Source organism: Alligator mississippiensis, chromosome 4 (assembly GCF_030867095.1).
Source record: "Alligator mississippiensis isolate rAllMis1 chromosome 4, rAllMis1, whole genome shotgun sequence".
NCBI lineage: Eukaryota > Metazoa > Chordata > Crocodylia > Alligatoridae > Alligator > Alligator mississippiensis.
Window position 1 is genome coordinate 1788752 of NC_081827.1, and position 68256 is coordinate 1857007.

The 68256-nt window shown below is 56.7% G+C and overlaps 3 protein-coding genes and 1 non-coding gene across 12 annotated transcripts; 1 reads left to right on the top strand and 3 right to left on the bottom strand.

The window, feature by feature from the left end:
* Positions 1-5795: 5795 nt before the first annotated feature.
* On the bottom strand, positions 5796-19008 carry LOC102567251 (major histocompatibility complex class I-related gene protein). Of its 9 annotated transcripts, none has more exons than XM_059725589.1 (12): positions 18919-19008; positions 18687-18740; positions 15735-15845; positions 13736-13835; positions 13495-13578; positions 12784-12906; positions 11909-12172; positions 8472-8744; positions 7734-8024; positions 7453-7542; positions 6736-6785; positions 5796-6398 (listed from the first exon to the last, which is right to left on the bottom strand). In XM_059725589.1, exons 4-11 carry the CDS (start codon positions 13812-13814, stop codon positions 6736-6738), a joined length of 1254 nt encoding a protein of 417 aa, XP_059581572.1. In that variant the 5' UTR covers positions 13815-13835; positions 15735-15845; positions 18687-18740; positions 18919-19008; the 3' UTR covers positions 5796-6398. The 9 variants fall into 9 exon arrangements, with proteins under 9 accessions (XP_059581572.1, XP_059581573.1, XP_059581578.1 ...); XM_059725590.1 differs by having other exon boundaries at positions 18687-18754; positions 18919-19004; XM_059725595.1 differs by lacking the exon at positions 15735-15845.
* Positions 19009-20044: 1036 nt separating this feature from the next.
* On the top strand, positions 20045-26500 carry LOC102567483 (major histocompatibility complex class I-related gene protein). The gene is made up of 7 exons (XM_059725517.1): positions 20045-20100; positions 20753-20990; positions 23517-23790; positions 24244-24534; positions 24731-24820; positions 25477-25541; positions 25862-26500. The coding sequence occupies exons 1-6, from the start codon at positions 20045-20047 to the stop codon at positions 25512-25514; spliced, it is 987 nt and encodes a 328-aa protein (XP_059581500.1). The 3' UTR covers positions 25515-25541; positions 25862-26500.
* A 14271-nt stretch (positions 26501-40771) lies between these two features.
* On the bottom strand, positions 40772-46156 carry LOC132249802 (struthiocalcin-2-like). Its single transcript, XM_059725475.1, has 6 exons — positions 46010-46156; positions 45820-45898; positions 45073-45167; positions 44314-44454; positions 41377-41491; positions 40772-41082 (listed from the first exon to the last, which is right to left on the bottom strand). The coding sequence occupies exons 2-6, from the start codon at positions 45884-45886 to the stop codon at positions 41015-41017; spliced, it is 486 nt and encodes a 161-aa protein (XP_059581458.1). The 5' UTR covers positions 45887-45898; positions 46010-46156; the 3' UTR covers positions 40772-41014.
* Positions 46157-65634: 19478 nt separating this feature from the next.
* Positions 65635-65727, bottom strand: TRNAI-UAU (transfer RNA isoleucine (anticodon UAU)). Its single transcript is given in 2 exon segments — positions 65635-65670; positions 65690-65727. It is a non-coding gene; the product is annotated as a tRNA-Ile (tRNA).
* Between the last annotated feature and the right edge of the window lie 2529 nt (positions 65728-68256).

A 68256-nucleotide genomic window follows, 5' to 3' on the forward strand; every position in this document is an offset into this window, starting at 1 on the left:
GACCGCCCCTGCGGGACCCTCAGCACCCCTTCCAGGAGCTGGGCTGGGCCCTGCACTGGGCCACACAAAACAGCTCCAGCGCCGATATCTGGCAGGGGCACGTGGCATCAGGGCGGGTGCACAAGGGATGGGAGACACAGCTGTGCTGGGCTCGGGGCTGCAGGAGCAGGGTCCCATATGGCTGAGTTCTGGTCCTCAGACACATGCCTGGGGCATGGATACCCCATGAGATCTGCCCAGCTGAGCAGGGCTGTGGGACAGGGGCACCATGTCCCACAGCAGCGCTGGGGTCTCATCCAGCGGCAGGACTGAGCCACAATGCTTACCACCCCAGACACAGGGGGAGGGGGTGGGCATTCCCCGGGCGGTGCGGGGGTGCCCCGGTCAGTGCTGCCCAGGGGCGTGACACCAGGACTCACTGGTCTGCAGCGCTGCCTGCCCATGCTGCAGGCACTGCCGCAGCCACGCGATGCAGGTCTCCTCCAGGTAGGATCTTGTATCCTGAAGAGCGGCCGTATCCTCATTCCAGCTGTAATGGCTGCGCTGGGCCTGTGTGGGGGCTGCTACCCAGGTGTGTGTTCCCCGTTCAGAGCTGATGAAGTCTCCCCCATCGTAGCCCAACTGCATGTGGCCTCCAGTGCTGCCATTTTCATGGAGGTCACAGCCACACTTGAACTGGAGCATGTGAGACCCTGAAACACAGATCCAGCCCTGGTCAGGACACGACGCCACAGAGCAGGTACCACAGAGGGCTGCCAGGCTGGGCAGGGGCAGAGCTGACCCCAGGTGGGGGGAGGGGGGGAGCACGGGGACAGCTCGGGGGCTCCAGTCATGGAGAACAAGGCTGAGGGGACACAAGCGCGGCCCCCGCGCACCCTGGGAATGCAGGAGCCCCGGGCTGGGAGGACGGTGGGAACGGCCCCTGGAAGGGAAGGACAAGGTGGAAGGAGGAAGGGGCAGGTGAGACTGCCCAGGACGAGGCCAGGCTGGAAAGCAGAGCGGTGCTTCTCCATGCAGGAGCAGCATGGTGCTGGGCAGCCTCCCCATGGGGCAGCGAGACCCGGGAGTGGAGCCTGAGCAGTGGATGCTGTGGCTGCCCGGAGCAGGGACCGGACTCTGCGGCCCTGGAGGTGACCCCAGGGCCATGCCCCATTCAGCCCAACCCCTGCCTGCACCCGGGGGTGACGGGGCTGGGCCCTGCACCCCACAGCTCAGAGTCCCCATGGTCACTGCTCACTACAGCCCTCGCACACCCTGTTTCTTCCTCTGTGAGATTCCCAACTCCTGCCTGGGGCTCTGCCTCCCTCCCTGCCCCACTGTCTCCTCTTGTCCCCTTCTCCACACCTGCGAACCCCCCCTCCCGTCCCCATGTCCTGCTCTCAACCCAATTCAATAACCACTGCCATTGTTTTACTACCCTCCTCGTGAGAAAATTCTTCCTAATATCCAACCTCAACTTTCCTTGCTGCAACTTGAGCCCATTGCTCCTTGTCCTGTCATTGGCCCCCACTGAGAAGAGCCAAGCTCCATCCTCTTTGCAACCCCCTGCAGGGAGTTCGAGGCTGCTATCAAATCCCCCTCGGTCTTCTCTTCTGCAGAATAAATAATCCTTTCTGGGGGCCAGAACTGGACACAGGACTCCAGATGTGACCTTCCCAGTGCTGAATAGAGGGGAAGAATCACTGCCCTTGATCTGCCGGCAGCGCTCCTACCAATGCAGCCCAGGATGCTGGTAGCCTTCTTGGCACAAGGGCACGTTGCTGGCTCCTGTTCAGCTTCTTGTCCCCTGTCCCCCAAGGTCCTTTTCTGCAGAGCTGCTGCCCAGCCCATCACCCCCAGCCTGCACCGGTGCAGGGGATTGCTCCCTCCTAAACGCAGGACTTTGCACTTGTCCTTGTTGAACCTCATGAGATTCCTTTTGGCCCAATCCTCCAATCTGTCAAGGTCACTGAATCCTAGCCCTACCTTCCAGCGTATCTACTACTTCCCCCAACTATGTGTCACCAGACACTGAGCTTTGGTCACAGTGCTCTTTCATCCCAGTGCCCACTTGTGATGCAATGCGGACAGACTGGTGTGCACAGAGATCTCGGGGCCCGGCTTGCATGGGGGCTGGAGCAGGCTCACATAGCTTTCCCCTCTGCTGCATGTCAGGGCTTACAGCACAGTCCTGGCAGCACTCTGCAGGGCAGCAACTGTGGCAGAAATGCCACCGTCTGTGCCGCTCTCCAGAGATCTGTCTCTGCCAGCGTGAGAGGCTGGTGTTGAATCCCTCAGGGTGGGGATCTCCCTCCCTGTCTACATGACAAAACCCTGGTGCCGGGGAGGCGGATGCTCTGGTCACCTGGGGCGGGGGGGGGGGGGGGGGGGGGGGAAGGGGGGTGGTGAAAGCCCCGCTCACCGGCCCAGGTAGCCAGTGAGGCTTTTTTAGATTGGTCAGCTTGTGGCCAGCACTGGCAGCTTCGATTGGACCGGGCTGCTGAGGTCAGAGAGGTGATATAAAGGCCTGGGCCAGGAAGAAGTCAGCCATTAACCATGCGGTCATCCAGGTGAATCTGAACCTGGCTCTCTCCTCATCACCGCATGCTCCAAGAGTGCCCTGCCTCCAGAGGAAACTCCAACCACCTCTGGACGATGCGAGTGAGTAAGCTACTAGAGATCCGACTAGATATTTAGCTTCAGTAACTCAGATGCGTGTTTAAACGGCTACCTCAGCCACCCTGGTTTGCTCTGTGGGATTCCTCTGATATTCCTGTAATATTTCTATGATACTGCTCTACCTTTTACCCTGTTTCCGCCCTACCCCTGTAATCAATAAAGTTCTCCTTGTGACCGGTGTGGGAGACTTATTGAGGGGTGGGTCTAAATTATGCCGAGGAGGCCCCTTAGGTCTATGGACTAAGGGAGGCTTCCTAATCAGCCCCTGACTTGGGGAAGTGCCCCAAGGGCTGGTATCGGGTCTAGCACCCATTGGACGATCAGGCCTGTGTTCTCCAAGGTGCGCAGAGCCAGAAGTGAGTCCAGAGCCGTGGATGGTGGCAGCGGGACCCCAGGCTAGCGGGGGTGCTCCAGGGAAGGGGTCGGCCGGACGGGAGGCACCCCAGGGAGGCACTCGGAGCCTGGACGGTGGGCGGGCGCAGGGAGGTGGGCGGCTCAACGCAGGAGCGCCCCCTACTGGCCCGCCACAAGAAGCAGAAAAGATTTCATGATGACGCAGCTGAGGAATCATGTTCGACCATCGCTGAAAATAATCCAGGATCCTTATTCAGAAGGACTGTTTTGGATGCAACCAGGTCTGTGCTGGGCCCGTAGCAATGGTGCGTGGGCCCTGCCCGCAGGCACTCGCCGCGCACGGGTCCGGTCCTGGGGAACACGCGGGTCTGCTCTGACTTCTGTGCAGCTGGGAGCACGGCACAACACAGGTCATGGGCTGGGTCTTCACAGCCACTTGCAATGCAGCATTCAGATTGAGACTGAGACTGAGGAGACCGTCCTGGACTGAGAGGGAAGAAGGATGAGGAAGGAGCCCCGTGTCATATTGAATGTAATAGTTTGAATGTTTGTAATAGTTGCCCATTAGCCAGTATAGGAAAAGACAAGATTCATCTTCTTATCTAGGCCATTGTTTTGGCCTACGTGTGGAAGGTCCGGGCTTTGCTCAAAGTTTTAACTGTTGAATTTTATCTTTAGAGGCCTTTAACAAAGTTAACCTAAAAATGACCCTTAAGCAAACATCCCACATTCCGAGAGATCAAACCCTAGGAGCCTTTGAAAAGATTGGAAAGAGAGGAAATTCCCCAAAGTAATTAAAATGGTCAAGAAAAGAAACTGAACCCAGCAGAAATCTGTTAAGTAAGTTCTGAGCCCAAATTTGGGAGTAGTGACAGGTTTGGGTAGGAGGGGCCCAAGACGGCAACTCACTCAATAAAAACTGTAACCTACAGTCCCAATTTGGAGGTAACCTCACTTGCAGAACAACAAAGGAAGAATCGCAAGTGTAGGCTGGATCAGACTGATCACCTGAACCACCCTCTCCGTGAACACGAATCTCTTAGTTCACACTGAACTAAGAGACGGAGGCCACGGAGGCCACGGAGTGCCCGAAAGGGACTGAAGGAAGGGGACTTAGTTCTATCAGTATTGAGGCCAGCCCATTGAACCATACTACTGAGGCCAACCCATTAAATTGTACTACTGAGGAATGAAAGCATATCTAGGTGTTTGGCTTCTCGGAATTCTAGGATTGTAAGTATATTATGAAAAATAATAGTATTGATTCAAATTTAACTTTTAGTTGTAAATGTAATTGTTTCAGAAGGAAGTGCATGTAGAGAATTATTTCTGATATATGTAGTTATTGTGTTCTTAATGTTTGTGGTATTTCTTAAAGCTAAGCAGTGTTATATGCGTAGCAAAGAATTTTAAAATAAAATTGTGTTGTATGAATGAAGTGTGCAATCATTGTGAAATCATACAAGTAGCTAAAAATGTCCTCAGCCAGTGCATCAAATGAATCAGTAAGTTGTGTGGGATCTTCTCTATTCCATAACCCACTAGAGACAGTCCCGTGTCAGATCCTAGGACCGTTGTGTCTCCTGAGTGACAATGGGATTGAGCTCTGCCTCTAACCTCCCTTTGCTGCCACCTCCCAGCGCTGCTGGTGCCCCTCGCTCCCAGCCCGCAGCCCCCTGACCCCAGGTGTCCATGAGCCTGGGACCCCTCCAGCCGCACCTGGAGCCAGGAGGCACCCAGGTGATTTCAGCCAAGAGCTCCTCGAAGCCACCGCCCAAGGGGGGCAAATCCTGGAGCCTGCAAAAAAGGGACTGGCCTCCGGCACTGGAGACCCCGTGGTGCCAGCAGGCCCAGGCTAGGGGAGCTGGGGGCTCTCAGGTCCGCCCTGTTGGCTGTAGGACCCCCTGCTCCCACCCCAGTCCCCCAGTGCCCATGGAGCCCAGGGTCCAGGCCCCAGCCCTCTCCCCCTTCCCCTCCCCTCCCAGCCCAGAGACCCCAGTGTCTGGGCTCCCTGTCCCGTATGGGGAGTGCCCGTGTCTCCAGTGCAGCTCCCTGGGAACCGTCTCGGGGTCTCCACTCCCGCACCCGGGTGTTTTCTGCACCTTCGTCTGACAAGGGCCCAGTCACCCCCCGCAGACCCCGCGCAGGGACAGCATCCGCCATGTGTATGTGCGAGTGTCTGTGTCCATCCTTGACACCTGTGTCGTGTTTGGGTATCTCTGTGTGTCTGTATGTGTGCCCCAGATGCCTGGGTTGTCTCTGTGTGTCTGTGTTTGTGTGTACCAACACACACGCAAAACACAGGCATCTGGGAAACACACACACGTAACTCAGGTGTCTGGAGCACGTACGCATGTGCATATATACACACACGCACATGACCCAGGTGTCTGGGATGCACATACAACTCAGGCTTCCAGGGCACACACACACACACTCACACACACACACTGTTGTTGTGTTCTAGGAGCTCTGCAGCACACGCACACACACACACACACACGCACACACTTCCAGGACACAAACACCTAAACACACACATATGCACTCACACCCCAGGCTTCCAGGACACGCACACACACTCATGCTCTGGCCCCGCAGTGCCTCAATGGTGGAGGATGCTCTGGCATTTGACTGGTGCTGCCGGTTGCTCTCACCCTGCCCAAGCCGCCCACCTCTGTGTGCTCATTGGGCGCTTTCACTGAGTTAAGCAGAGAAGTGCTGTCAAGTGAAAGTCTTACTTTCTCGGATTAATGTTTTTTATGAAGTGTCTGAACTTGCGCTGGAAGCTCAGGATCAATTTATTTTTAACATTCTAAAACTATTTATATTTCAGTTTTTGTAATTGAAATTTTATGCAGGACCACGATCGAGGGACGGGACTGTGACATGGAGACCAAGGAGAGTCTGAAATGGCACCAGGTCCCATCGCGGGCGCAGGGTGCAGCCGGGGCCCGCATGCCTGGCTCCCCTGGGAGGGGAGGGGGCTGTGGGGTGCGAGCAGGGGCCGAGTTTTCTGGCCAGGGCTGTGGGGCAGCCGTGCTCCCGTGTCTTTCCTGCACAGAGAGCACAGGCGATGGTGACAACAAGGTTGCAGTTGCCGTCAGAAGTGACGCTGCCATCGGTGCCGTGCTGGCCAGGAACGCAAGGGTTTCGGGTGTTGCCGGTGCTGCCTCTGCCCCGGGATCCCACTGAGCCGGTCCCGTGGCAGAAGGGGGCTGCGCAGAGCTGAGCGGTGCTGGGGGGTCCTCATGCATCGTATCCTCCTTGCGCTTGCTGAGCTGGACGTGGGCGGAGGAGAAGCTGCCCAGCAGCACGTGGAGCCCGGGCGTGATGAAGCGGTTGTAGCTGACCTGCTCCCATGGGCGGTAGATCCGCACTGGGTCCTGCATGCCGTGGGGGGAAAGGAGGGGTGGGGGTCAGTCCTGGTACACACACGGGACCCAGGTGTCCGGGAGACACGGCCACACGTGCACATGGCTCCCCCTTCCCCTCCTGCCTTACCCAGGGACCCCCAGGACTGGGACCTGGAGCGGGAGCCAGAGCGAAAGCAGGAGCAGGGCTGAGGAGAAGCCTGCCCCCTCATCAGCTGGGGATCCTCCCAGGGTCAGGGCCCAGATTGGGGCCCTGGAGGTGAAAAGACCCCACCCCACCAAGACCACCCAGCCCAGCACCAGTCCCCACACCAGGCCTGGATCGGGTCCCCTCTCCCCCAGCTCTTACTCAAAGTCCTCCTTGGTCACGGGTACTTCGTTGTTGTTTCCGTCTTCGTTCTGGAAGAACAAGACATAGGAGATAGGGGGATGAATTTGGGAAGGTGAGTGTTGCGGGGAGGGAAGACCCCCAGCTCCCCTGTGGAGGAAGCATCAACCACCAAAACCCTTCCACCCCCGTTAAACCCAGGGGAATCCAGTTCAGCCCAGAGCCCGATTACACACAGCGAGAACCAGGCTGGACTCAGCTCTGCCCCCCAGGGCTGCAATGGGCTGGAGTGCAATAGCTGGAGGGGGGTGACCTGGCACAGGCACCGAAGGACAGGGGCTGTGCCCCCCCGCCCCCCGCCATGACCAGCCCCGCACCAGCGGTGTCACCCTCCGGCTGCAAGGAGGGAGCTGGGGGCATTTCCCTATTTCACCCCCTGGCTGTGACCAGACCCCAGGGTTGGGGGGGGGGGAACCTCCGAGCCTCCTGCATCAGCCCCGGGTACCCCCCCCCAGTCCAACAGCCCCAGAGCAGCCCTGGGGCCCACCAAGGCAGCCTTGCAGCGCTGGTGCTGGGATCTGGCTGCTGCAGCCCTGGGGGCACGTGGGGGGGGAGCCAGGAGCAGCCGGAGAATCCCCATCCCCACAGGTCCCAGGCACGGCGGGGATGAGCCCTCCCTGCTCCCCGACCCCAAGGCCTGGGCATGGCCTGGACCCACGGGCTTCACCCGGCACTTACTGAAGAAGTAACAAGCTGCACCCATCACAGCAATGACCAGAATGAGCACAACACCGATAATAATGCCCACAATCAGCTTCCAGTGGTACTCTGGAAGAGGGAAGGGGCCTGTGAGCGAGGGGCATCCCCTGCCCCCAACGCTGCACGGGCCCAGTGCCCCCTCCCCTTTGGTGCCCCTGCATCCTCCAACCCCCAATCCCTTCCCCGCTTAGTGGGGTCTGTCAGCCCCTCCCTCCCCGAGTGCCTGGTTTCTTCTCCCCAGCCGTGCGGGGGTCACTCACCCGTCCTGCCCTTGTCCCAGGACACTTTCAGGGCTGCCCCCAGGCTCACGTGCTCCACACTGCAGGTGTAGTCATGCTTGCTGCTCTGGTCAATCTTGATGGTGGCCCAGGTCTGGTAGGTCCCATCTCCACTGGGAAGGACCTCTGAGCGGCTTGTCTCCTGGGTCTGTGCCTCCCCGTTATCCAGCCACACGACGGAGATGTCCTTGGGGTAGAAGCTGTGGACATGGCAGGACAGGGTGGTGCGTCCATCCTGAGATGGCCTTTTGCTCGCCTGTGCCACAGGACGCTCTGGGAGGGAGGAGACACCCATTAGAGTGACTGCCCCTGCGGGACCCTCAGCACCCCTGCCAGGAGCTGGACTGGGCCCTGCACTGGGCCACACAAACCAGCTCCAGCGCCCACTTCCGGCATGAGCAGACGGTGTCGGGGCGGCAGCATGGGGGATGAGAGACACGGCTGCGCTGGGCTCAGGGCTGCAGGAATGATCCCATATGGCTGATTTCTGCTTCTCAGACACGTGCCGGGGCACGGACACCCCATGGGCTCTGCACAGCTGTGAGGCCTGAGCAAGGCAGGGACAGGGCACTGTGTCCCACAGCAGCGCTGGGATCTCATCCAGCAGCAGGACAGACACAGCGCTCACCACCCAAGACACAGGGGGATGGAGTGGGTGTTCCTGGGGGGTGCAGGGGTGCCCCGGTCAGAGCTGCCCCGGGCGGTGACACCAGGACTCACTGCTCCGCAGCGCTGCCTCCCCGCGCTGCAGGTACTGCTGCAGTCTCGCGATGCAGGTCCCCTCTAGGTAGGCTCTTGTACGCTGAAGAACGGCCTGATCCTCATTCCAGCTGTGCTGGGTGCGCTGGGCCTGTGTTGTTCCTGCTACCCAGGTGCGCGTTCCCGGGTCATAGCTGATGAAGTCTCCTCCGTTGTAGCACCACTGCATGTGGCCTCCTGTGCTGCTGTCTTCGTGGAGCTCACAGCCATACGTGAACTGGAGAGTGTGAGACCCTGAAACACAGATCCAGCCCTGGTCAGGTCACAGCCCCAGGGAGCAGGGGCCGCCGAGGGCAGCCAGGCTGGGCAGGGGCAGAGCCAACCTCATGGGGGGGAGGAGGAGGCAGCACTGGGACAGTTTGGGGGCTCTGTTCATGGAGAATAAGGCTGAGGGGACACAACTGCTGCCCCCGCGCACCCTGGAAATGCAGGAGCCCAGAGCTGGGAGGAGAGTGGGAACGGCCCCTGGAAGGGGAAGGGCAAGGTCAGGGAAGAAAGGGGCAGGTGAGACTGCCCAGGACGAGGCCAGGCTGGAAAGCAGCGCGGTGCTTCTCCATGCAGGAGCAGCATGGTGCTGGGCAGCCTCCCCATGGGGCAGCGAGACCTGGGAGCAGAGCCTGAGCAGTGGATGCTGCGGCTGCCCGGAGCAGGGACCGGACTCTGCGGCCCCTGAGGTGACCCCAGGGCCGTGCCCCGCACAGCCCAACACCTGCCTGCACCCGGGGGTGACGGGGCTGGGCCCTGCACCCCACAGCTCCCCCTACACAGACATCTGAGTCCCACCGGTCACTGCTCACCACGGCGCTCACACACCCAGGATCCAGTCCTTGCCCCGTGGGATTCCCAACTCCTGCCTGGGGCTCTGCCTGCCTCCCTGCCCCTCTGTCTTGTCTTGTCCCTTCTCCGCACCTGCCAACATCCCTTCCCGTCCCCTGACCCCTCCGTGCCCTGCTCTCAACCCTCCACCCAAACCAGCTCCTCCAGGACCAGCAGCCCCTTCACTGCCCTCCTGCCCCACCCCACGGCCCCTCTGACCCTACACCCAGCTCCTCCGGTGTCCCTGCCTGGGGGTCGGGGCCCTCCTGCTTCTCGCGGGGGCTCTTCTGCATCCCCCAGCACAGGCACGAGGCTGCTCTGGACGTGACGGCTGCTCTGGCCCAGCCCTGCCCGGGGACTCTGCCAAGGCACAGACCCTACCCCTGGGGCAGGCTGGGCAGTGGCCTGTGCCCTCCTCCCTGCCAGGCACCAGCGTGTTGCAGCACCAGGACGAGCGGAGCCGGCCCTGCGGAGGCCCAGGGCAGGGAGCAGCAGCACCGTGGGAAGGGGGTCGGGCTGGGCAGAGGCACAGGCGGGAGCCCCGGGAACAGGACCTGCTGCCCTTGCCCTTGGTGACGGCACCAGTCACACGAGCTCCTTGTGCCCTACCCAGGACATCCAGCTGTGCAGGCTGGTGACAGACCCTAAAGCCAGCTGTCCTGGGCACTGCAGGCCTGCACGGCCCCTGCCCTCTCACATGTCTGTCCTCCCTCCGCAGCCCCGGCTCCCATCCTTCCCTGCCCAGCCCAGCAGTCCCTGCACGCAGGACCCGGCCCCCTCGGCCTGGGTCAGAGGGGAGTTCTGGGCTGGGGTCACAGAGGGGCATGGAGCCACCCCGCAGCTCGGGGGTCATAGCTTCATCGAACAGGAGGGCTGGGAGGGAGCTCAGGAGGACACATCTAGTCTGACCTCTGCTCCAAGCAGGACCAGCTCCAGCTACATCAGCCCAGCCTAGGCTTGGTCCCGTTGGGTCTTCAAAACCTCCAAGGATGGAGGCTCCAGCACTTGACTCGATAACCCCTTCCATTGTTTTACTACCCTGACCTCCATCCGTTGGCAGCGCTCCTACCAATGCAGCCCAGGATGCCATTAGCCTTCTTGGCACCAAGGGCACACTGCTGGCTCCTGCTCAGCTTCTTGTCCCCTGTCCCCCCAGGTCCTTTTCTGCAGAGCTGCTGCCCAGCCCGTCACCCCCAGCCTGCCCCGGTGCAGGGGATCGCTCCCTCCTCAGTGCAGGACTTTCCACTTGTCCTTGTTGAACCTCATGAGATTTCTTTTGGCCCAACCCAATCCTCCAGTTTGTCAAGGTCACTGAATCCTAGCCCTGCCCTCTAGCATATCTACTACTTCCCATGGAAAAACAGAGAAAACCACAGATTCCATTTTTATCAGAGAAAATAAGGATTTCCCTTTTTAGCAGAGAAATCTGTGGATTCTCCGCTTTTACAAAGAGCTCTTGCAGGCTGGCACAGGCATGCAAGACCTGATTGCAGAAAGGTCAGGAAATACCCAGCCCTGCCTGTGGGGGAAGGGAGGGGGGCCTGAGCCTCTGAGTCAGACCAGACACGAGACCATGCGACACCCTCCCGGCTCCCCACCCCATGCGCTTATCCTTGTTGAACCTCATGAGATTCCTTTTGGCCCAATCCTCCACTTTCTGAAGGTCACTGAATCCTAGCCCTACCCTCCATCGTATCTAGTACTTCCCCCAGCTATGTGTCATCAGACACAGGGCTTCAGTCACGGCACTCCTTAGACCCCAGTGCCCACTTGTGAAGCAATGGGGACAGGCTGGTGTGCACAGAGGTCTGGGGCCCGGCTGGCACAGAGCCTGGAGTGGGCTCACACGGCTTTCCCCTCTGCTGTGTCAGGGCTTGCAGCAGCACCCGGGCAGCAACCGCCCCTGGCTGACCCTTCTTGGAAAGGCCGAGCAGGTTTGGAGGCCACAAGGGCCGACCTCAAGCACACCCGCCCTGTCATTGACACCAATGCTGGGACAGGGCTCAGGGAGCTCCGTGCGACAGGAGGGGGCATGAGCTGGGGAGCTGTGCATTGACCCACGGCAGAACCAAGAACAGCTGTTCCCACCACTATTGGGCACACAGGTTTCCCCCCCATGCATCATCCTGGGGGCTCCAGCCTGGGGACAAGGGCTGGGATCCTGCTGCAGGAGACAGACAGCCGGGGTGGCTGCAGGAGAGGGTCTGTGAAACAGGAGCTGAGGCCCCGACCAGCTGGGCAGGGAAGCACGAGAGCCTCGGTCTCCTGGGCACAGGCCAGGGGATGGATGCACGGGATGGGGAGAGGGCTTCCTCCACAGCCCCCTGACCCTGCAGCCCCCTCATCCCCTTGCTAGAGACTGAGCAGGAGCCTGAACCCCTGCCCCTGCCCCTGCCCCTGCCCCTGCCTCTGCCCCTGCCCCTGCCCCTGCCTGAGGCAGCTGCAGGGAGGAGCTGGCTGCAGGGACCACACACCTGACACCCCAGGATGCAGATGGGCAGGTGCCTCCCGCAAGCCTTCAGTCACCCTCAGTGCCAGGGTCCCACACAGCCTCCTGCTCACACCTGCCTGCTCACACTCACCACCCGTCTGGTTGTAGCGATACCGCAGGGTGGCCAGGTTTGTGTCAAACCCCTCCTGCCAGCCATGCAAGGCCCTGGTTTCCTTGTCCCAGAAGCCTGGGTCGACGGCCCCCTGCACCCAGTCCCCGCGTGGCTCCTGTCTCTGCGTCTTGCTGTTGTAGTGCAGAATTTGCTGGTCATCCACATAGCCCACGGCAGTGAAGGCGGGCACATCCGGGCTGGGATCCGACACCCCCGTGTAGAAATACCGGTAGGAGTGGGAGCCTGCGGGAGTGACAGGTCAGCACTAGCGGGTAGACACCAGTGCCCCCAGTGCCCAGTGCCACCTCCCGTGGGGGCCGCACAGGGAGGACACCAGCAGCTCCCTGAATTGCTGCAGCCGCAGTCCAGCACAGGAATGGCCGCGCGGGGAGAGGGGAGGTGCTGGGTGCCCGTCCATGGGGTGCTGCGCCCGGGGCAGCCCCAGGCAATGGGCAGCGCTGTGCTGAGGCCTGCTCTGTGCAGGCTTGGACCAGGCGCTGCCAGTCAGCAATGGGGGAGCGAGACTGGAACAGCCGCAGGCATTGCTGCCAGCCTGTCCCCGAGCCCCGCTCTATCTCTGGGGAGTCGCTTTTCCCCGCAGTGCCCCGGGCGCACGGGGACAGGGCGGATCCGTGAGAGAAGAGCGAGCAAAGCCCAGAGCAGCCTCTGGCTGCTTCCAGCTGCTCCCACCCCCAGCCCTGTCCCCCGCTGCCTCCGATCTCGTCACAGTGGTGCTCAGCCCCAGGCCCGAGGCCCCTCAGGAAACAGCACTTCCTCCTTTCCACTCCTTTTCACCCAGAAAAGCACTAGAGCGGCTCCTGTGGGGCAGAGACCCCAGACCCCCCATTGCTTACGGGGACGGGAGGAAGGCACCAGGGTGTTGGTTAGATGCAGTGTCACGTGTGGCCATAGTGTCTTATACAGCACCACAGACAGAACCAGGATCAGCAGCAGCAGCAGCAGCATGGCGATGCAGCCTGGGGGGGGAAGCAGGTGTCAGAGGATCCCGAGGCAGGGAGTGCAGCACAAGCAGCTCCCTCCCTGCTCCTGGACACCAGGTTCCTCACCCCAGATCCCAGAGCTGGCAGGACCCAACCCCCCTGAGGCAGCAGGATCGGAGCCATGCTGCCCAAAGGCCCTCATCCCCTAACCCCTTCCCACAGCTGCCCTCACCCTCACCCCTGCCCTGGGGACAGCCGGGGGGTTGCGGCCGCCAAGTCCTGCTGCTACTGGGGGTTGGAGACACTGCAGACAGCCCAGGGCCAGGCCGTGCTCCGCTGCAGAGAGAGGGGAACCCCCCAGGCCTCCTGGGCTGAGCAGGGACAAATCCCTGGGGGCAAGGGGGCAAGACCCTCTAGCCAGGATCCTGTGGGGCTGGTGCCAGCAGGAGCATTGGCACAGCCCAGTCCATCCCCAGCCTGGGCTGCACCAAGCGCCTCTGGGGGAGGGGAAACGCTCCTGACCCTTTGCAGCAGCAATGCGAGGGTGGGGAGGGGGGCAGCCAGCAGAGGCCTGGGAGAGCAGCAGGGAGAGCCCGGGACCACAACACCCTGGTCACCCCGTACCAATGCATATCCAAAATGCTTTTGAACATGCCCGGGAACGGATCTTCTGTGGTGTGATCCTGCTGGTACTGCGGGCTGGATCCTCTGTGGGAGAAAGACACAGGAAAGACACCATGCGAGCGCTCCCCACACAGCCCAGGCCAGACAGCCCACGTGCCCGGGCTCCCAGCCCCCTGCTCTCACCCCCCAGAGCATCCAGGCCCCCTGTCCATCCCCCTTCTCCCCAAAGCCCCAAACTCACCACAGGATGAGGTGCCTCTTGGGGACTGGGTGCTCTGAGGCAGCATATCCATGGCCGCTTCCTGCTCGGGCAATGCCATCCTGTCCTGCCCCGGTCCGTCCTGCAGCACAGGGGAGATCCAGGGTGCTGCAGCCCTGTCCCCCCACCCCAGAGCAGGGAGAACCCAGCCCCTCACCCGCGCACCAGGCCCCACTCCCTTCCTTTCCTCTCCTCCATGTCACCACCTCCCAGAGCACAGGGCCCCTCACCCGGGGCTGGGCTCCCGCCGGCTCTGGGAGTAATGGGCTCTAGATGTGGCCAGCTCTGGGGTGGGCTCCAGGGGAGGTTACTGGTGCCCCCTGCCCTGCCCCCAGCCCCCTCAACAGAGGGAAAATATTCTCATCCCCCCTGCTGTCACCCCCAGCCCCTCCCCTCCCAGAGCACCCAGGGGTCCAGGCTCCCTGCCCCCCGCACCCTATAGAGAACCCAGGCATCCGGGGTCCCCTCCCCACAGATGAGCTGCTGAGGTCGTGTGAGGCTGGGGCTGAACAGCTGGATCAGAACAGCTGGGTCTGGACGAGCCCCTGTTTTATGAGGGGCTTGTTCAACAAGGACAAGTGCAAAGTCCTGCACTGAGGAGGGAGCGATCCCCTGCACCGGGGCAGGCTGGGGGTGACGGGCTGGGCAGCAGCTCTGCAGAAAAGGGCCTGGGGGGACAGGGGGCAAGAAGCTGAACAGGAGCCAGCAGTGTGACCTTGTTGTCAAGAAAGCTAACAGCATCCTGGGCTGCATGGGCAGGAGCGGGGCCAGCAGATGGAGGGCAGTGATTCTTCCCCTCTATGCAGCACTGGGGAGGCCACATCTGGAGTGCTGTGTCCAGCTGTGGGCCCCCACAACAGAAAGGGTGTGGACACATTGGAGAGAGTCCAGCGCAGGGCAATGAAAATGGCTGGGGACTGGGGGACAGGACTGGTGAGGAGAGGCTGAGGGACCTGGGCTGATTTAATCTATGTGTGTGTGTGTGTGTGTGTGTGTGTGCCTCTGTGTGCATGCATCTGTCTGTGCATGTCTGTGCATCTTTATGTCACACATCTGTGTGTGCTTGTGTGCATGTGTGTGTGCATGCGTGTGTCTGTCGTTCATGGCAGGTAGAGTGTATTTGTCTGTGTATTTCAATGTGGAGAGTATCAGTAGAGTGCACACCCATCTGTGTGTGTGCATGCATGGATACGTATGTCTGTGTTCATGGCAGGGAAAGTGTGTTTGTGTCTGTGTGTCCACATACATAGAGTGAGTGATTACAGTGCCTGTCCATCTGTGCCTGCGCGTGTGAGTGTCTGTGTGCGTGTGCATGTATGTATGTGTCTGTGTTCGTGACAGGAGGGAGAGTTTGTTTGTCTCCGTGTGCCCATGTGCAGAGAGTGAGTAGAGCGCACACCCATTTGCATGTGTGCGTGCATAGGGGTCTGTGTGTACATGTGTGTGTCTGCATGTGTGTTCATGCGTCCACGTGCTGAAAGTGAGAGTGCGCCTGCCTGTGTGTGTGTATGTTTGCCATAGCGGGGCAGGGCGGTTGGTAGCACAGAGAAGAGGCGGCATGTGCCCCCCACCCCCAGCCTCCCCACAGCACTGGGGGGAAGGGCCCGCTCCCCCCACAGCCCAGCTCCCCTGGGGGCAGGGGTCTCCGATGTGTGTTTGCCCAGGGCCCCAGCGCACATGAATCCGCCTGTGGGCGCGGGGGCAGGAGCGGGGCAGGACCTGGAGCTGCGGGGCTGGGGTGCGGGGGTGAGGCTGGACCTGGAGAAAGGAGGGCGGGGGTGGGTGTGTCTGGACGCTGGGCTCCGTCCCCGCCCGCCCAGCTCCCTCATTCTTGATGGGCAATTTGCTACTGGTAGATATTTCTCTTGCAATTAATTCACGTTAAGAGCCATTCCCACATGTGAGGATGTCTCGTCCTGAGTGACTTTTGTCTTGTGCAGCACTTTGCTTGATTTTCCAAGGACTCTCCCCAAAACCTTGCCTTGAATCAGTTTCTGGAAGCGGTCCTCACTTAGTCCGTGTTCTTGGTCTGCTCTTGGTGTGTCCAAACCTCTTGGCACTGCAGAGGGTCTTTCACCCAAACTGGAGCTTTCTGTAACCAGTAACGAGCAGGGGGATTCACAGGATTTTCCTGCCAGTCCTGCGGGACTCTCATGATTTACACAACTACAAGAACACTTTACAGATGCTGAACGAAGGGCACAAGCAGGCAGTGAGAGCAGGCATCAGGCGCGCTTGGGGAGGTAGAAATCTCTGTGACACCAAGTGCTGCCGCGCCCCGGGCACTGCGCGGAGCCGGAGGAAACACCCGTCTCTCTCGGCGCTGTTTGGGGAGCAATCATCGCCTGAGAGCTAATTACTGCACTTGGTTTCGGTTTGGGCTTGTTTGACTTTGAACACTTCTGGAAGAGCGCACACCATCTGCCGAGACCTCCTCAGCATCATGAAGGGGTTTTAAACCCAAAAGATTACTATATTTTTTCCAACTATTTAAGTTGATCTAATAAAAGATATCAGATTCACCCAAGAACCTTGTCTGCCTGTAGCAAATACAGCCTTTCTGTCACCCATCGGACGAGGTGTCGTGTCAACCCCGAGGCTAGTGCAGTTTTTAAGGGCTCACAATCATGCCTGTAGGATACAGGTGTTTTGAGCAGTGTTACGTCAAATTATTGTTTTCATCTTGGTCGGTAAAGTTTTAAGGTTTTTTCCTTCTTGAATGAAAATTTGTGTTAGTGTCTGAACGTCTATAGCTATTATATACTTAGTTACAGTGTCTCAGCTCATATTTGGACTTGAATGGGACTGACTGTTCAGGCTTGATTTGTTTTTAATATTTTTCCAGTAATTGCTAGCCAATTGCGCGGGGGAGGGGGAGCTCGCACGTGGCGGAGACCCGCGCCCGGCCCTCCCGCCCGTGCTCCGCGCCCGGCGGCGGTGTCGGTGTCGGTGTCGGTGCAGATCCGGTTTCTCTCTCAGGGCAGGGTAGTTCCCGATACAGCCGGGGACTTTGGCCTTCTCTGTCAGTGGCAGCTGTTATCACTTTATCTTTTACCTCCAGAGGCTTCACTAACACTTCAGGCTGGCGCTGGGGCTAATGAGGGGAAGTAGTGAGTGGTGAGTGAGTAGAGTGCACACCCGTCTGCATGTGTGTGTGCATGTCTCTGTGTGTGCATATGTGCGTGTGTGCGTGCATGCGCCTGTGAGTGCATGTGTCTGTGTTCATGGCAGGGACAGTGTGTTTGTGTCTGTGTGTCCATGTGCAGAGAGTGAGTGAGAGTAGCGTGTGCCCATGTGTGTGCACGCTTGTGTGTGCGTATATTTGGCCATAGCGGGGTGGGGGTTGGTAGCACGGAGAAAAACTGCAAACCTTGATCCCCCCACTACCCGACCCAGGGACTTTTTACATGCTCCCTAAACTCCACAGACAAGGGACCCCTGGCAGACCTAGCATATCCAACCATGGGGCCCCGAGGAAATAAAAGGTTTCATTGAATCAATCCTAAAACCGCTCGTCACCCGCAGAGCAAGTTTTGCCCGAGACACTACAGACCTCCTACGGAAACTTCTAAACACAGACCACCTTCCCAGCAACACCCTCCTGGCCACCATGGGCGGTACCAGCCTGTACACCGACATCCCGCACCAGGACGGCATCCAACCCTGCCTCACATGTCTACAGGAACAAGATCACAACTCAGAGTACAGCCCCAAAGACATTACTGACCTTGTGCACTTCATCCTCACGCAACAATTTCACTTTTAATAACCAACACTTCCTCCAGACCGTGGGCACAGCTATGGGCACTAAAGTGGCCCCACAATATGCCAAACGATTTATGAGCCACCTGGAAGAAGACTGCCTCAAGAACTGCTCCATCAAACCCTTGCTGTACCTAAGATATATCGATGACATCTTCATCATTTGGGCTGAAAACCTGCAATCACCATCTCTCCATCCGACTTTCTCTAGAATGCTCCAGCACCAGCATCTCCTTTTTAGACGCCATGATCAGTAACCAGAATGATAAAATACAGACTACTTATACAAGAAACCCACGGACCAACAGACATATCTGCACAGAACCAGCAATCACCCTCAACACACCAGGAAAGCTGTGATATGCAGCCAAGCCCTCAGATCCCACCGCATTTGCACTGAGGAGAGCACCCGGGATTGCCATCTCACCAACCTTAAACAGGCGTCCGCCCAGCAACGACACTCGTCCAGAGAGAGAGATCGCACGAGGGAAAGAGCCACCCGGATATCACGTGAAGAACTGCTGCAGTACGGAAGAAAACCCCACGAATCTCACAGCGCAGGTTATGACGTAACACCCCTCCATTGAACCTGTACGCAAAATCCTCCAAGTGCAACCCATACGAAAGAGACCCTAGTCTTAAAGAGATCTTCTCAGAGCCACCCGTCCCTGCCTGCAAACAAGCACCGAACCTCGCCAACCTCATCACCAGAAGCAAACTTCCTATGACCCAAAAACAGGGGTGTAGGTTGTTGATGTGTTGGTCTAAGGGCATAGACAGACAAGGTTCCTTCGGTGAATCTGATATCTTTTATTAGACCAACCCAAATAGTTGGAGAATAGTTATTAAGCAAGCTTTCGGGTTCAAAAACCTTCGTCAGGCTAAGGAAGTTTGAGCAGTTGGTGTGTGCTCTTCCTGGATGGGATGAAAAGTAAAGAAGTCAGCGGCGGGGCTGGTCTGCACCTCCAGAAATGTAGTATACCTCATCCAGTGCACCAAATGCCCCGATGGAAAGTACGTAGGAGAGACCAAGCAACAACCGCGCACCGGGATGAACGCACAGCGGACATCTATCAAAGGTGGGAATACCCAATTACCGGTGGGGCACACTTCTCCCAAGAAAACCACTCTCTCTCCAATCCCTCGGTTCTGATCCTCAAAGGGAACTTACCAAACACTTCCCAGAGACGAGCCTAGGATCTCCACTTCATCAGCCTCCTGGACACTAAAAATCATGGACTAAACATAGACTTTGGATTTATGGCACATTATACCCTGCCTGACAGCTGACTGCCCAGTATCTCTCCACTTTCATCCCCCTTCTCTCTCGCTCTCTTTCTCTCCCCCCGGCACCCGCCTCTCTCTCACCCATTGTCTCCTTAATCTACATTTTCACTGACTACCTGTCTTGTGAGCCGCGACCCTGCCCGGCACCCCGCACGCCATGTCAGGTCCGGCCCTGGGGCCTCTCTGCTGCCTCCGCCCTCTCTTCCCCTTTCCTCCCAGCCCGCCCTGCCCCCACGGAAATCACCAACACACGACATCTGCCAAATTCAGTACTAAAACGCATCCACCTCCTGCTGCAGCTGCTGGAAGTGCAGGGCCTTGCCCTGCCTGGATCTACAACTGTTGTCACTGCAGTCACAGCTCAGAGGTTTATCTCAGTTCCCAGGTTTTCTTGTTTGCCCCCAAGACAGCCCAGAATCGGGGAGTCGCACACACCACGCATTCGCACTCTCACTTCCTAAATTAACAGACTCTGCTGTGAGTTACACTTTCCTTTTAACTTCTACTGAATATCTCCATGCCTTTGTGACTGACAAAGGTTTGGTTCCTCACTCCACACACACGCCTGTATCCCGCCACATTTAACTCTTTCTGCCTGCGCCTTGAGAGATGCCTTCATTTAGGTGTCTAGATTAACCCTACAATTCCAGCAGCGGGGTCAGGAGCATTTCCCCTCCCCTGAGGCGCTGGGTGCAGCCCGTGCTGGGGCTGGGGCTGGGCTGTGCCAATGCTCCTCCTGCACCAACCCTGCAGGGTCCTGGCTGGAGGGTCTTGCCCCCCTGCTCAGGGTCAGGGATTTGCCCCTGCTCAGCCCAGGTGGCCTGGGGGGCTCCCCTCCCGCTGCAGCAGGGCAGGGCCTGGGTCTGGGCTCTCTGCAGCATCTCCGACCCCCGGCACCAGCAGGACCTGGCGGCCGCGGCCCCCGTGCTGTCTCCAGGGCAGGGGAGAGGGTGAGGGCAGCTGTGGGAAGGGGTTAGGGGATGAGGGCCTTTGGCCAGCACAGGTCCAATCCTGCTGCCTCAGGGGGGTTGAGCTGGACGTGCCCCTGGGGTCCTTTCCAGCCTCCGGCTCCGGGATTTGGGGTGAGGAAGCTGGTGTCCAGGAGCAGGGAGGGAGCCGCTTGTGCTGCACTCCCTGCCTCGGGGATCCCCTGACACCTGCTCCCCCCCACCCCAGCTGCATCACAGTGCTGCTGCTGCTGATCCTGGTGCTGCCTCTGGCAGTGAGGCTGCATGAGACACTATGGACACATGGGACACTGCAGCTGACCGACACCCTGGTGCCTTCCTCCTGTCCCCGTAAGCAATGGGGGGTCTGGGGTCTCTGCCCCACAGGAGCTGCTCTAGTGTTTTTCTGGGTGAAAAGGAGCGGAAAGGAGGAGGTGGTGTTTCCTGGGGGGCCTCAGGCCTGGGGCTGAGCACCGCTGTGACGGGGTCGGAGGTAGAGCAGGATGGGGCTCGGGATGGGAGCAGCTAGAAGCAGCCAGAGGCTGCTCTGGGCTTTGCTCGCTCTTCTCTCACGGATCCGCCCTGTCCCCGTGCGCCCGGGGCACTGCAGGGAAAAGCGACTCCCCAGAGATAGAGCGGGGGTCGGGGACAGGCTGGCAGCAATGCCCACGGCTGTCCCGGTCTCGCTCCCCCATTGCTGACTGGCAGCGCCTGGTCCAAGCCTGCACAGAGCAGGCCTCAGCACAGCGCTGCCCATTGCCTGGGGCCACCCCAGGCGCAGCACCCCATGGACGGGCGCCCAGCACCTCCCCTCTCCCTGCGCGGCCATTCCTGCGCTGGGCTCTGGCTGTCAGGGGAGCTGCTAGTGTCCTCCCTGTGCGGCCCCCACGGGAGGTGGCATCGGGCACTGGGGGCACTGGTGTCTGCCCCGCTAGTGCTGACCCGTCACTCCTACACGCTCCCACTCCTACTGGCATTTCTACACGGGGGTGTCGGATCCCAGCCTGGACGTGCCCGACTTCACTGCTGTGGCCTACGTGGACGACCAGCTACTTCTGCACTACAACAGCAAGACACAGAGAGAGGAGCCGCGCGGGGACTGGGTGCAGGGGGCCGTCAGCCCACACTTCTGGGACAAGGAAACCAGGGCCTTGCGGCGCTGGCAGGAGGGATTTGACACAAACCTGGCCACCCTGTGGTATCGCTACAACCAGATGGGCGGTGAGTGTGAGCAGCCAGGTGTGAGGAGGAGGCCGTGGGGGACAGAGGGGGGCTGACAAAGGTGTGTGGGAGGCACCTGCCCATCAGCAGCTCGGGGGGAGCCGGGAGGCCGTTGCATGGTCTCCTCTCTGGTCTGACTCAGAGACTCAGGCCCTGCCCTCCCCACCCCTTCCCCTCCAGGCAGGGCTTGGCATTCCCCCATCTTTCTGCAATCAGCTCTTGCAGCTTGATCCAGCCCGCAAGAGCTTTTTCTAAAAGCGGAGAATCCACAGATTTCTCTGCGAAAAAGGGAAATCCGTGGTTTTCTCCAGTTTTCTGTGGGAAATGGAAAACCCAGATCCGTGCTGATGACACATAGCTGGGAGAAGTAGTAGATATGCTAGAGGGCAGGGCTAGGATTCAGTGACCTTGACAAACTGGAGGATTGGGTTGGGCCAAAAGAAATCTCATGAGGTTCAACAAGGACAAGCGCAAAGTCCTGCGCTTAGGAGGGAGCAAACCCCTGCACCGGGGCAGGCCGGGGGTGATGGGCTGGGCAGCAGCTCTGCATTAAGGACCTGAGGTGACAGGGGGCAAGAAGCTGACCAGGATCCAGCAGTGTGCCCTTGGTGCCAAGAAGGCTAATGGTATCCGGGGCTGCATTGGCAGCAGCGTTGCCCGCAGATCGAGAGATGTGATTCTTCCCCTCTATTCAGCACTGGGGAGGCCACATCTGGAGTCCTGTGTCCAGCTGTGGGCCCTGCACTGGAGAAAGGAATATTTATTCTGCAGAAGAGAAGACCGAGGGGGATTGAATAGCAGCCTTCACCTCCCTGCAGGGGGTTGCAAAGACGATGGAGCTGGACTGGTCTCAGTGAGGGCAGACGACAGGACAAGGAGCAATGGGCTCAGGCTGCAGCAAGAGAAGTTGACGTTGGAGATTAGGAAGAATTTTCTCACAATGAGGGTAGTAAAACAATGGCAGGGGTTATCGAGTCAAGTGCTGGCGCCTCCAACCTTGGAGGTGTTGAAGACCCAGGTAGACAAAGCCTTGGCTGGGCTGATGTAGTTGGGGCTGGTCCTGCTGGGAGCAGGGGTTGGACTAGATGTGACCTCCTCAGCTCCCTCCCAGCCCTCCTGTTCGATGAAGCTATGACCCCCGAGCTGCAGGGCGACTCCATGCCCCTCTGTGACCCCGGCCCAGACCTCCCCTCTGACCCAGACCGAGGGGTTCGGGTCCTGCGTGCAGGGACTGCTGGGCTGGGCAGGGAAGGATGGGAGCCGGGGCTGTGGAGGGAGGACAGACATGTGAGAGGGCAGGGGCCGTGCAGGCTTGCGGTGCCCGGACAGCTGGCTGCAGGTCTGTCACCAGCCTGCACAGCTGGATGTCCTGGGTAGGGCACAAGGAGCTCGTGTGACTGGTGCCGTCACCAGGGGCAAGGGCAGCAGGTCCCGTTCCCGGGGCTCCCGCCTGCGCCTCTGCCCAGCCCGACCCCCTTCCCACCGTGCTGCTGCTCCCTGCCCTGGGCCTCCGCAGGGCCGGCTCCGCTCATCCTGGTGCTGCAACACGCTGGTGCCTGGCAGGGAGGAGGGCACAGGCCACTGCCCAGCCTGCCCCAGGGGTGGGGTCTGTGCCTTGGCAGAGTCCCCGGGCAGGGCTGGGCCAGAGCAGCTGTCACGTCCAGAGCAGCCTCATGCCTGGGCTGGGGGATGCAGAAGAGCCCCCGCGAGAAGCAGGAGGGCCCCGACCCCCAGGCAGGGACATGGGAGGAGCTGGGTGTAGGGTCAGAGGGGCCGTGGGGTGGGGCAGGAGGGCGGTGAAGGGGCTGCTGGTCCTGGAGGAGCTGGTTTGGGTGGAGGGTTGAGAGCCTGGCACGGAGGGACCAGGGGACGGGAGGGGGTGTTGGCAGGTGCGGAGAAGGGACAAGAGGAGACAGAGGGGCAGGGAGGGAGGCAGAGCCCCAGGAAGGAGTTGGGAATCCCACAGGGCAAGGCCCGGTCCTCTGGGCATGCAAGCGCTGTGGTGAGCAGTGACCGTGGGGACTCAGACGTCCGTGCGGGGGGAGCTGTGGGGTGCAGGGCCCAGCCCCGTCACCCCCGGGTGCAGGCAGGGGTTGGGCTGAACGGGGCACGGCCCTGGGGTCACCTCCGGGGCCGCAGAGTCCGGTCCCTGCTCTGTGCAGGCGCAGCATCCACTGCTCAGGCTCCGCTCCCGGGTCTCGCTGCCCCGTGGGAAGGCTGCCCAGCACCATGCTGCTCCTGCATGGAGAAGCACCGCGCTGCTTTCCGGCATGGCCTCGTCCTGGGCAGTCTCACCTGCCCCTTCCTCCTTCCACCTTGTCCTTTCCCTTCCAGGGGCCGTTCCCACCGTCCTCCCAGCCCGGGGCTCCTGCATTCCCAGGGTGCGCGGGGGCCACAGTTGTGTCCCCTCAGCCTTGTTCTCCATGACTGGAGCCCCAGAGCTGTCCCTGTGCTCCCCCCCCCCACCCCCATTGGGGTCAGCTCTGCCCCTGCCCAGCCTGGCAGCCCTCTGTGGCACCTGCTCCATGGTGCTGTGACCTGGCCAGGGCTGGATCTGTGTTTCAGGGTCTCGCACTCTCCAGCTCACGTACAGCTGTGAGCTCCATGAAGACAACAGCACTGGAGGCCACATGCAGTTGGGCTACGACAGGGGAGACTTCATCAGCTATGACCCGGGAACGCGCACCTGGATAGCAGCCCCCACACAGGCCCAGCGCACCCAGCACACCTGGAATGAGGATAGGGCCCTTCTTCAGGATACAAAAGCCTACCTGGAGGAGACCTGCGTCGCGTGGCTGCAGCAGTACCTGCTGCAGAGCAGTGAGTCCCGGTGTCACCGCCAGGGGCAGCGTTGACCGGGGCACACACCCCCTCCCCCCCAGGAACGCCCGGTCCATCCCCATGTGTCTGGGGCTGTGAGCGCTGTGTCTGTCCTGATGCTGGACAAGACCCCAGCGCTGCTGTGGGACAAGGTGCCCCTGTCCCTGCCCTGCTCGGGCCTCCCAGCTTTGCAGAGCCCACGAGGTGTCCATGCCTCGGACGCATGTCTGAGGACCAGAGATCAGCCATATGGGACCCAGTTCCTGCAGCCCCGAGCCCAGCGCAGCCCTGTCTCCCATCTCCTGTGCTCCCAACCCAGTGCCGACTGCCCCTGCCTGAAATGGGCGCTGGAGCCGGTTTGTGTGGCCAGTGCAGGGCCCAGCCCAGCTCCTGGCAGGGGTGCTGAGGGTCCCGCAGGGGTGGTCGCTCTAATGGGTGTCTCCTCCCTCCCAGAGCATCCCGTGGCACAGGTGAGCGACAGGCCATCCCAGGATGGACGCACCACCTTGTCCTGCTGGGTCCACGGCTTCTACCCCAAAAACATCTCCGTCGTCTGGCTGAAGAATGGGGAGGGGCAGACCCAGGAGACGAGCCATTCAGGGGTCCTTCTTAGTGGAGACGGGACCTACCAGACCTGGGCCACTATGGAGATCGACCCGAGCAACAACCACGACTACGCCTGCCTCGTAGAGCATGCAAGTCTGGGTTTAGTCCTGTGTGTGTCCTGGGACAAGGGCAGGACGGGTGAGTGACCCCCGCACGGGGAGGGAGAAGAAACCTGGCACTGGGGGAGGGAGGGGCTGACAGACCCCGCTAAGTGGGAAAGGGATTGGGGGTTGGAGGATGCAGGGGCACCGGTGACAAGGGGGCACTGGGCCCGTGCAGCGTTGGGGGCAGGTCTGGGGGTTCGCCTCGCTCACAGGCCCCTTCCCTCGTCCAGAGTACCACTGGATGCTGATTGTGGGCATTGTTGTTGGTGTTGTGCTCATTCTGGTCATCGTTGTGATGGGCGCAGCTGTTTTCTTCCTCAGTAAGTGCCGGGCGAAGCCCATGGGCTTGGGGTGGGGGAGCAGGGAGGGCTCATCCCCGCCGTGCCTGGGACCTGCGGGGATGGAGGTTCTCCGACTGCTCCTGGCTCCCCCGCCACGTGCCCCCGGGGCTGCAGCGGCCAGACCCCAGCACCAGCGCCGTGAGGCTTCCTTGCTGGGCCCCAGAGCTGCTCTGGGGATGTTGGACTGGGTAGGGGTGGGGCGAGGGGGGCACCCAGGGCTGATGCGGGAGGCTCAGAGGTTCCCCCCCCCCGCCACCCTGGGGTCTGGTCACAGCCAGGGGGTGAAATAGGGAAATGCCCCCAGCTCCCTCCTTGCAGCCGGAGGGTGACACCGCTGGTGTGGGGCTGGTCATGGCGGGGGTGCCAGTGGGGGGGCACAGCCCCTGTCCTTCGGTGCCTGTGGCAGGTCACCCCCCTCCAGCTATTGCACTCCGGCCCATTGCAGCCCTGGGGGGCAGAGCTGAGTCCAGCCTGGTTCTCGCTGTGTGTAAATGGGCTCTGGGCTGAACTGGATTCCCCTGGGTTTATGAGGGGTGGGAGGGTTTTGCAGGTTGGTGCTCCTGGGTGCATGGGGTTCTTCTCCCTCCTCCCCCCAACACTTACCCCTCCCAAATTCACCCCCCCCCATCTCCTAGGTCTTGTTCTTCTAGAAGGAAGACGAAAACAACAATGAAGTACCCGTGACCAAGGAGGACTTTGAGTAAGAGCTGGGGGAGAGGGGACCCAATCCAGTCCTGATGTGGGGGCTGGTGCTGGGCCAGGCGGTCTTGGTGGGGTGGGGTCTTTCCACCTCCAGGGCCCCAATCTGGGCCCTGACCCTGGGAGGATCCCCAGCTGGCGAGGGGGCAGGCTTCTCCTCCACAGCCCTGCTCCCACTCCTGCTCCCACTCCCGGTCCTGGGGGTCCCTGGCTAAGGCAGGAGGGGAAGGGGGAGCCATGTGCACGTGTGGCTGTGTCTCCCAGACACCTGGGCCCATGTGTGTACCAGGACTGACCCCCACCCCTCCTTTCCCCCCACAGCATGCAGGACCCAGTGCAGATCTACCGCCTGTGGGAGCAGGTCGGCTACAACCGCTTCATCGCGCCCGGGCTCCACGTGCTGCTGGGCGGCTTCTCCTCCGGCCACGTCCAGCTCAGCAAGTGCAAGGAGGATACGATGCATGAGGACCCCCCAGCACCGCTCAGCTCTGCGCAGCCCCCTCCTGCCACGGGACCGGCCCAGTGGGATCCCGGGGCAGAGGCAGCACCGGCAACACCCGAAACCCTTGCGTTCCTGGCCCGCACGGCACCGATGGCAGCGTCACTCCTGACAGCAACCACAACCTCACTGTCACCATCGCCTCTGCTCTCTGTGCAGGAAAGACACGGGAGCATGGCTCCGCACAGCCCTGGCCACAAAACTTGGCCCCTGCTCACACCCCACAGCCCCCTCCCCTCCCAGGGGAGCCAGGCGTGCGGGCCCCGGCTGCACCCTGCGCCCGCGATGGGACCTGGTGCCATTTCGGACTCCCCTTGGTCTCCATGTCACAGTCCCGCCCCTCGATCGTGGTCCTGCATAAAATCTCAATTACAAAAATTGAAATCTAAATAGTTTTAAAACATTCAAAACAAATTGATCTCGAGCTTCCAGCGCAAGTTCAGACACTTCATAAAAAACATTAATCCGAGAAAGTAAGACTTTCACTTGACAGCACTTCTCTGCTTAACTCAACGAAAGTGCCCAATGAGCACACAGAGGCGGGCGGCTCGGGCAGGGTGAGAGCGTCCGGCAGCACCAGCAAAATGCTAGAGCATCCTCTACCATGGAGGCACTGCGGGGCCAGAGTGTGAGTGTGTGTGCGTGTCCTGGAAGCCTGGGGTGTGAGTGCATGTGTGTGTGTGTGTGCGCGCCCTGGAAGCCTGGAGTGTGAGTGCATATGTGTGTGTTTAGGTGTTTATGTGCCAAAAGTGTGGGTTATAAGTGTGTGTGTGTGTGTGTGTGTGTGTGTGTGCGCGCTGCACTGCACAGCTTCTAGAACACAACAACAGTGTGTCTGTGTCTGTCTCTGTGTCTGTGTGTGCGTGTCCTGGAAGCCTGGGGTGTGAGTGCATATGTTTGTGTTTGGGTGTGTGTGTCCTGGAAGTGTGTGCGCGTCTGTGTCTGTGTCTGTGTGTCTGTGTGCGCGCACCCTGGAAGCCTGGAGTGTGAGTGCATATGTGTGTGTTTAGGTGTTTATGTACCGGAAGTGTGGGTTATAAGTGTGTGTGTGTGTGTGTGTGCGTGCGTGCGTGTGTGTGTGTGTGTGTGTATGTGTATCTTTCCTGGAAGGCTGGGTGTGAGTGTGTGTTTGTGTCTGCAGAGGAAATGGAGCAGAAGAGGCTGCCTGCGCTGGTGGGCAAAGCGCCAATGCACTCGGCCCGGGTGCGCCCCAGGCAGGAAACGCACTGCACGCCGCAGTGACGCTGCTGCACAAAATGGCCGGTCATATACATGTACCAAGCCATAGACATTTCATAGACATAGAGATTCAGGCTGGAAGGGACCTCGGAAGATCATCGAGTCCAGCCCCCTGCCCAAAGGGCAGGACGTCAGCTGGGGTCATAGGATCCCAGCAAGATAAGCATCCAGTTTGCTCTTGAAGGTGTTCAATGAAGGCGCTTGAACCACCTCCGGTGGCAGGCTGCTCCAGACCTTGGGGGCTCGGACAGGAAAGAAATTCTTCCTTATGTCCAGCCTGAAACGATCTTGTAGTAGTTTGTGACCATTCGTCCTCGTCATCCCTTGGGGCGCTCTGGTGAACAAACGCTCCCCCAGATACTGGTGGTCACCCCTGATAAACCGTGTGTGTGTGTGTGTGTGTGTGTGTGTGTGTGTGTGTGTGTGCTGCACTGCAGAGCTTCTAGAACACAACAACAGTGTGTCTGTGTCTGTGAGTGCGTGTGTGTGTCCTGGAAGCTTGGGGTTTGAGTTCATATGTGTGTGTTTAGGTGTGTGTGTCCTGGAAGTCTGTGTGTGTCCTGGAAGTGTGTGTGTGTGTGTGTGTGTGTGTGTGTGTATCTTTCCTGGAAGGCTAGGTGTGAGTGTGTTTGTGCCTGCAGATGAAACGGAGTGGAAGAGGCTGCCTGCGCTGGTGGGCAAAGCACTAATGCACTCGGCCCAGGTGCGCCCCAGGCAGGAAACGCACTGCACGCTGCAGTGACGCTGCTACACAAAATGGCTGGTCATATGCATGTACCGAGATGTGTGTGTGTGTGTGTGTGTGTGTGTGTGTCCTGGAACTCTGGGGTGTGAGTGCCTCTTTGTGTGTTTAGGTGTGTGTGTGTGTAGTTGTGTCTGTCCTAGAATCCAGAGTTGTATGTGCAAACCAGTCACCTGGGTCATGTGTGTGTGTTTGTGTGCCCGCATGTACGTGCGTACGTGCTCCAGACACCTGAGTTATGTGCGTGTGTTTCCCAGATGCCCGTGATTTGTGCGTGTGTTGGCACACACAAACACAGCCACACACACACAACCCAGGCATCTGGGGCACACATACAGACACACAGAGATACCCAAACACAACACAGGTGTCAAGGATGGACACAGACACTCGCACACATGGCAGATGCTGTCCCTGCGCGGGGTCTGCGGGGAGTGACTGGGCCCTTGTCAGACGAAGCTGCAGAAAACACCCGGGTGTGGGAGTGCAGACTCCAAGATGGTTCCAAGGGAGCTGCACTGGAAACACGGGCACTCCCCGTACAGGACAGGGATCCCGGACACTGGGGTCTCTGGGCTGGGAGGGGAGAGGGAGAGCGGTGGGGCCTGGACCCTGGGCTCCATGGGCATTGGGGGCTGGGGTGGGAGCAGGGGGTCCTACAGCCAACAGGGCGGACCTGAAAGCCCCCAGCTCCCCTAGCCTGGGCCTGCTGGCACCACGGGGTCTCCAGTGCTGGGGGCCAGTCCTTTTTTTGCAAGCTCCAGGATTTGCCCCCCTTAGGCGGTGGCCTCGAGATGCTGCTGGCTGAAATCACCTGGGTGCCTCCTGGCTCCAGGTGTGGCACAAAAGCTACCATGGAGCTGAGGATGGCAACCCAAGTAAAAGACAACAAGAAATTGTTTTTTAGATATATTGGGAGTAAAAGGAAGGCCCAGGGAGGAATAGGACCCCTGCGAAATGGGCAGAAACAATTGGTGATAGACAGGGGGGACAAGGCTGAACTCCTCAACGAGGTCTTTGCCTCAGTGTTCCTAAGCGAGGGGCACGACAAGTCTCTCACTGGGGTTGTAGAGAGGCAGCAGCAAGGCGCCAGACTGCCATGCGTAGACCCTGAGGTGGTGCAGAGTCACTTGGAAGAACTGGATGCCTTTAAGTCGGCAGGCCCGGATGGGCTCCATCCGAGGGTGCTGAAGGCACTGGCCGACATCATTGCAGAGCCACTGGCGGGAATATTTGAACGCTCGTGGCGCACGGACCAAGTCCCAGAGGACTGGAAAAGGGCCAATGTAGTCCCCATTTTCAAGAAGGGGAGGAAGGAGGACCCAGGCAACTATGCCGGTCAGTCTCACCTCCATCCTTGGCAAAGTCTTTGAAAAAATTATCAAGGCTCACATATGCGACAGCCCGGCAGGACAAATTATGCTGAGGGGAAACCAGCATGGGTTCGTGGCAGGCAGATCGTGCCTGACCAATCTAGTCTCCTTCTATGACCAGGTTACGAAACGCCTGGACACAGGAGGAGGGGTGGATGTCGTATACTTAGACTTCAGGAAGGCCTTCGATACGGTATCCCACCCCATACTGGTGAACAAGTTAAGAGGCCGTGACTTGGATGACTACACAGTCCAGTGGGTGGCGAATTGGCTGGAGGGTCGCACCCAGAGTCGTGGTGGATGGGTCGGTTTCGACCTGGAAGGGTGTGGGCAGTGGGGTCCCGCAGGGCTCGGTCCTTGGACCGATACTCTTTAATGTCTTCATCAGCGACTTGGACGAGGGAGTGAAATGTACTCTGTCCAAGTTTGCAGATGACACAAAGCTATGGGGAGAAGTGGACACGCTGGAGGGCAGGGAACAGCTGCAGGCAGACCTGGACAGGTTGGACAAGTGGGCAGAAAACAACAGGATGCAGTTCAACAAGGAGAAATGCAAAGTGCTGCACCTAGGGAGGAAAAATGTCCAGCACACCTACAGCCTAAGGAATGACCTGCTGGGTGGCACAGAGGTGGAAAGGGATCTTGGAGTCCTAGTGGACTCCAAGATGAACATGAGCCGGCAGTGTGACGAAGCCATCAAAAAAGCCAATGGCACTTTATCATGCATCAGCAGATGCATGACGAATAGGTCCAGGGAGGTGATACTTCCCCTCTATCGGGCGCTGGTCAGACCGCAGTTGGAGTACTGCGTGCAATTCTGGGCGCCGCAATTCAAGAGGGATGCGGATAACCTGGAGAGGGTCCAGAGAAGGGCCACTCGTATGGTCAAGGGCTTGCAGACCAAGCCCTACGAGGAGAGACTAGAGAACCTGGACCTTTTCAGCCTCCGCAAGAGAAGGTTGAGAGGCGACCTTGTGGCTGCCTATAAGTTCATCACGGGGGCACAGAAGGGAATTGGTGAGGATTTATTCACCAAGGCGCCCCCGGGGGTTACAAGAAACAATGGCCACAAGCTAGCAGAGAGCAGATTTAGATTGGACATTAGGAAGAACTTCTTCACAGTTCGAGTGGCCAAGGTCTGGAATGGGCTCCCAAGGGAGGTGGTGCTCTCCCCTACCCTGGGGGTCTTCAAGAGGAGGTTAGATGAGTATCTAGCTGGGGTCATCTAGACCCAGCACTCTTTCCTGCCTATGCAGGGGGTCGGACTCAATGATCTATTGAGGTCCCTTCTGACCCTAACACCTATGAATCTATGAATCTATGAGGGGTCTCAGGCTCATGGACACCTGGGGGGGCAGGGGGCTGCAGGTTGGGAGTGAGGGGCATGGGCAGGAATGGGAGGTGGCAGCAAAGGGAGGTGTGAAAAAGACTTGCCAGGAGAGCCAGGGAGGCAGTGGGATGCCACGCCAGAAGCCGATCACAGCAAAAGCGAAACCACGGCAGCTGGAGCCACTGCGGGAAAAGATCAAAAGAAACAGCTGAACTGGGAGAAGCCAGAAACAGCTCCAGCATCCCCAAGGGCATGCTTTATAAAAGCATGCCGGGGCAGATTGGTCGCCCAGACGCTCGGAGCTGGGATAAAAGACCAGGCAGAAGATGAGCCTGGGGGCCCAGAAGCTGAGTCCCCATCTGGCCCGGAGGCTCCAGAGCTTTTGAGCAATCCCAGTGAGGGGGATGGTGGGCACCCCAAAGATGGGTCACAGTGAGAGCACAGGGCCAGAGAGGGCTCAAGGATCTATCCACAGGGTTGTCGTAGACTGAGCAAACCGACAGCAATGACTGGATCACAGCCAGACCCAGTGGGGTCAGGATATGGATGCAACAGACGTATGGCAGGTACCGAACCCAGGGAAGAGTTGACGTGCCGGGGGACAGAATGGTGCTGAGACCAGACGCCGTGTAAGCAGAGAGAAGTGAGGGGCCGTAGGAGATGCTCAGCACAGAAGTATCACCATTAGACTGCAGCCGAAGCTCCCAAGAGACCGAGCACCAAGAAGGGTCAGAACATCAGCCTCAATGTCACAGGTGACAACATCAAGGTTGGCGTTAGGCGTGGTGTAGGGGAGGCAGAGCCCCACAAAGAAAGAACAGCGAGAACAACCAAGGGAAGGCGCCAGGGGAGGCAGGACCAAACATCATTCTCCCAATCCAAACATAACCATCATCAAAGACGTGGCAGGCGAGGCCCCTGTGGAACCAACCCAAAGTCACCCCAATAACCAGGCTGTTCAGCCCAAGGTGCCACAGTGAGTTTCGAGAAGAACCTACACTCACAATGCTCAGGGGAAAGACACAGGAGATTACAGGAGGTTAGAGGCAGAGCTCGATCCCGTTGTCACTCAGGGGACACAATGGTCCTAGGATCTGACACAGGGCTCCTTCCTCATCCTTCTTCCCTCTCAGTCCAGGACAGTCTCCTCGGTCTCATTCTCAATCTGAATGCTGCATTGCAGGTGGCTGCAAAGACTCAGCCCACGACCCATTTAATGCCGAGCTCCTGGCTGCACAGAAATCAGAACAGAACCGCATGTTCCCCAGGACCGGACCCGTGCATGGTGAGTGCCTGCGGACAGGGCCCACGCGCCATTTCTACGGGCCCAGCACAGATTTGGTTGCATCCAAAACAGTCCTTCTGAATAAGGATCCTGGATCATTTTCAGTGATGGTAGAACATGATTCCTCAGCTGTGTCATCGTGAAATCTTTTCCTCTTCTTGCCTCGCTTCTTTGGTAATTGTGGCAAAATCCCCATGCCTTCTGCAACAAGACACACTTCCTGTGGACTTTTGGGCCCCTGCTCTCTAACTTGTTTTACTTCTTCAGTAATGTCAGCACTGAGAGCTGTCTCTGAGTCAAGAGAGATTCCCCTGGCTTGTAACAGCTTGTTTCTGTCATCAGTACTTGAAGGAGCCTTGTACCAGCAGCTAGCCAGCAAAAGGCATGCAAATGAGCTGAAGGACCTTTTCAGGGCTTCCAGGTGTGATTGAGCTTTGTGTGTCAAATTTAAAGCAAGACCATGTTCCAGTGCTTCCAGGATACCTGGAAGATGCTCAGTGATTGGACGGAGAGTGTCTGAGAGCGAGTGGAGTGAGCGTGGATCTTATCTCTTGTAATCTTCCACCTCACAAGGGCTAGCACTGAAAAACACAAAAAAGTGCTGCACACAACCAAAAAACGTTAATGTTTCAGTACCTGCTGCTGCAGCATTAACTCCTATGAGATTTAGTGGACGGCAAGCACAAGGAGAATACACAGCAAGTTCACTTGTGGACATAATGCAGACCTGAACACCTGTTATTTTCCCTGACACGTTGGAGCCACGATCAAGACCTTGAACTCTACAGTCCGCAAGAGGAATGTTATGACGCCTCAAGCTGGCAATTAGCATTTCAGCTGTCTGTTCTCCATTATGTAAATCAAAGTTGATAAACTCAAAAAACCCTTTCTTTCACGTTAAATGTACCAGTATCTGTCTTGTGAACTACAAATCGGAATATCAACATGTGTTGTTCTTGGTGAGGGACATCAGGAGAAGCATCACCTATGATAGAATAATAAATGGCCTTTTCTCTCTCTGCAAGAACGGCCTTCTGCGCACTCTTACCACATTATTCAAAAACCTCAGTCTGACTCGCCCATGAGAGATAATGAGCCGCCCGTGCATCCTCTTACCCTCTGTTTGCTCGTGTTTGACTTTGGCCAAATGGTCACAAGTGATACAGTCATAACAAACTATTAACTCAAAAGCTCCAAGCAAGTTGCCATTGTGAGAGACTGACAGGAGTGCCTCTTCCGGAATCCATCTATCGGTGACTCTGCCCTCCTGTTATGGGCCAACTGCCCGCCTTCTCTCCTGCCACGCCCTGATCTTAATTAATTAATGGATGTTAATTAGCAAGAAGCTGCCCATTTATTGCCCCAGTGCCAGGGAGCCTTATCTGCAGCTCCTTTTCCTCCCTTCCCCCGCAGCCCAAGCCTCGCGGATGACAGTGACATGGTTTGATCTGGGCCTTGTTGTAATTTGGCCCTCCCCTTGTCCCCCCTGGCCTTTCCACAGCCCTACCTCGCTCTGTCTCACTCTGCGCCTTCCTGGCACTCTGGCTCTCCGCAGCCCTGTCTGGCACTGCGCCTTCATGGGCGCTCGCTGCCCCTCTCTCTGTAGCTTCTCACCGCCCTCTCTTTCTGGGGCTTCTCGCTGCCCCCGCTCTCTGGGGCTGGGGTTCCCACGCTGCTGCAGGTCCTCTATGAGGCCTCCTCCATCCCCTGATAGCCTCACCCAAACCACTGGTTAAAACAGCAAACACAAAACACAAGCCCCTGGGCTATAACTAAAAATCCAAGCTGCCCGGCTAAAACATCATTCAGTCCCTACCCGGGAACACTCCCTCCCATAACAGCATCAGGAGCTGATCGTGCAGTCAGGCCTCTCCCCTTCACTAGTTCCAGCAGAGCTCCCTTCCCCCTTGGCTGCCAGCAGGGAACTGCCCTCCTGGGCTCAGGCCTGGGATTTATGTGGGAGCCAGGCCCTGCCCCTTCCGGTCAGCTGACCAGGCACAGGTGTGGCCAATTCCCTCCTTAACCGGTTGACTGGCACCTGGGTTCCTGCCTCTGCTCTGGGAGTAGCACGCACCTTAGTGTCCTGCTACAGGGACACCTCTCATATCATTGTCCCCTGGGAATGCTAAACCTCTTGAAGCAAGATATAAGGTAACATCTGACAATCTTTCCAATATTTCTTTCCATCTTGTAGGCTCTGTTAATATTTGTTTTTGAACCTCCCTGTCCACTTCACGTCCACCTGACAGTGACCGCTGCAATTCCTCCCACTGGCAGTGGCAAGTTTCATGTTCGTTGCTGTTTCATGTTCAGGAAGTTCATTATATAGCTTTTGCCATTGTTTCACTTTTGGAGAACACCCTTCACTTTTTGCCAGCATACTGGGTTGTTTCTGTCTCCCTTCAGAAAGTAGTCGACATGGAAAACAATATAGCTCTTGGTTGGTAGGACTCCAAACAAGCCAGTCTCTCTTTATTAATTTAAAATTTAATATAAAGTTAAAATATTATATTATATCAAATCTATATTAAAATCATTTCCATCTTGCTTTTGTTCATCTACTTCTCTAGTTAGTGTATTGCCTGAGCCAGACTGCAGAAAGCCCTCGTCTGTTGTGAAAAACTGGAGGATCGATTGGTGTCCTTTAGCTTCTTTCACTTCCCTTTGTTTTACTTCCTTATGTTTCTGGCTCCCTGATTTGCATTAATTGCCAGACATGGCATGTGTGTGTGAGAGAGAGAAAGAAATGTCCTTTCCTTCCAGGCACTAACCCTCTCCCTGCTTCAGTTCCTCTCTGTGCAATGTTTTGACCACCAGGCCTAACTTGTTACTCACTTTTGGGCCTGTAAATCCTACCAGTGACACTGTGGCTTCACAGACTTCATAGATTTCATAGACATCAGGGCTGGAAGGGACCTCAAAGGTCATCGAGTCCAGCCCCATGCCCCAGGGGCAGGAAGTCAGCTGGGGTCAAAGGGTCCCAGCAAGATAAGCATCCAAACGATTCTTGACAGAGTCCAGAGTAGGTGCCTGCGCCATGTCTGGAGGGAGTCTATTCCAGGTCTTGGGGGCTCAAACAGTAAAAAAATATTTCTTTATGTCCAGCCTAAAATGGTCTTGGCGGAGTTTATGATCGTTGGTCCTTGTTTTTCCTTGGGGCGCTCTGGTGAACAGGCGTTCCCCCAGATCCTGATGTGCACCCCTTACGTACTTATACGCAGCCACCAGGTCCCCCCTGAGCCTGCGAGTTCCAGTCTGAAGAGTCCCGTGGCTTTCACTGCCCTGGGAATGATGTCCCTGGTTTATAGTGCTTTGCCCCTTCCCATCTATCTGCACAGGGGACTCTGGGACCTGTAGTTCTTGAGAGCACATCACACAGGGAAGCATGCATCCCCCGTCTCTCTCACGACGAGTCCTACAATGAACTACACAAGCACACTCTCTCTGTCCAACAGAAGGGCCCTGGGCGGGGCAGAAACTCACTTGTTCTGCTCCTGATTGTCTCCAGCAAATCTCACGGTGGAGACCCCGTACAGGTAGTACATCACTTTCCACACATATCCTCAAGCATGACCTACAATTTAGCCTTTGTTTTTTTTTCCTCCTGGTAATAGGCTTGCAGCCTGGGCCGGGCCCCCTGGATCTCCAGGCCCTGATCAGGTGTCCCCTTCCCCCTCCTGCCCCCACCCCCCCAGGCTTGGGCCCTGGTCCCAGTACAGACTGAGCTGCAGTAGTGTTTTCTCCCCAGCACAGGCTGGGAAGCTGGGTCGGTTCTGCAGCCCACACAGGGCGTGGGTTCCTCACCTGTTGGCTGGGTGCAGGATGGCTTCTGCATCTTCACTGGGCTGCACACCTAGCGAGTAGTGCTTTCTTGCTTTATACTGTTTAATTGTCTAGCTTCAATGGATTTTTTCTTGATGGTTGACTGATTAAAGGCTGACAAAAAATGGAAGGAAAAGGGTGACCATCACATTATAATTGTTAAATTGCCTAGGTCCTGTTTTTGGAGGTGTCTAGGTGTGAAGACTTGTGTTTCTTGCAATTAAATGCCTAGAGGCATTGACTTCCTGGCCTGTCTCTGGGTATTTGCTTATCAGTGGGTCAAATTTGCAGTACTTTGTACCGGTGATGGTCTATTTACAAAACTCCAGATGTACATTGAATACTTGAGACATGTGCAGCACCTCGGGCATTGGATGCCTGTGTAGAGAAATGTGAGGCTGTCACGTACAGTACATCTTTCCCGTATTCAATGCAGCTTTGACAGGTTGTGTTTGAAATGTGTATTTAGTCTTTTGTCTTCTTTAGTTGTTTGTTCAAGTTAAATGTGTAGGTAGTTTCCTTCCATTTTCTCGTTACACAGGCTCAGCCTCGCTCTTGCACTTTTAGCTTGGACATACACATGTGAGGTCTCTGCCTTTTAGGGCAATGTGACAGGGCAACAAGCCTGCCCTGGGATAGACCTCGAGGGAATGAAAAGAAACTGGGAACTTACCTTGGCAATGAGCCAGGGGAGGGAAGAACAAGAGGATGAGCAGAGAACAGGGTGGAGATACATAGAGGAAGCAGAGCACGACCCAGATGACAAAAAAGCAAAGGCTTGTGGGTAGAGAGAGCAGGGAGAGAGGGCTGGCTGTCAGAGATGCAAGAGACTGCCGGAAGGAGCTAAAGGGGAACTGGGCTTGGAGCCAGTTCCTGAAAGAAGAAGAAAGCAACTCAGAAGAAGTAAAGAGAGGCTACGAGAGAGAGATGACTGAGGGCAGAGAGAAGAGACCAGAAAAAGAGACCCGGACAGAGACTCATTTGGGAAGCTGAAGATGAAGGGGAACAGAACGGAGTCAATCGCCATTATGTGTCAGCGAGCAGGTCACGTACACAGCTTAAGCTGTGAGGAAGTCAAAGGGCATGACCCCAAACTGCTCGGCTAAGCACAAACCGGAACAGTTCTAGTTTAGTTAAAACAGGATACTAGTGTAGAAAGAGTGTGGCTATTAATAGATTGGTGTATCTGTTGCTATGCATATGATGTCATACTTCCTATATCATACTTGCTATATAATCAAGCTGCGCGCGGAGTAGAACAACAGACAGTTTCCTCTCGGGGCAGTTGTCTGTTCAGAATGCATTCTTTAATAAATTAAGTCTTTAAACTTATGCTGTTGTTCGTCTGAGCCTCTGCCTAACGAACCCGGGGACTAAGTTTTCCCCAAGGAAGAGAGGTGATGACGGAGACCTCTGAGTGGGTGAGTCCAATACCTGGGGACGTGGGATACCCTCCCAGGGACCTAAAAAAGGCAAGAACCAAAAGTGAATGAAAGTTAACCAGGGGGAGTGAACCCCACATTTAGGTATTGTTAGAAGATACAAGGGGAACAGGGTTGCCATTTGCCTGGGACTCATGTGGAGAAGAACGGGGCAAGCAACCAAGAAAGTGAGAGTTCCCAAAGAGAGAGGGAACTAAGTGTATCCGAGATGCTGGTTATCTAAGAGAGACATAATAACTGTGCAGAAGAGTTATCTTGCTGAACTGCAGATGCAATATCCACTTCATCTCTCAGGATTGTGTTTATTTCCTTACCTTATTCCATCAAAGTCGTGGCAGACAAGGAATAAAGGAAATTAAGCGGTGTAGCCCTCTCCAGCCCACTAGGCCAGGCGATATGCCGGATTCTGGATTCTCGACATACCAGTAGCCCTGGGATCTCCCTCAGGCAGATCTACTGACTGAGGTGTCCCGTGGAGGGGTATGTCCCTCACCCTTACCACCCAAGAATCTACTACAAGCCCATTGAACAAATGGATTTCTTTATTATACAAAACTATATACAGAAATGATAAATCAAAATAAGATAGATAGATAGATAGATAGATAGATAGATAGATAGATACACACACATACATATATATATATATATATATATATATATATATATATATATATATATAGTTAATAATAAAACCAATTATTTGAATACTAGCTACAACTGCAATATTAAGTGAGTAGTCCAACACAGTGAGTGATCCTACTTACAGCAAACTCCATCAATAATTACATTCCCCAGGTTATAACCTTTAAAACAGTTTCCCTAGGATATACAACCCAATCTCCTTGCAATAAATGGAAAGACTGTTGTTGCTATGATCTGCTGCTAGACGGCGTGGGTGAGGTTCATCTCATTCCTGAGGCTCTGAACTCCCATAACCTCTAGTCTGGTGATGCGAGCAAACGGCTTCCTCTTATCTCTCCTGAAAATAAGCTGCCTGCATACGCTACGAGGTTAAGTGTCTCCTCACACCTCCTTGAGATTTGTGCTTATTCAGCCATTCCTCCTCTGCACCCATCGCCCCTCCCGACACTCACAGTCCAGCACAGGGGTCCCCATCCCAGCAGGTCCTTGGTTCCTGCAGCCCCGAGCTTTCCTGGTTCAGACCAGACTCCCTCTCACAGGGCTCTACCCTGGCAGCTTTTCCCATTTCCCTAACAGCTTACCAGCTGTGGCTGACCCTGCCCTTACCCACTTCCCCTGGGGCACTGGTGTCCTGAAGCTGCACTGCTCCATACCCGGTGGGGAGTTCAGCTCCTTGCGGGGCAACAGAGGCTCTCCTTTGTCCTGGGATTCAGGTCCCAAAGCAAGCTTTAGTTCCCGTTCCAGGGGCAGGAGGGCTGCACCTCTGTCCTCTCTCTCTCCATGCTGGAATTGGATATTCCTGTGGCAGAATACGAATTCTGTCTCTCCCCAAACTCTGCTGTACGACAATGTGGTTATCACAGCCACTGCAAAGGGCAGACACCTCTGTCCCATCTCTTCAGGTCACCCTGAATTGTAACCTGAGCTGGATACTTTCCCGAAGGAGCGGTGAAACCTGCTCCCTCTGCCTATGTAACTGCTTAGAACAATACGGAGTTGAAGCCCCCCACCCAGGTATGTGATGCCAATGTCAACATGACTGGGAGGGGGATAAGGAACCTGCCAGTCTACCTGGCAACCAGTGATGCATTTCAAATTGGTTGGCTGGCAGCCAACAGCTGCTGGCCTTCATTAGACCAGATAAATGAGATCATAGGGGCTATATAGGTGAAGGACTGCCCAGGAGAAGGGGGAGTAGCCATGATGAAAACTCACAGAGAGAAGCTGGACCGTCTGAAACTCCCTGTCTCTCTTGAAACTCATGATCAAGGAACTGCCTGCCTCCAGAGGGAATCTCCACCTATCTCTGGATGACACTCGTGAGTAAGCTACCTGAGATCTAACTAGATATATACCTTGCAGTAGCTCAAATGTGTGGTCAAAGGCTACCATGCCATTGTTTGCTCTAAGGTATTTCTCTGGTATTGCTTTACCCTGTACCCTGCCCCATCCCTCACCCATCTGCTCCATCCCGCAGCACCACAGTTCCCCTCACTCTCAATGTCAGCTTCCAGTTGGGGGATGGGGTGGGGCGGGGCCGGAGGGCCTTGCTGCTGCTGCTGCTGCTGCTGCTGGGTCCTGCCACCAGCTCCTGCTGGGTCCTGCTGCTGCTTGCCCCTTGTCATCTTTCACAGGTCAGGCAGCCAGGGGCAAATAATCATTTCTTACATTTTTTAGGAGGCCCACAGGCCTGATAGAATGGCCTAGTGATTTTTTCCAGTTCCAAGATGGCACAGCCCCTAGCCAAAAATACTTCTGGGGAAAGGGAATCCTCCCTCCCCTCTGCCCTCCTTGGAGTCTCCCCTCCTTGCTCCAGGGCCAGGAGACTCAAAGCCCACACACACACGTACAGAGAACAGGGATGTTTCATTGGAGGGAGAAGAGCTCAGAGCAGAGTGGAGCTCCAGGATGGGATGAACCAGCTGCTGCTCCTCTCTGCAGGATTAGTGCCAAACAGACTCGCACACAGCCTGGCCTCTTCACCAGTGCCTCATTTCTCATGTCAACGTGTCCATGACTCATCTGCAGCCATTGCTTCTTGTTACAAGCATGCAAGAGCTTCCAGCCTGTGTCCGAGCCCTGGTCCATGTAGCCCAGGTCCTGCCTGTCACTGTGGCATTGATTGGCCGCTAAGGGGAAAAGTGCTCAAGTGCAGCCTGTCCATCCTGCTCCATCCCGTGCCCTGTCCCCTGCACCTGCACCTTTCCCAGCTCATTGAAAAAGCATGGTGGTTTCTCCCCAAGGACATTCTTAGACAGTGCCGCAAGTCTGCTCCTCATCGGGGTCTTTGATCGGCTAAGCAGATTGTGCTCATAACGTCTCTAAATCCCAGGGGTTTTCTCCTGATCTCAAGCCATCCTGTGGCTCGTTTCTGTTCTGCTCAAAGCAGTTCTGACACCAACTGGTTTTCCTACTGCTGCCAGCCCACTAGCACAAAGGATTATGACAGAAGAGATGGAACAGGATGTATCCCTGGTTATGCAGGAAGCCGAGGGTGGAGCTAGGGAAAGGACGGAGGAGATCTGGCTCAGTCCTTTGGTTTTGTATTGCTGCCACATAAGATGTGCATGGCCCATTGACCACAGTCTGAGGTCTCTCCTTGGGGAGCAATGGGCTGAGACGAGAGGGAACAGGAGATGATGGCACAGAGGCACAGATGTACAGCATTTCAGGACTCATGCACAGAGCTGGATGGGCCAGTGCCCTGTATGATACCCAGGATGCCTGCGCTCCCAGCATGGTCACTACCCTCTCCCGAAAGGGGCTGGATGAGGGAGCTCAGGCATGGCCAGGGGCACATGTGGTGCTTTTCATGGCAAATACAGAACCCAGAAAAAGGTGATTCACATGGATCTGAATGCTCAAGGGGAAGTTTATTATCACCGCAGTGTGCACAGAGGAGAGACACAGAGAGCGAGGGAGTCCCCCACCACACAGAGAAGGGGCAGAGGAGAAGGTGATGGATTCAGGAGTTCACATGACGATGCCTTGGGAGAGGGGACATGGGAGCTGGAGACAGTGGATACAGCCCCTCTGAGGAGCAGAAGGGCCCAGCGTGCCCACTCCCAGCCATCCTGAGCAGTGACAAGTTGCTCCATTACAGGGTGAGCTTGCAGACGAAGGCGTTTCTGTCGTAGCAGGAGTCCTTGTCCCAGGTCATGTAACCTAGGAGGAAAAGCAGGAGGGAGCCCTGGGGTGGGGCAGGCTGGGCCATCCCTGCCCCCCTGAAGCCCAGTCCCTCTCCCAGTCCATGCCCCTTGGGAGATCCCCACTGCTTTCTTGAGGTCCAGCAGAAGAGGCTGGGAAGAGCCCCCAGGACGGCTGGGACGGGGATGGTGCCTCGTCCCCGGGAGATGCTGTGAGGGCTCTGGGTGGAGGTGGAGATACTGGCTCTGGGTTCTGCAGCTTCCACCTTCCCCGGCCCCCACAACCTCCATCCCCAAACAGCCTCCTGCTCACCTGAGTCATCTTCCAGGGCTGCGCAGTTCTCCCCCTTCCGAGAGTAATGTCTCCTGTACTTGTGCCAGGCCTCATGGACGGTGGGGGAGCCATCGACCCATACCCAGTTGTCACTCTGCAGATGAAGGAAGAGGAGAACAGAGACACATGTCATGTGCAGACTAAGGCTCGACACCTCCCTACGGACCACACCCAGGGCAATGAGACCTGTGCTCTGGGCCACTGACTCGTAGCCACTGGCCCAGCTGCATAGAGCAACAGGCATTACGGGTCAGGGGCAGGCTGGACCAGGTGGGAGGATTTCCCACCGGAGCTGGGGTCAGCACAGGGCACAGAGAGGGGCCCTGCTGACCGGGTGCCCATCACCAGGCATCAGAAGGACGTGCAGGAGGCAGCGTGCGGGTCCACTCATACCAGACTGGTGAGCACACAGGGGAACTGGGCCAGGCTGTGCTTGTCATGGGTGACCTAAACTACCCGAACATCTGCTGGGAGGATCAGTCAGCCAGGTCTGACCGCTCACGCAGCCTGCATACAGGACCTCCACCTAACCCAGGAAGTGCACAATCCCACCAGAGGAAATGCCTCGCTGGACTTGCTCCTTGCCACAGGTGATGACCTGGTGAGGGGTCTGCAGGTGCTCAACTACCTAGGCGTTAGTGCCCATCATCTGCGGGAATTTAATATCGGGTGCAGGGTGGTGAAAGCAAGCAGCAAGGCAAAAGTCTTTGACTTCAGGAGGGCCGACTTCAATGAGCTAAGGAGATCAGTCAGAGAGACATTGGGGACTCAGAGCCTCAGTGAGATGGGCGTCCAGGACGGGTGGTTGTTCCTCAAGGAGACGATCCTCTGAGCTCAGAGGGACTCAGTCCCAAAACAAGCCAAAGGGGACAAGAGAGCTACAAAGCCCCCTTGGCTCAGTAAAGGCATCCAGGAGGGCCTGAGGGCAAAAAAGGGGGCGTACAAACAGTGGAAGCAAGGGACTATCACCAAGGAGGATTACACCCCCATTGCTCGGGACTGCAGGGAGGTGGGTAGGCAGGCCAAGGCAGAGACGGAGCTAGGACCAGTGACCAGAATTCGGGATAACAAAAAGTCCTTTTTCAAATACATAGGGAGTAAGAAGAGGGCACCGGGTAACGTGGGCCCCTGCAGGACAGGCTCGGCAATCTGGTGATTGAGGCAAAGGAAAAAGCTGATCTCTTTAATGAGTTCTTTGCCTCCATATTTCTGAGCAGGGGCAGGGACAACTCCCCCACTAGGATTACGGACAGGCTCAGGGGACACGACGCCATGCCTAGGGTCAGGGACAGCCGAGTTAGGGAACTCATGGAGGGGCTGGACGTGTTTAAATCAGTAGGTCTTCATCTGAGGGTGCTGGGGGAATTGGCGGGGCTCATAGCAGGGCCCTGGCACGGCTCTATGAGCGCTTATGGTGCTCGGGCCAGGTCCCAGAGGACTGGAAAAGGGCCAATGCGGTCCCCGTTTACAAGAAGGGGAGAAAGGAGGAACCCGGCAATTACAGGCCAGTTAGTCTCACCTCAGTCCTTGGGAAGACCTTTGAGGAAATTATCCAGGAGCACATCTGTGGGGGCCCACATGGGAGGTAATGCTTGGGGGCAACCAGCACGGGTTCACTGAGTGCAGGTCCTGCCTGACTAACCTGGTTTCCTTTTACGACCAGGTCACCAAGTCCTTGGATGTGGGCACTGAGGTGGATGTTGTCTACCTGGACTTCAAAAAGGCCTTTGACACTGCGTCTCACCCCAAACTCATAAAAAAAACTAGGCAACTGCGACATTAGTGCCTACACAGTCAGATGGGTGGCAAATTGGCTGGATCGTCACACCCAGAGAGTAGTGGTGGACGGGTCATTTTTGACTTAGAGGGATGTGGGCAGTGGGGTCCCTCAGGGCTCGGTCCTTGGGCCTGCAGTTTTCAACATCTTCACCGGCAACTAGAGGTGGGTGTGGAAAGCACACTGTCCAAATTAGCTGATGACACGAAGATGTGGGGCAAGGTTGGCACGCTGGAGGGGAGGGACAGATTCCAGCTAGATCTAGACAGGTTGCAGAGGTGGCGGATGAGAATAGGATGGAGTTCAGTGCAGACAAGTGCAAGGTGCTGCATCCAGGGGTAAGGAACCAGCAACGCCCCTATATGCTGGGGAACACCCGTCTCGCCAACGTGGTGGCTGAAAGGGATCTTGAAGTCATTGTTGACTCCAGGATGGACATGAGCCGCCAATGCGAGGCAGCGGTCAGTAAGGCTAACCGCACCTTGTCGTGCATCTACAGATGCATCTCGAGCAGGTCCAAGGAGGTGATCCTCCCCCTCTACACAACACTGGTCAGGCTGCAGCTGGAGTATTGCATCCAGATCTGGGCGCCGCACTTCAAGAGGGATGTGGACAGCATGGAGAGGGTCCAGAGGAGGCCACCCGCATGGTCAGGGGCAGCAGGGCAGGCCCTACGAGGAGAGGCTACGGGACCTGAACCTGTTCAGCCTCCACAAGAGAAGACTGAGAGAGGAACTGGGGGCCATCTATAAACTCACCAGGGGGGACCAGTGGAAAATAAGTGAGGCTTTGTTCCCCAAGCACCACCTCGGATAACAAGGAATAACGGCCACAAATGGATTGAGAGCAGGTTCAGGCTTGACATCAGGAGGCATTACTTTACGGTTAGGGCTGCCAGGCTCTGCAATGGGTTTCCAAGGGAGGTGGTGCTCTGTCCTCCCTTGGGGGTCTTCAAGAGGAGGATGCATAGATATCTGGCTGGGGTGTTATGATCCCAGCACTTGTTCCTTCCCAGGGCAGGGGGTCAGACTTGATGATCTGCTTAGGTCCCTTCCGACCCTAGAAACTATGAAATTATGAAACCCCCACACTGCGATGAGCACAGACGTGGGGTCTGGGAGAGTGCGGCGCACACTCACCCGTCCAGCGATGTGGAGTCCGATCCAGACTTCATCGTCATAGCCGTGAGCACGGGCGATGAGGTCAGCGATGACTCTCTGCTCCTCCGGACTGTGGATAGAGGCGAGGTGGGACTTTGCACCGAAGCTCTGGCACTGACCCTGTGGTAAGGACGAGGCTGGTTATCTCCTCAGTGCCCTCTGCACTGAGCAGCACAAGGTGCCAGACATCAGCCTGTCGCCCTGCTTCCCTGCACAACCGCGGAGCCGCCGGGGCTGGAGGAGACAGAGCGCCCCCTTGTCCCTGCCTCCGCCCCCATCCGCCTTCCCCTTGCACATGGCCCACACTACAGCAAAGGCCGCGTGGGAAACCTGCTCCATGTCTGCAACACTGAGCGTGGCCCCGACCTCACGGGGACTTTGTTCCTTCACCTGGACTGAAACCCCACCTTGGCCTGAGCCAGGACCCCGCACCCCACCGACCAGTGTCTTGTTCTCTTTTGATTCATCCTTAGCACCCTGGGGCTGCACACAGAGGACAGGATGTGGTCCCACACAGGGATGCACCGTGCACTGGAGAAGGCAGCTCAGGGGCCATGCAGACTACAGGGATGGGCAGGAGACTTTTGCCATGGCCCTCTTCAAGCCTCATGCTACTTGATGCCCAGTGTGATGCTGCTGGTGTGGCATCCTGGGGTGCACCCCGAATGCTCCCCTGTGCTCGCCCCACAGCCCAGGCACTTTGCAGCCCTGCCCCAGGTCTTCACAAGAGCCGCTCACCTCCGCTTGTCTCCAGGCCATCCTCCGTGGGAAGTATCCGTAGCAGTTGCCGTTGTGGGGTGTCCAGCCTGCAGGACAGCCTGCGCCTTGGGCCCCTGCCCAGACAGAGGGTGACGGGATGGGAAGACACAGAGAGGACACCTAGGTTAGGGGCTGTTTTAGAGACCACGTGCTGCTTTCCCGCTAGCACCAACAGTGCTACGATACCTTGGGGGCTGCGTGTGGCTGCTAGGCCCCTCCAGGCCCTGGGTGTGGCAGGAGCCATCTGGATCTGGAGTCATGTGGGTTCCCCAGAAACCCCTGGGGTCTCACTGGGGCTGTGGAGGGGAACTGCAGAGCTCTCTGGGGCTGGAGCTGGGGGGCCTCATGCAGCAGCGATGCACAGAGCAGCCCTGGCCCCTGCCTCAGCCTTGCTTCTCATCACCCCCCCTGTGCAGCCGTGACTGCATCCTCCCTCCCACCTCAGCAGTGCAAGCTGCAATGCAGCAAGAATGCCGCGTATGTCTGCCCCCCTGTCCCTCGCAGACTGGGGCTGGGGGGAGCTGCCCCTGGGGTGGGAGGTAGCTGGGGGTCAAGGCTGCATGGCAGAGGTACCAGGGGCAGTGCATGGTAGAGATACCAACCTAGATGTCCCCTTCCCCAGTGCAGTGACCCCAGCAACGGGATCCAGGAGAGCGACTCGAGGAGCCTGGGTCAAGCTGACCCATTTCCCCAAGAGCAGCAGCTCAGGGGGTGGCAAGGACTCACGTGCCAGCGAGGGGCCCAGCATCAGGCAGCCGAGGAGGCAGAGGCTGGTGTAGGCGACTGGTCCCATCTTCTCTCTTCCCTGCGGAGAACACACGAGGGGTGACGGGGATGTGCCGCAGAGCTGGTCACAGGCACCAGCTGCCACCAGCACCCACCAGAGAGCGGGGCACTGGGGAGGGCAGGGACTCACCTCTGTGTGTCTGGGCAGCTGGTCCGGGGCAGAGCGGAGCGGAGTTCAGCCTGTGCAGGACATGGGCCGTGCCGGCATTTATAGATCCTCTGGGAGTGTGGGGGTGGGGACGGGATGGGGCGAGGAGCTGATCAATCAGCTCATCCCAGATGGCAAGTGCAGGACGGAGCAGGCGGGGTGAGAAGTGAGTCTGCGACCACCTGCCATTTGGGCTGGGCCGGGCCATCTGGTGTCCTTTGCTGACAGAGATCAAAGGCAAAGGTGCTGGATACAGGGCCCATCCTTACCATCTGTGAGGCCAGCCAGACCTTTCTCCTCCCTCTGCATCACTCCCGTCTCTCCTGGGCTGGGCGGCAGCAGCTGGTTTCCATCCAGGGGTTCACTTCAGATGGGAGCAGGTCCCTGGGCTTGGCAAGGGGCCAGGAGCTGCTGTCTCATGGGGAGGAGGCATTGAGTGGTAGAGATGTGATGGGATCCCCGTGCCTGGCAAGACCCCTTACAATCTCCCCAAGCTCTTTGCGGGGGTCTTTGTCCTCACCAGGATGTGGGCAGTTTGGAAAGAGTCCAGAGCAGAACAACACCAGTGAATGGACACCTGGGAGACAAGACTGATGAGGAAAGGCAGGGCATCCTCAGGACTGTGGCTTGGTCCTTTTGGATGATGGCCCCACTGCTTTGGGGCATGCAGAGACCTCAGCTCAGGGGTTCCTCTTCCTGCAGCTTTTGCCTTTGGACTCTGCTGTCCTGAACGGGACGGGGCTCCAAGCCATGCTGCTCAGCACCAACCACCGCTCTGCCAGCACTGGGGCCTGCGAATGAATCCTCCGTGCTGGTTTTAAACCAATTCGTGCACGGGTCTGGGGGCAGGGGGCTCTGACATCTGTGTCCACACGACACACTCGCTTTCCTGGACGAGGCTTGGCTGCTGCTGGCGGGTCCTGCTTCGGCTCTGGGGTTTCTGCTCACAACTCAACCCCGACAGCAGCTCTGCAGCAACAGTCAGGAGTAGGCGGCGCCGCAGGCCCACGGCTCTTGGAGGAGTCACCGTCTCACGCACACGTCGAGCACTGACTCAGGCCGGCCACGGTTCCTGGGGTACAGTGGGGAGGTGACTTATTGCCCCCTAACCCATGACATCAAATGTTCCAATCCTTGCCTGGCTCATGTCATCACTCTGACATCACCTCCCCATTCAGACTGATCTGGATGATAGAGAGAGGCCAAATCCTGCCTGAAGCAGAAGCTGAGCTATAGATGCCTCTAGGCAGAGCCTCCTCTGCTGTGCCACCATCACGTCGCTCAAGACCAGAGCAGCTTCCAAACCGGAGGTCAGAAGCTCTCACATCCTGGTGCTGAGAAGCTTCTGCCATGATCACATCCTGAACAAACATTTACTGTCCTTTCTCTGCTCTCTGTGGACTGTTTGATCTGCCTGGGACACCGTCCCAGTGTTATAGGCCTCTTGATTACTCATCTTCTTTATCATCCCTATCAGCACTATTAGTAATCTCTGTCTGAAACAAGCATCCTATTCATGCCCCAGCTCATCTTCCAGCTGCACAGCAGAATCCCCTTGCATTATCACTGACAGGTGAACATCAAAAGGGCTGAAGCCTCAAAGGATGTCCCTGAGCTTGGGACTGATGTCAAGGGTTTGCTCAGTGTGAACCCCAGAGGCAGAACTATCCAGCCCAAGTCCAGCTTGAAAGCAGGGCTGTGCAGGGACCCTTTCCCATTGCAGATACATTTTTCCTCATGTTCCCTAGTTGTTTCCCAGTGTGCTTGTAGGGGGTGAGGGTCTCCTGTGGCTTCACCCTCAGATCCCCTCTCATAGATTGTAGAGTCAGAAGGGACCCCGAAAGATCATTGTTTCCAGCGCCCTGCTCCAGGCAGGAAAGAGGACTCCAGCCAGGTGCCTATCTAGCCTCCTCTTTAAGACCCCCAAGTGAGGTGACAGCACCACCTCTCTAGGCAGCCCGTTGCACATGCTGGCCACCCTTACTGTGAAAAATGTCTTCCTAATGTCTAACCTGAACCTACTCTCCACCAGTTTGTCCCCATTATTCCTAGTTACTAGGGCTGTCAGATCTGGACAAGCAACAGACTCTTTGTCCTCCAAAGCAGCATGTCTGGATCGAAGCGCTGTCTTTGTTAGGCTTTGCAAAGCAGGTCGGAGCTTCCAGACCACGTCAGAAGAGCTTCGGAGTCACCTCGGAGATCTGGCCATAGCGTATAATGGGGATTCAATGAAATGTCTATAACTTTGTTGTTTTTTGTCTGATTTGGATGAAACTTGAGGGGTGGTAGCCTTTGCTGAGAGCAAGAAAATTGGTGCAGGGGCTCAGGGGCAACTGCACCCCAAATTGTTGAAAGTAAAACCCATGTCACATGTATGTGTTACACCACAGGGGGGTGAAAACTATAGGGTTGGTGGCCCCTGGTGAGGCTGTGGCAGAAATGCCACCATCTGTGTCTCTCTCCAGAAACCTGTCCCGGTCAGCTTGGGACACTGGGGTTGAATTCCTGAGGGAGGGGGGATTTTCCAAGAAGGAGGAGGAGAGAAGCCATTTTACCAGCATGGCACAAGCATCAGGACGCAGGGAGAGAGTCTGATCCAACCAAAATGCTCTCTCTCTCTCTGGAAATCTCTGAGCCAGATCTCTACCATCTTCTGGATGATACTCGTAAGTGTTCCTAGAGAGCTAGTCACCTCCCAGTGATGCATTTGCGTATCAAACGGTGACCTCAGCCAGACTGCTTTGCTCAAGGGTAATCCCGTGATAGTGCTCTACCCTGTACCCTAGTCTAACCCTACTCTTTGTAACCAGTACAGTTCTCCTTTGTGACTGGTGTAGGAGACTTATTGAGGGGTGGGTTTAATTATGCCTAGGAGGCCCCTTGGGTCTGCGGACTAAGGGAGACTTTCCTTTTTGGCCTCCGACTTGGGGAGGAGCCCCGAGTGCTTGGATTGGGTCGAGTACCCGTAGGACTATTAGGCCTGTGTTTCCCCGAGGACACAGAACCTGGAAGGTCCCCTCTCGGGGTGGTGGCAGCACATTACCCCTGTACTCTGCAGTGGGGCTCGAAAGGGGGTCTGCCAGGGCTTAGGCGCCCCTGGGGAGACACATAGAGTCCAGCAGGTGGACGGGTGTAGTAAGGTTTGAGGCTCAATGCAGGAGCTCCCCTCCTGGCCCACCACAGAGGCCACAAATCCTGCCAAGTTTCAAGGTGATAGGTGCAGAGGTTTGGGGGGAACTGCACCTCAAGCTGCTGACAGGCAAAACTCGTGACATGGGTGACCCTGTGTGTGTTAAGGCGCAGCAGGGTGACAGCTGCAGGGATGGGGGCCCCTGTTGCTGCCACAAAGCCTGCCAGCTGTTGAGGAGATCGGTGCTGGGGTTCTGGGGCCCTGCACCTCTGGCTGCTGACAGGCAAAACTCATGCCATGGGTGCTTGTGCAACTGGCTGTGTCTGTCTGGGGGCAGTTGATTGTCTATATTTATTATTTCCTCTCCTTAGTCTGTGGTTTTGTAGGTGTTAATTGTTGCAAAGTAACTGGCTACATTAGCTAGCTACTGTGTATTGAGCTGGCCCCTGAGTGAATCATGATTGATTGGTAACTGGTAACACAGTAGCTTAGCAGCCAGGCCTGCAGTAGTGCATCCTCCACGCCCCGCCCTGCCCCCATGTCCCAAGACAGACACAGTCCCACATGCACCCATGGCACAAGATTTTTCTATCAGCAGCTAGAGGTGGAGGTCCCCAGAACCCAGAAACCCTGCACCGATCTCCTCCACAGCTGGCAGGCTTCATGGCTGCAGCAGGGGCCACCATCCCTGCAGCTGTCACCCCGCTGCGCCTTCACACACAGGGTCACCCATGTCATGAGTTTTGCCTGTCAGCAGCTTGAGGTGTAGTTTCCTCCAAACCCCTGCACTGATCTTCTTGAAACTTGGCAGGCTTTGTGGCCTCACCAGGAGCCACCACCCCTGCAGTTTTCACCCCCCTGTGATGTATACACAGGACATGAGTTTTGCTTTCAGGAATGTGGGGTGCAGTTCCTCCCGAGCCCCTGCACTGATCTTCTTGAAGCTTGGCACACTTCATGCTCTCAGTGGAGGCTATCACTCCTGCAAGTTTAATCCAAATAAGGCAAAACCAACAAAATTATAGATATTTCATTGATTCCCCATTATACCCTCTGGCTGGATACCCTCTGGCTGGATACCCTCTGGCTTCGGAGCCGCTTTGGCTGGATCGAAGTGGGAATATGGTCTGGAGCTCTGAATTGAATCGCTGGCATCTGAAGTGGTCAGATCTGAAGCTGGATGGAATAGCTGCCTACTCGCACAGGCCTACTAGTTGCTCCTAGGGGTGCCCTGGTAAATAATGCATCACCAATTCCCTACTGTCCTCCCCTGAGAAACTTATAGGTGGCTACAAGGTCTCCCCTCAGATGGCTCCCGACGGCAGCAGCAGCGGCAGCAGCAGCGTAATGGTAAGTTTTCTGCAAGCAGTTTGAAACTTTGGAGGGGAGGGAGTGGTTATACGACTTCCTTCGATATTGCAAACTGAACTTCCTCGTCACGTTCCACTCCAGAGCCACGAGTCCAAGGGCAGCAGGATGCTGCCTGCCAGACCTGACACCTAGCTTATGCAGCATCCCAGGTGATATTTAGGTAATATGTCCGACCGACCTAGTGCACGCGTGCGTATTCATGTGTGTGTGAGGGGAGGCAAAAGTCTGGGTTTTTTACTGTGCACCAAACCCCACTCCACTTCCTCGCTTTCCTTTTCCCTCCCTCCTGCAGAAAACTTTTGCGGGCCGACCTCGCCGGGGTTGAGCCCACAGGCCAGTGACGGGTGGATAGTGAACAGTGAACAGTGGATACTGAACTGAAAAAAACCTTTTTCTTTTTACATTTTTATTTTTATATTGCATTTTTGTATATAGTTATTTTTGCTAAGAAAGAAAGACAAGAGTCTGAACCTTCTGTTTATTTTGTTATATTTTGTATTTATTTTATTTTAATATTGTCAGTTTTGTATCCAGTTATTCTTTTTCAGTTAGTTCAGTAAAGTTTTTTCTTCATGACATAATAGATGTGTCATGTTTTCTTTGGGATGGTTGGGTTTGTTTTCAGAGACCGTGCCCGCCTCACTGGCACGAATGCTGCGCCTGCGGGCTTATAGTCATGGCATTACTAGAAAGACTTGGAAAGATTTGCAGGGTGGACTCATGAACCGTGCAGTCCAGCCAGATATGTCTTGTAAGAAAAAAGACTAAACAACCGCACTCAGGGCCTTTGACCTTTAGCAAGTCTTTAAAGACAATTTAGTATGTCTTTAAAATGCATTGTAATGCATATGGTATGGTTGCTAAGGGAGGTGGGGTTGGGGCTTATGCCTGGAAAACAGCTTCTTTTTTTCTTTGCCAGCGGGCAGGAAAACAGCTTCTATTTTTCTTTTTACTGTTATGGGAGGTGCAATGCAAAAATGCTTTCTTTTTCAATGCAATGTTTGCAATGCAACGTTTGCTTTACAAAATCCTGCATGCAGCACCTTTCGGAGCCGGGTTTGCAGATCGCCCCTGTCTCCCCTGCCCAAGAGCTCACCACTTGGTTCAGGATTACTTTGTCCTCCCTTGCCACGCAGGCAACCTGAAGGAAATGCACTTATGCAGCGCCAGGTTACTTGACTGTTCAGTCTGGATTCCCTTTCTCCATGACACGGGTGCTGGGGCTTAGGTTCCTCCTTCCTGACCTGTCCTTCCTCTCGCTGCAGCTGTCAGTGAAGTGATAATTCTCTGTTTACGACATCAGCATATTGCTACAGAAGTGATTCCTCTCCGCCTTCTCGAAGGACAGAGGGAGACAAGGAGGGAGACTCCTGTAACCCGGCGGGCGGTAGTCCAAGAGGTACCCCCTCTCCTGCCGGCCACACGCCGTGCTGCTGAGGGTCCAACTGCTGCCTGCAGGTCCTGCTCCTTCAGGCTTTTCTGGGGCAACTGCTCCTGCCTCGCTGGCCCAGCTCTTGCCAGCTCTTTGAAGCTCCTTCCTCGTGGTCCCTCACTGGTTTCTCCCTGAGTCAGCTGTGCTGCCCCTTTTATCCCCCTCCAGGTGACCCAAGGGGCCAATCAGGGGACATGAGGGGTGAGTCTCTGGGGCCTGATCGGTGAGGAAAGGGAATCCCAAGTCCTCCAATCATCTTTTACCCCTTCAAAACCCCTGCGCTTAGTCACTGCCAGCCAGCCCGTCACACATCCAAATTCAAGAAAATTGTCATACCTCCTTCTTCTACACTAGGTATTGGCATGTCCTCTCGAATGGGTCTCGGCTAAGCTGGAAGCTGCTAATTAACCACGGCCATGGTTGCAAAAAGCATTATGCTCAAGGTTTTTTTTCTTTCCCCACAGTTCCTCTCCCCCTCACAGCCTCCAGCATTTTATGTCCGTGGTCCCTTAAATCCCATGCTCAGTAACTGATATGGGCCAGCGTGGACCTTCAGACCGGCACCCACAACAGCCCACAGAGGGTCCTGGGGGCTTCAGGCGTCTACCAGCTGCTGCATTGGAAGGGTGGTCAGTTCAAGTGTGCTGGCAATGTTTGCAGGGAAAACAGGTTTGCAGCTGCAGAAAAGGACCCGAGCAGAGACAGGGTATCTGGTCATGCCTGGGCAGTTCCTCATGGGGATCGTGATGTGAGGAGGGTGCTCTGTCCAAGTAAGAACTGCTCATGCTGCAGAGATAAAGCATTATGTGAGAAATCACAATAAAGCTAAAACAGTATAGACTTTTTTTTACTCAACTATGCTGTTGGTCATCAACAGGTGAATAATTTTTTTATGCTACAGCCATTGCCAGCAAATGCAAGGCAATATAAAACACCAATTCACAATATGCTCCCGTGTCCCTTCAGTAATCCCTTGATGTCACGTGGATTGATGGAGGGCTGCATGGTGGGAGGGCGAGAGGGCAAGAGGGAGGGATGGAGGGAGGCATGGTTGAGACCCCCTCAAGTCCAGGTGGATGGCCCGACCCTGCTGGCTCTCTCCATGTCAGTCACATGGTAACTTTGGGATCTGTGCTGGGCACAAAGCTTAGAAAATAGCACCTTAATTTTCTACCCGCTGTTAAATCTTTGGGCCCCCACACCACCCATAGTGTATGTTCTCTCCCATCAGAAACCTCCCTCAAGGAGACAGAGCGGTGGGTGGGTGTCAGAAGATAAGTACCCCAATCCGAATTTGGGGGTAGGTACACGGCCAGTAACCAGGCACAGGGCGAGAAGACTATATGAAGTAGGCTTGCAGAACTTGTGCTAATCGAGCTCATGCTCGGGCTGCAGCACGCATGATATACACGTGTTCAGAAACTCCCCTGTGCCTGCCCTCGTGGAGAAAGGACACTACGCACCCGGCGTGGAGGAGACAGTGAGCCGCCGCGGTGTCGCCGTCCCCCGGCTATATTATCAGACGCTGCCTCCCCTCTAAAGCCCAGGCTCATGAAGCCTCATGGAGGGAGCGTCACCAACCCGCAAAAGCTGGCTTTCAGCTACCGCCTGGGCAGGGGCAGGATGCCCATGGAAGGTGCGTTTGGCCGATGGAAAGGCCGATGGAGGGCACTTACGTGCCAGCTCGAGATGGAGCAAGAAAATCTAATGGCCTTTCTTTATTGTGGCTGCACAACGTCTGCAAGAGCTGCGGAGAGGTTTTCAAGGACTCGTGGGAAGAAGAAGCATGACAGGCAGTGGCGGGACAACAGAGACGTGGGGCAGGCACAGCAGCGCAGGGACCGAGGAGATATCCTCAAGGAAAGGCTGGTCGGGCGGCCCTTGCGCGTGATTGTCTGGCAGCCCCTAGGAGTGCTTTGCTCTAAAATAAAAATAAATTCATTTTTATAGACTTTAAATCTGTGTCTGTCTGCAGGGGCGTGCGGTGTTGTGGACGGGGGGTGCAAGGGAAGACACTTAGGGGAAGGGGGAGGAAATCTGGACGGGGCTGGGGGTTTGCTGCTTCCAGACTATGAGTGGTTTGGGAGGGGGCATTACGCAGCGTCACACACGTGTGAATGAGGCCCCCGGGAGGGGCAGTGGGGAGGAACAACCTGAACAGCAAGCTGCATTTTGAAAAACATTGCAAAAACGTTGACAAAACAAGTCACAACACACCTCCAAAAGCTGGATGTGGCACCGGACAGACAGACTGAGGGTCACCTGGGCAGGGAATGGGGGGTTGCAATGGGAGCCCCCACTGGAAACTGTAGGAAGAGCAATGCACTCAGGCATGCTGGGAAATGTCCAGTCCAGTCCAGAAAAACCAAACAACAAGAACAAAGCCAGAAGACCTCCCCACCACCATCGAAACAATCGCCAACCACCCGGGCGGCACAAACACCCACCCGCCCGCTACTCGTATGATAGCATAGCCCACCTGCTACTCGTATGATCAAGCAGTTATTAAGCAGCTATAGTTAATGGGGGAAAAAAGGTATATTTGTGGCATGCTGGGATGGGAAGGGAAAGGAACGGGAGGGGAGGATTCACATGGCTTGTCTTTGGGATCTGGACGGGGTCTTTGGGATCGCGTACTGACGGAGAGAGACCAGACCGGCTGAGCATAGGCGGGTGCAAGGGACAAGGATTTGGGGTGCCCGCGACGTGCCCAGGGGAGACTCCCAGTGAGAGTCGGGGCGGGGACTGGGGATCCTGTGGGGGGGGGCAGGGGTGTTCACGTGCACCTCCCGCTGTGACACGTTAGGAAAGACGTTGTAGGGGGTAAATTGGTATTTGACTCCCTCTACTGATGTCTGCAGGGAATGACACACGGGGCTTCACTCTCTCGAAAGCGCCGTTCGTGCAAACGTGAATGCTGTGTTGTACAACCAAAAATGCACCACACCAAAAAATTCGCATTAAGATTTTTGGCCGGTCTACATTAAGTCCCGTGTCATCTACAAACGCCCTGTTACGTCTGCTGGGTCCTGTAGCAACACCAGTGGGCGAGACAGCCCCGACATGACCCTGAACGGAGCAGGGTTAAAAGTGTGGTTGTTCTGCTCCGCTTGTGCTGCGACAGGGTCTTGCAGATACAACCATTACAGAGTAATAGTTTATATCAACAGCTTCGGATTCTGATAGGACTCTTCTGTTTCTTCACACCACAGAAAAGTTAAGGGGTGAGCTGTCTACAAATACGCATGCTGGGAGCCAGAACTGGCATGGGCCGCTCCTGCCCTGCAGACGAAGGCAAAACTAGATGCAAGGGCTGGAGGTGCAAGCTAGAGAAATTCAGACGAGAAACAGGGTAAAAGGGTTTAACTGTGAAGATAATCAACCCCTGGAGCAGCTGGTCCCCGTGGGGCTGACACCACTGCCGGCCCTGCGCGCACTGACACTGCATGAGATGATCGAAACAATCTGCTTTCGTTCAAAAGGGAATTCACTGGGGAATGTTTTCTGGCCCGAGCATTGCCGGAGGTCAGACTAGAGGGCCCCAGGGCTCCCTTCTGGCTTTGCAGCCGGTGCATCTCTCGACACAAGGAGTGCAAAGAGCCTGCCGTGCCGCAGCGGTGGTGCACACAGCCGGCAGGTTTCAGGGCCAGGACACTGGGCACATCTCACTTGATGTTAATGTATGTATCGTGCAATGTAATATAGCTTGGGAATTGGAAGTGATATGACTGTGTAAGAGAAGGGGAGCAGGGGAATGAATGGAGACAGAGAGAGAAGCAACCCCGCAGCACAGCCGAGCTACAGACCGAGTGCGCGTGACCCCGGCGTGGAGGCCTGTGCAGAGCGGCTCTGGACGAACGGCTGGTTCCTGGCGCAGATCCGGAGGTGGGGAGGGAATTTTAGGGCTGAACATCTGTATTTTAATGGCCCTGACTGCTACCTGGTACTAACCCTTCTAGTGTGTGCTGTTATTCTGCAAATGTCTATTTACCTGTACTTTCCCCTCCCCTTTGGCCCTTTGGCTCGTGGCTCTAATCCCTAGGACTTTGTATATAAAAGTGAGAAAACCCCTTTTGGGTGCGGTGTTTTTGCCTGGCACTGCAGGGGGTTGGTGCAACTGGTGGCAGTCGTGGGATCGGCGGTCACAGGCCACAGGGCGCAGGGCCGACTGTTGCAGCGAGTGCGTGATTTCCTTGCTGTGCGAGCTTTGAGCAGGGGGATGGATGCTGCAGAGGGGAGCGCGCCCTCCGTGCACCCCATCTACTGTATTCAATCCAGCACCCTGCACTGGGGAGCAACAGGAACGGGATGACTGGCATGAACAGGTCAAAGTGACAGCTGAGTTAAAGGGATGAGATGAGACCGCTAAGCTAAAACTCCCAAACCACTTGCTCACAGGGAAGGCGCGGGCCGTCTACTGTGGGCTCAGGAGTGAAGCCAGGCGGGATTGCAAGCACCTGATAGGGGCCCTCCGGGATGCTTTGGGACCAGATGCAGGTCCTCGTGAGCCAGCGCCGCCCTCCTCAGTCGTAAGAAGATGTCAGCTGAGTCGGCACAAGAGTTTGGCCTGGCCCTAAGGCAACTAGCCATAAAGACCTTCCCCCGAGCCATGCCAGAGGTACAGGATGTGCTGGATCGTGACCGTTTTGTCAGCAATGCCTTCAGTGCAGGCAAAAAGGCTCGGCATGGGCTGGGAAAACCCCAGAGCCTGGTTGCAGCTACAAAGCTCCCACTGAGTTAGATCTGGCAAACGAGCTGAGGGCTCGAAGCACCCCGGACACTGAGGCCAGGGAGTGGGGCCTACACGGTGCTGGGAAACCTGGAGGCCCATGGGATGAGGTGGTCATTGCGGGTGCCCCAGGGTTGCCCTCCTTCCGTTACACATTCACATTGCACGTGCAGTTCACACAATACATGACGTTATGAATACACGCGTACCGGTGTTTCTTCCGTCCCCGCTCCCTGGACGCGCTGGATCGCGGTGCCCGGGGGACACATGGCACCACCCGTTCCAGACACGGGAACTGGGTGAAGGAGAAGCACGCAAAGCTGAATGCTCAAGGGAAATTTATTGCCCTTCATTGTGCTGGGATTAGTGCAAGAGTGTCACAGACAAGAGGGGCACGGGGACGGCCATGGCCATGGCAGTGGGACACAGCGCTGGTTTCGAAAAGACATTTTGCAGCCAGGGATGCGGGGGCTGGTCTCTCAAAGGAGCTCCCGAATGGTTCCTGGATGTGGACGAGGGTCTGGGACAACCTCCCTCTCCCTGCAGGTTCAATTCTTTCATCTCACTTGATCCCCTTTGGCCCAGATGATCTGCTCTCCCAGAGCCTGTGCTTACAAAGGAAGGAGAAGTGCTCTTCACAGGGATAATCGTGCCACCTCTGGAAACCTAGGAAAAGGAGCAGAAATAAGAGCTGGGAGAAGCAGGCTGGACCCCACTGCCCTTACGTGGACTCCGTCTCAGGCCCCTTCATGCCCCTCTGAGCAGATCCCTGCTCCTGTGCGAGGCTGTGGGTAAGGGGAAGTCTGGGGGGAGTGCCGAGAGCCCCAGATGCTGCAGACACACGCCCCATGAAACAGAGACACTTGTCCATGTGTTTCTGCTCTACCTCCTCTCCTGCGCATATGTGCCACCAAGATCCTGTTCCGGGGATAGAGCAGGAGCACATGCCAGCCCCAAGAGCAGGTGCAAGACAAGAGGGCACTGCTCAGTCCACTGCGCACCTCCATCTGGTGGCAGCCCCAGTGCGAGGTCTCGCTGCCATCCAGCAGGGATGCATCCTGCCCAGATGCTGAGCAGTGGGGCAGCATCAGATCCTCCACTGCCAGTGCTCTCCATGTCCCCTGGGTGCCCCTGCCGTGGTAATCCTGGGTCGGTAGGGCCTGGCCCCAGATACTGATGAGCTAGGGCACAAGGGGGCTGCCCTGGGGGTGCCAGACCCCCATCGAATCCTATGGTTGCCCTCTTAAACCCCCACTTTCCCAGCCCCTCGCCACAGATGCACGACAGCAAGAGCAAAGCCCGGCACTCAGCTGATGAAATCCGCTGGCAGCAAAGGATGTCCCTCCCAACAGGAGCACGGTCGTCTTGATCGTATTTTTTATTGTCCCAGTGATATAGTTGGGAGAGACGTTAGGCAAGGTTTGGGGCACAACGTGCCCTTCCTCAGGACTGGGAAAGAAACAGCGGCTGCCTAAGAGTAAAACCAGGCAATGTCCTCCCCCTAAGCTAAATGCCAGACGTGTCCTCATGTATCCCAGCCTCCCTTTGGCCCAAGAAACGCCACACCGGGTTGTCTCCAAGCTGCCCAAGCCAGTCTGTTTAGAGACAGCTCAGGCATCTCCACTGGGCTTGCCCCTGCCTGGAGGATCCCCCATCCCCGGTGCTAAGTGAGTGGGGCAGTGAGGGGGCCTCAAGCCCAAAAAGATTGAGAACCCCTGGTTACAGCCTGTGTCTGGGTCGCGGCTCTGGTGTTTCTGTGCATACACAAGGTGCCGTTCTGAGCAAAGGCTCTGCCTGCTGCCCCCCGTCCTCTTTGGGGTGACAGGCATCGCACACAGAGAGCCTTGCACCCTGAAGCCTGCTTTTGGGGCAAACCTCATCCGTTTCCCCCCTCTCTGCTTCCTGCCAGGGGAACAGCCCACAGCATGGTGCATCCCGCCGGCCAGAGGGCCCGGGATCCTCCTGTGTATATTCTGCAGCACCAGCCAGGGGCAAAGACACAACAGCTCCTTGCCGTCATTTCACTGTCACTGGTTAGCAATAGCCTCCTCCCGGAGACAGGCGTGTTTGCGTGTGCACCTGTGCACGTGGCTTAGTGAAGCAGAGCGGGGGGCTGTGAATTCTGCCAGCGGAGGTACAAGGGGCTCGCTCCAGAGCTGCCGCGCCTGGCACAGGGTCAGCATCACAGACCGTGCATGGTCCGAACGGTGCCTGAGATCCCCCAGATGGTGCGCGACAATCTGTGCCCCTCACCTGTGCTGCTGCAAGATGCTGCGCAGTACTCGATGTTCCTTACATTATTGGGTTGCCCTCTGTCCCAAGATAAATAGTTGACCACAGATTCATCTGTCCACCTCCAGCTCCGACTCTGAAGAGACAACAGAGACAGAAGTCCTTACGCAGCCCGCAGTCAGGCCAAGCTGGGCCCCCCAAACTGAGCAGCACTGAAGACGCGACTGCCCCCAGGAAGCTGGTGTGACATGTCCAGCACCACCGAATTTATCCCCCTGGGGTTTTAACCCAGCCAGATGTAGCCAAGCATCTCAGAACAAAAAATGCAGGCTGCAGCGGCGGCAGAGGAGCCTCTCTGCTGGGAAATGGATACTTTGGTGGGATTTGGAAATCAGGGTGGATAAGTATGAGCTCCCCACCACATGCATCTAAAGAGGATGACATGCTCCTTGGATGTCTAAGCTGGGGCCAGACTGCAGGACCTCTGGAGGTCCCTTCCAGCCCCCTCCTCTACGAGCCCATGACTTCTACCATTACTTCTGCATTTGGCGCTGATGCACCCACTTCTGGGATGCCATGTCCTCTTCCAGGGTCTATAACTCAAGATGTTAATGTATTGGAGAGGAAAGCCACACAGATGACTACAGGATTGGAAAACCTGCTTTATAGTGAGAGACTCCAGCAAGGTAGCATATCCAAGAGACGATTAAGGGTCAGAGTGAATCATCTAGCCTGGCCCAGGGGGTCAGGCTAGATGATCTGTTCCGGTCGCTGCTGACCCTAGCTACTATGAAACTATGAAACTATAGTGTATATATATCTATGTGGGGAGCAAAACGTTGATGGCAGGTTCTTCAGTCAGAAGATAAAATCATAGAAAAAGAGGGCAGAAGGGAGCACAGGAGATCACATCTGGTCCAACCCCCTGCTCCAAGCAGGACCAGCCCCAACTACATCATCCCAGCCAAGGTTTGTCTACCCGGGTCTTCAACACCTCCAAGGATGGAGACTCCCTCACCTCTCTAGGCATCCTGTCCCAGTGCTTCACTACCATCCTTGTGAGAAAGTTTTTCCTAATATCCAACCTCAACTTCCCTTGCTGCAACTTGAGCCCATTGCTCCTTCTGCCATCTGCCCCCACTGAGACCAGCCCAGCTCCAAGATACCATGGATGGAAGTTGAAACTCAGCAAACTCAGATTAGAAATGAGCCTTCCTATGTTAATACTGCAGGAGATTAGCTCCCGGCACCAATCTGCCGAAGACTGGCACAGATTCTCCATCACTGGCAGTTTTCAGGGAGGACAGGAAGTTTTCCTGAAAGATGGGAGCGTGTCGAGCAAGGATTAGTTCAGGGAAGTAAGTGACTGCAGAGGACAGGGCAAGGGAGCAATGGTCTTAACCTGCTGCAAGGGGAATTTAAGTTGGATATTAGGGAGCACTTCCTCATGACGAGGGTTTTTAAGCCTTGGAACAAGTCACTCAGAGACCTTGTGGAGTCTCCCTCCTTGGTCGGAGGATGGAGAAGTGGGAGGAATGGCCAGGGGAGGAATGGCACAGGACGCTCACGTGCTGGCAGTCGTAGAGTCCAATCCAGACACAGTCGTTCCTCCTGTGGTGCTGGGAGATGTACCGGGCAATCATGCTGTTTTCCCTGATATTGTGAAGGGAGACCAGGTGGGCCCTGCGACCGTAGCTCTGACATGTGATCTGGGGCAGGAACAAGGAAAGGCAGTTAAAGACATTGCTCCAGCTTTGGTCTGGGTGTCTGCTTTCCCCAATCACCTTCCCAGCCCCCCACGCCCCCTCGGCAGAGACCCTTCCTGCATCACCAACTCTTCCCCCGGCAGCTCCTGGCCTCTGCTCTGAGCTCGGCCTCCCCTGGAAAATGGACCTCACCTCGTATGATGGACCTGACACCGTTTTTCAATGAGATCATAGGCTCTCCCTCTGCAGCATCCACCCCACCGCTGTCAGAGACACTCCTGGACTAGAGGGACCGACCACTGGCCTGACCCAGCTGATGTCCTGACAAGATGGACTGGGCAGTGAGCACGGATGGGACCAGCCCTTGTACAGAGCCGTGCGGATCACACAGGAACCTGGGCTCATTTGACTAATTGCACGTGCATTGGCACAGCTGGCTGCAAGGTCACACATCTGGGGCACAGCCGGGGTGGCGCTGGTCGAATGGGGCTGCATCCTGGAAAGCAGGGGCCAGAGAAGGATGCAGGGTCCCTGCAGGAGTGCAGGCAATGAGAGAGAGCTCCCGGGCAGAGCTGAAGGCAAGAAGCAGGTGAGCCCTCGGATGTACCAGCAGATGTGAAGCAGAAACGTGAGTGCTGCAGATGTGTGTGTGTGTGTTGGGGGAGGGGGGTGACAGCCACATCTGGCACTGCTGGGCCCATCAGGCCCCTGCAACCACCCCACGCCTCGCCACTGTCCAGCTCCTCACCTCAGCGTCCTCCCACCTCTTCGGCTGGGAGAAGTATCCGTAGCAGCTGCCTTGGTGGAGGAGCCAGCCCCCGCCGCACTTCTTGCCTCGATTCTCTCCTAAGTCAGAGTGTGTTGGGATGGGGAGACATAGAGAGGACACTGTGGTGACAGGCTGCTTCAGGGCCAAGCAGCTACCAGGGCCCAGTTGTGCTGCACTCAGCGGGGCTCTCCCGGGTCCCCACCAGCCCCTGGTCCCCCCAAACCCTGAGTCTCAGCCCCGGGCAGGCAACACGGCAGAGCTGGGGCATGCTGGGGGAGCCCTGGGGCTGTGGCTCTGTCTTCTCTAGGGGGAGAGACCAGTGCTTTTGGGGGCAATTCAGGACCCCTTTGTTCACCGGCCCCAGGAGGTCCTGGACTCCCAGCGTCAGGATGGATCCCAGGCCCGCGGGTCCCTGCACCCACCCTCCGCAGCGTGGGGCAGGAGGACTGTCTGGCCCAGCTCCTCAAGCCCCGGGGACTCAGTCTCACCCACGCCCGGGGCAGCCGGAAGTGCTATCTCCTCTGGGCCGATGCCGAGCTCCCCACTGGGGCTGGATGAAGCGACCTGATGGGCAAGGGGCTCCGGGGACCCTGCTCTGCTGGTCTCTTCTGCCACGGGGTCCAGCTCGGAGCGGGGCTGGGACTCGCTGGCCGATGACTGGTGGAGCGTCAGGCAGCCGAGGAGGCAGAGACTGATGCAAGCGATGGTTCCCATCTTCTCACTTCTCCTGGGGAGAGAAGACAAGGGCAGAGAGCCCAGCGCCCAGCCAGGGGCAATAGGGACATGAAGGGGCAGGGACTCACCTGTTCATGTCCCGGGACCTCCCCACAGCACGGAGGATCGAGCTCAGTCTCTGCAGGATGCAGAAGCCTTTATAGCACCGGGAGGAGGGAGGAGGCTGCCTGGGACACCCAGGCCACGTGGCAAATGCGGACATCTGAATCCAGAGCAAACAAAGAAACAAGGGCACCCCGGATGCACGGAGCAGGTGGGCAGCTGTGGTTTCTGGCCTGGGCCTCTGCCCAGCTCTTGGCACCTTTCCCAGCCGGCAGGACTGAATGCCCCATGTCTGCATGGACGGGAGCTGGTTTTCCCTGCGTGGGGTGCGTTCGACCCCAGGTACTGCCCAAAGCAACCTCCTGGGGCAGGGGCTGAGTCCAGGCAATTCCCCCTCTGCCCCGTGGGAAGATTCATCCTTCTCCTACCTCCCAGGGCGCTTTGAAAGGGCCCCATCGCTTCACTGGCTGCTACGTCCTCCCTTCCAGCCACCGAGCCACGGGGCAGGACAAGCGCTGGTGCAGTGGTCCTGGCGTCCGGCCGTGCTCGGAGAAGGGAGGGAGCAGGCGGCATCAGCTGAGAAGCCTGTGCCGGGGACCGTCCATGAGTCACACATCCCCAGTGCCATGTCCTGACCCTCTGAAAAGCATCCCGGGGACTTCCCATAGCTCCAGACCTTAGTCCCAGTGCCGTGAACTGGAGGCTAGCACCCGGCTGTCTCCTCACCCCTGTTTTCTTCTACAGCTGACTGAGTGTTTGTGGCACATGGATATGCTACACAGGGGCGCTGGGCAGGAGACCCCGGGATTAAGTGACCTCAAGTTTTCCCCACAGATCAGCCCCTGGGCCCTGGCCTCATCGACCAGTTTTCAAGGTGACCCACTTTTCTTTCCTGCTTCCCCCTGGTCCAGGACAGCTCTTCTATAGAGGATGCACAACTCAGCACCACGCACAACTTTCCCTCCAACGGCATGCGGAAGCCAGGGGCTTTCTGGAAGTCTGACACCCGATAGCAAAAAGGTACAGAAAAGTCCCCGTCACAGATGTCAGATGTGTTGTACAACTGACAGCCTAAATGCATCTGACATCAAAATGTTTCCGACCTGCACCTTCCCTTGGTGTTCACCGCTACTTGTCAAATGGTAACCCGAGAAGGTGCAAGAGGCAGAGTGGAGACTGGACAAAGCCCAGCTCTCCAGGCTTGGTCATGTCTTATCATTAGCATTGCTCTAGGGCAAATACTTCAATGGTCCTCATAAACCTCAGCAAACAGAGATCAATGCACAGCCCCCCGCTTCGATAACGGGGCACAAAGCAGCCTTGTGCCTCGTCATCCGTGCAGGCCTCCGTCTGGATCTGAACACAGTGCTTGTACCTCCGACAAAGTCCCAGCGCTTCGTGGCCAGGCCAGGAGGACCGCTCCAGCATTGGAGGCCAGAGAAACAGCAACGACACAGAGAAGGGGCACGGTTTCTCTTCCTAGGATGCCCTTCATCTTCGCAGCTGAGGGCTCAGCCCTGCTAGTGTCCACCCGGCTCCCCAGCCCCAGCGTTCACCTCCGCGGAAGGCGGTGGTCTGCGGTCAGTGCTGGGTGTTGTCAGGCAGGAGAGGCAGGAGCGGACCCCATGCTCACGCTTGACCTCTCCCCTAATCAACGTTTTCGGTGTCTATGCCTGGACTCAGAGCTTGCAGTGCAGACAGGTCGCCTGCTAAGGACCGTGGCCCTCACCGCAGTACTGCTTAATGCAAGCACCGACCCGTGCACGTCCTGCTCTGCTGCAGCGCGGACCAGAGCCGGCCTCACTGGACACCATGCACACGTGGTTTACTCAGAATGGCTGCAGTGTGCCTGTAGGACTGGGCTGCACAAAGCCAGACCCCACAAGAAAACAACAGCAGACAAGAACGGCCCAGGAAAATTTGCTAGCAAGGTCAGTGCATGTCGTCTCACTGCCAGGGGCAAACAAAGCCACCCTGCCCCAGGTAGAGGGGGCAACGGGAGACCAGCAGGACTTTGCGCCAGCCTGAGGGGGTGCAGCCTGTGAGACGTGCCTCTCCATGGCCCCGAGCACCAGGCTGGAGCCTATCCCCATGTGCCCATGTGTGTCAGCTAAGGGCAGGCAAAACTCAGGGCATTTGAACCCCAAGCCTCCAGGCTCAGGTTTGTGCATGGATTTGGAAGCATCTGAAGCCCAGGCTGGCAAGTCTGGTGTGGAGGATACTTGCAGGTAGTAGGGCCACGTATGGTTTTTGAATGATTCAAAGGATTTAGAACTGATCTGGCTAATTTGATCTGGAACATGAACATTTTTCCAAAATATGAGAGAGCTGCCCTGGGAGGAAACCGTAGCTGCAGCCCCGGGCAGGGAGCAGGAGCGGGTCCGGGCGCTGTGGGTGACCACCCAGGACGGGACTGGAGGAGTTGGGGGGATGAAAGGTGCAGGAGGGGTCTGTGCCAGGGATGGGCGCACAGCAGCAAAGGGCGAGGGGGCAGTTTGCAAACCCAGCGCCGGCAGGGAAGAGACGTGTACCGTCCTGGGTGGGTTGGGGAGGCTGTGTGAGCTGGGCAAGGGCCGAGCAGCAGCTTTCTCCACACCCGCCTGCGCTGCAGCATCTCTCTGCGGGAGAGCTTCTCCCGGCCTCCTCCTCCTCAGGCATGTCCCTGGGGCTGGGAGGCTGTCCTGGGGGCACGGAGCAGGGGAAGCCCAGCAGTGCAGGGCCAGCCCTGCCGGCCTCCCCAACTGGCCGTGCCTGGTTGTTTCTAGATTTCCAGAAGTGGCACGACTACCCCTGCGAATGGAGCTTCACCTTCATATGCAAGCTAGGAAGGAGTGCCCCATTTCCAGAAAGTCGGCGTGTAGCCGAGATCCTCCAGCTGGGAGCCGGCCAGTGGGAAGCCGAGGCTCTCGTAGGGAATCCTGTCCGCATTTCCATTAGGGTGCACCCTCTGCTACACAGTGCCATTTTAAATCCATCTCGGCTCAGGTATCAGACCAATACAAACAAAAAACACTGGATCTTAGCCCACAGGAGGCCGAGTGCCCATGGTCTTTTTTTTTTTGGCAAAGCGAGGTCAGTGCTTGCTTTTTTTGCAAAAAAAAGACCATGAGCAGTTGGCCTCTTGTGGGCTAAGATCCAGTGCAGTTTGCTGATTGGTCTGATATTGCAAAAATATTTATTTCTATAATATAATATAATATAATATAATATAATATAATATAATATAATATAATATAATATAATATAATATAATATAATGAACTCCACCTCCAACACTCTGCCAAGTGGCCCCCGTGGTTCACTTGGCAGTTCAAAGCACACTAAAGACCTGTTACGCAGCTCGCACTGTGTATCCGCGTGCCGGTGCACCTGTCTCCATACCTGTACCCACACCCACTGCCCAGCTCAGAGGTCCTGCCCCTGAAAAAGTTGATGCCAGACCCCAGCAAGCTTAAAGGCCATGCTCCAGGTGAGGCTTGAACTCACAACCTCGGCATTGCTTCACAAGTACTGCTGTATAAGTACCGTGCGCTAACCGATTGCGCCACTGGAGCGCGGTATCAGTGTCTGTCACTTGGTCTCACTTTAATCCAGTCCTTGACTGTGGGGTCCGAGACTCTGGTGATGAGCAGATTCCTGGTTTTCCACCGACAGACCTGAAGCAGGACATGAGCTGCTCAAAGGGAGCTGCCAGGTCCCTTGCTGTCTGGCCGGGCCCGTAGAGGACCACTTCCCAGGCCAGGTCTCTGAGCCCTGTCACCACCAGGAGCAGTGCACAGACTTTCCTCCATCCCCCCTGGCTATGGGCAGCTCCAGGAGAGGTGGTGGATGTTTTCTGACTGCCAGCGACAGGCCGGTCTGGGGCAGTTCGATGGACCTCTCTGCCCTGCGCCATTTCTCCATGCCTGCACGGGGAGTGCCCGGTGGGTACCCGCCAGTTCAGGTCTCTGTGTTGCTTCTGCAGGTCCTTGTGGGATATTTGCCCCCACGCAGCCTGACAGTAAATCCACAGGTGAGATGCTGTTTCTTGCCCTTACCACTGTCATAACCCAGTGATTTTTGGTGCCTCGGCACAGTGGACTTTTCCCGCCACATGGACCTTTCTTTGCACGGTGGATTTCTCAGCTGCAGACAGAAAACCCCGGTGCAAAACAGTTCCCGCCACACACGTGCAAATTAGCGTCCCACTATTGGTCAGTTCTAAATTATTCCTACGTGGCGGCTGGCAATTAGCTCGCTAGCCGTATAAAAGGTTAGAGCAGTTTCCGCCCAAATTGGAGGACTCCACTACCATCTCGTGGGGAACTCTAAGCGCGCTGTGGAGCCTAGCAATCTCCGCTTGCGTGTCTTGGAGGAGAATTTAGGGGCTGATCAGTCTCTAATCCCTTCCCGTCATCGTGGAAATATTGGTGTACCCTGTGTTGAGCGTTCGTGGAGTCGTACATCGACGACTCGGTTCGGTTCGGTTCGGTTCGCAAAGAGATCTCACCCCTGTGTGTTTGTGCGCAACTGTAATTCAAGCAAGTTTTCTTCCTGCACTGTGACCGTCGGCAGTGTAAGTAAAGTTTCTTTATACAACCGATACGCTTCCGTGCCTAACTCTATTCCATCGTGGAAAATACCCACCTGACGGCCCGGGCTACTGGCCATAGCCTTAGACCGCCCTCGGCCGCCACAACCACCTCCTGTACCTTGCCATTGCGGGTTCACCAGGGTCGTTAAGGTAGCGTTGTATTTCTCTCAAAAGCGCTTCAGGATCTCACCTCTCCCACGCTCGTGAACAGTCGGGCACCCCCGGACACTTCCTCAAGTACCGAGCGAGCGGGCAAGTGCTCATGAAGGCAACAGCCCCACGAGATCAGCCCCAGGAGTCGGAGCGAGCCCCGCTCCAGCCCCACGTGGACTAGGGTCCCCCTGCTCTGCCGACTCTCCGTCCTGGGGCGACGGAGGGCCTGCGTCTCCTCCATGGTCTCCAGCACCACCCAGCACCCACGACAGCTCTTCGGGGCCCCTTCTCATTCAGTGCTTAGCAAAGGCTCCCCGGGGAGGCCAGGCGTGACCGCGTGTGTCTGCACGTGGGGCGAGGGAAAGCAGAGCACATGGGCACCGGAGAGCTGTCGAGTGGGAGTTATGCCAGCCGAGACGAGGGGCTTTCTCCTCCTTCCCCTCCGGAGATGGAGGCAGAGGGCAGAGACCAGGGATCCTGGTGCTGGCAGCATCAGCATCACAGACCCTGCCTGGGCAGAATGGGGTGCCGGGGTGATGCACGGCCACCGGAGCCTCTCGCTTACCTGTGTTAGCAGACAGCACTGCACAGTACTCAAAATGATGGGGTGGTCCTTTATCCCAAGAGACATCCTCGACCATGGATTCATCCGTCCACCTCCAGATTTGACGCTGTGGAGACAGAGAAGAGTCCTCGTGCAGCCCAAGGTCAGACGAGCAGGGACACCTGCCAGGCGGGTACCAGGAGGAGAAGGGCAGGGACCAGGAGCAGCCAGCCCAGGGTCACCGGCACTGGAGATGCTGAGACCCGCTGTGTGAAAAGCACTTTTTCACCTGCCTCCTGCTCATTGCCCAGGTGCCTCCTGGGTTCGGTGTTGAGGGACTTGGGGAGTAAGGCTTCCCACAACCCCACAAAGATTTTTTTACCTGAAGGTATTCACCATGGAACCAGCCATGGCCCTAAAATACATGGCACCTCTGCATTTAAACATAAACAAGCATTTAGAAAAACATGTACACGTGAAAAAAGAAGCAACGATTCCTTCCCCTCCCACGTTAAGGAAGATGTCACAAACAGAAATGCTGCTCGGAAAAAACTTTGTTCACAAACGCAGTGGCTGAAGTTTCAAGGCACTGCCTCGCTGTTGTCATACCACCTCATCTGAGTCCAGGCCATGTACTTCATAGATATTTAGCTGCTTTTCCACACCCATTCGATGTCTGTCTGTGTCGTGACGCTAGCGTCAGCATCAATGTCTATTCTCCTTCCACAGCTGTTGCACTGGAGGGCAAAAGTGAAGCCAGCGGGTAGAGTGGTAAGTGCACTCCTTATCTCGAGCTTAATTTAGAGCGCATCC

Bases quoted from the DNA above. Each gene is read 5' to 3' on its own strand.
- LOC102567251 (XM_059725587.1), bottom strand. From the start codon at position 18,961: ATGGCGTGCGGGGTGCCGGGCAGGGTCGCGGCTCACAAGACAG. The intron at 13,836-15,651 runs GTGGGAATGGCT...CCTGTGCTGCAG, and splicing joins AGGACGAGACATCCTCACAT to GACGGACCGGGGCAGGACAG. The intron at 7,543-7,733 runs GTGAGTGACCCC...TCCCTCTTCCAG, and splicing joins CTGGGACAAGGGCAGGACGG to AGTACCACTGGAAGCTGATT.
- LOC102567483 (XM_059725517.1), top strand. From the start codon at position 20,045: ATGGACACATGGGACACTGCAGCTGACCGACACCCTGGTGCCTTCCTC. The intron at 24,535-24,730 runs GTGAGTGACCCC...TCCCTCGTCCAG, and splicing joins CTGGGACAAGGGCAGGACGG to AGTACCACTGGATGCTGATT. The intron at 24,821-25,476 runs GTAAGTGCCGGG...CCCATCTCCTAG, and splicing joins CGCAGCTGTTTTCTTCCTCA to GTCTTGTTCTTCTAGAAGGA.
- LOC132249802 (XM_059725475.1), bottom strand. From the start codon at position 45,886: ATGGGACCAGTCGCCTACACCAGCCTCTGCCTCCTCGGCTGCCTGATG. The intron at 44,455-45,072 runs GTGAGCGGCTCT...TCCTTACCACAG, and splicing joins TGGCCTGGAGACAAGCGGAG to GGTCAGTGCCAGAGCTTCGG. The intron at 41,083-41,376 runs GTGAGCAGGAGG...TTTTCCTCCTAG, and splicing joins AGCCCTGGAAGATGACTCAG to GTTACATGACCTGGGACAAG.